This window comes from Urtica dioica, chromosome 5, assembly GCF_054948205.1.
Source record: "Urtica dioica subsp. dioica isolate 48M chromosome 5, U.dioica_male_clone48M_v1_H2, whole genome shotgun sequence".
Classification (NCBI taxonomy): domain Eukaryota; kingdom Viridiplantae; phylum Streptophyta; class Magnoliopsida; order Rosales; family Urticaceae; genus Urtica; species Urtica dioica.
In genome coordinates, this window is record NC_142760.1 from 2,046,982 (window position 1) to 2,117,388 (window position 70,407).

At 35.1% G+C, this 70,407-nt stretch overlaps 10 protein-coding genes across 10 annotated transcripts; 6 read left to right on the forward strand and 4 right to left on the reverse strand.

The window, feature by feature from the left end:
• The first annotated feature begins 1,042 nt into the window (after positions 1-1,042).
• Positions 1,043-4,986, forward strand: LOC149394783 (B3 domain-containing transcription factor VRN1-like). Its single transcript, XM_089615345.1, has 9 exons — positions 1,043-1,120; positions 1,563-1,651; positions 1,896-2,253; positions 2,599-2,750; positions 2,838-3,195; positions 3,318-3,466; positions 3,585-3,960; positions 4,041-4,201; positions 4,515-4,986. The coding sequence occupies exons 2-9, from the start codon at positions 1,580-1,582 to the stop codon at positions 4,785-4,787; spliced, it is 1,899 nt and encodes a 632-aa protein (XP_089471471.1). The 5' UTR covers positions 1,043-1,120; positions 1,563-1,579; the 3' UTR covers positions 4,788-4,986.
• Positions 4,987-8,332: 3,346 nt separating this feature from the next.
• Positions 8,333-8,910, reverse strand: LOC149394784 (uncharacterized). Its single transcript, XM_089615346.1, has 2 exons — positions 8,522-8,910; positions 8,333-8,435 (listed from the first exon to the last, which is right to left on the reverse strand). Exons 1-2 carry the CDS (start codon positions 8,908-8,910, stop codon positions 8,333-8,335), a joined length of 492 nt encoding a protein of 163 aa, XP_089471472.1.
• Positions 8,911-12,875: 3,965 nt separating this feature from the next.
• On the reverse strand, positions 12,876-13,628 carry LOC149394785 (fatty acid desaturase 4-like 2, chloroplastic). The gene has a single exon (XM_089615348.1). It carries the CDS (start codon positions 13,626-13,628, stop codon positions 12,876-12,878), a length of 753 nt encoding a protein of 250 aa, XP_089471474.1.
• Positions 13,629-18,426: 4,798 nt separating this feature from the next.
• Positions 18,427-24,140, forward strand: LOC149394786 (succinate dehydrogenase [ubiquinone] flavoprotein subunit 1, mitochondrial). Its single transcript, XM_089615015.1, has 16 exons — positions 18,427-18,607; positions 18,791-18,958; positions 19,812-19,899; positions 20,053-20,199; positions 20,291-20,431; positions 20,776-20,861; positions 20,971-21,063; positions 21,164-21,227; positions 21,359-21,502; positions 21,935-22,122; positions 22,291-22,465; positions 22,593-22,763; positions 23,091-23,160; positions 23,268-23,388; positions 23,487-23,524; positions 23,705-24,140. The coding sequence occupies exons 1-16, from the start codon at positions 18,503-18,505 to the stop codon at positions 23,805-23,807; spliced, it is 1,902 nt and encodes a 633-aa protein (XP_089471141.1). The 5' UTR covers positions 18,427-18,502; the 3' UTR covers positions 23,808-24,140.
• Positions 24,141-27,193: 3,053 nt separating this feature from the next.
• LOC149394787 (uncharacterized) lies at positions 27,194-28,125 on the reverse strand. Its single transcript, XM_089615369.1, has 2 exons — positions 27,705-28,125; positions 27,194-27,496 (listed from the first exon to the last, which is right to left on the reverse strand). Exons 1-2 carry the CDS (start codon positions 27,892-27,894, stop codon positions 27,375-27,377), a joined length of 312 nt encoding a protein of 103 aa, XP_089471495.1. The 5' UTR covers positions 27,895-28,125; the 3' UTR covers positions 27,194-27,374.
• A 4,384-nt stretch (positions 28,126-32,509) lies between these two features.
• On the reverse strand, positions 32,510-34,381 carry LOC149394788 (uncharacterized). The gene has a single exon (XM_089615383.1). The coding sequence runs from the start codon at positions 34,246-34,248 to the stop codon at positions 32,722-32,724; it is 1,527 nt and encodes a 508-aa protein (XP_089471509.1). The 5' UTR covers positions 34,249-34,381; the 3' UTR covers positions 32,510-32,721.
• A 451-nt stretch (positions 34,382-34,832) lies between these two features.
• Positions 34,833-40,829, forward strand: LOC149394789 (uncharacterized). The gene is made up of 8 exons (XM_089615349.1): positions 34,833-35,252; positions 35,341-35,565; positions 35,674-36,191; positions 36,238-37,010; positions 37,113-37,256; positions 37,376-38,370; positions 38,541-39,898; positions 40,709-40,829. The coding sequence occupies exons 1-8, from the start codon at positions 34,833-34,835 to the stop codon at positions 40,827-40,829; spliced, it is 4,554 nt and encodes a 1,517-aa protein (XP_089471475.1).
• A 4,839-nt stretch (positions 40,830-45,668) lies between these two features.
• On the forward strand, positions 45,669-49,795 carry TBL5 (TRICHOME BIREFRINGENCE-LIKE 5). Its single transcript, XM_089615115.1, has 5 exons — positions 45,669-46,295; positions 47,391-47,583; positions 48,475-48,668; positions 49,071-49,229; positions 49,297-49,795. The coding sequence occupies exons 1-5, from the start codon at positions 45,730-45,732 to the stop codon at positions 49,631-49,633; spliced, it is 1,449 nt and encodes a 482-aa protein (XP_089471241.1). The 5' UTR covers positions 45,669-45,729; the 3' UTR covers positions 49,634-49,795.
• Positions 49,796-58,738: 8,943 nt separating this feature from the next.
• Positions 58,739-62,163, forward strand: LOC149394791 (G-type lectin S-receptor-like serine/threonine-protein kinase At4g03230). The gene is made up of 7 exons (XM_089615116.1): positions 58,739-60,114; positions 60,206-60,337; positions 60,491-60,690; positions 60,770-60,980; positions 61,075-61,312; positions 61,443-61,593; positions 61,686-62,163. The coding sequence occupies exons 1-7, from the start codon at positions 58,869-58,871 to the stop codon at positions 61,980-61,982; spliced, it is 2,475 nt and encodes an 824-aa protein (XP_089471242.1). The 5' UTR covers positions 58,739-58,868; the 3' UTR covers positions 61,983-62,163.
• A 4,649-nt stretch (positions 62,164-66,812) lies between these two features.
• On the forward strand, positions 66,813-67,959 carry LOC149394792 (homeobox-leucine zipper protein HAT14-like). Its single transcript, XM_089613938.1, has 3 exons — positions 66,813-67,185; positions 67,396-67,475; positions 67,779-67,959. Exons 1-3 carry the CDS (start codon positions 66,874-66,876, stop codon positions 67,930-67,932), a joined length of 546 nt encoding a protein of 181 aa, XP_089470064.1. The 5' UTR covers positions 66,813-66,873; the 3' UTR covers positions 67,933-67,959.
• The last annotated feature ends 2,448 nt before the right edge of the window (positions 67,960-70,407 follow it).

Genomic DNA, 70,407 nt, shown 5'->3' on the forward strand with positions numbered 1-70,407 from the left:
AGATGAAGGAGAGAGAGAGAGAGAGAGGAGATATTATTTGATTCTTTTATTTTTATTTTACTTCATACCTCGTCCAAGGGCATTCTCGTAAACTCGTTTAACTCTGGTACCATGTGACTACCACGTGGCCATTTAACTGACGGAGTGGGCTTATAATACACGGAAGGCATATAAATTTTGTCGATCGTGATATTGAGGTCCAATAACCTCGATTTTATATCATAAGTCATCTTCTGTCAGTGAAGCCATAAATCAGGGGGCAAATATACAATTTATTCAATTGTTTTTTCACTCTAGTAATACATTCATCATTCATCACATAGCCGCAAAAATTACAAAATATTACCATGAGGCTTTCCTTCAATGGGTGTGCAATAGATTTGAGGTAGATCCGAACTCATTTTTTAACATAATATCATTCAACATAACAAGTATTTTATCAAAATAACCAATTCAACAATACAAACATTAACTAAAAAATCAACTTATCATTAACATCAACCCAACATAACCAATTCAACAATATAATTATAAAAATACAGATGAATTTCGGATTAGAACAAAATAAGTCCAATTCAACAAACATTAACATAACCAACCATATAATGAACAAAAAAAAAATCGGATTAAATAACAAATCAAGTCCAAATAAAAAATTAATAATATATATTTAACAAGCATACTAATTTAGATATATTCTGCGGATATATTCATTCTTTTATTAATTCGGACGGAATACTTGCTAATCACAATATATCTAAAAAAATATAAATCCTAGAGATAGAGACGTACGTATTTACCAAAAAAAAAAATTGACATAGATTTCGAGGCTTAGCAGTAATACTAATACGATACCTGGTGACAGTAAAATCAGATATCAAAGAAGTGGAAACAGAAACGCTACCAATAGTCATCACTTGACTTTATTTCCACCAACTTTTATTTCATCATTTCGAAACAGTCATATTAATTCCCTAATTAAGTTTATAATTTTAACTGACAATCAAGTATACAAGTAGTTTCTTGCCCCAAGAAAAAAAACAAAGCAAGCAGGTATTGTAGTGTTGTGAAGAAAAAGTTTATTGAATGCAAAAGATCACCAAGTACAGAGCTCTCACAGGTTTTCTTTTACTTACACTGATCTTATCAAATTTATATATATCTTTCATCTACCTCTAAGATATCTCAATGTAGTAAGCTTTTTAATCATCTCATAGAAGTATTCGATACAAAGAACTTGACTAATTAGTTTGGATTAAGTACAGAAATCACGTCTCATTTCCGTTCATATTTCACTCTCTAATCTCACATGCAAAAGGTATAGTTAATAATTTGGTCTCTCTAAACTCTAATATCGCTTACATATTAAAAACCTCTCACGTGCAAAGAAAGACTGAAAGGTAAAGCTCAAAAATTGGTCTCTATATATTCTCAGTTTCATCTCCGTTTATGACTCTGTGATCATTGCTTGTTCATTACGATACCTATATTTTCTAGTGAATCACTAAGAAAAACTCTAATTTTTTTTTTTCTCAATTTTGGTTTGTATATTAATTCTTCAGAAAATAAAAGCTGAACAATGTCTCGTAATCGGTTTGATCCACACTTCTTCAAGATGATTTGCAACGACACCATTCGGGAGAACATGCTTGTAAGATTACAAATTTACAGAACTTGAATCAGAGACTAATCCATTGCTTGTCAAAAGTTTTAATTTTTTTTTTTTTTTTTTTAAGTATGCTCATTACCATTACTTCATTGGTATTGACATACATAGAAAAGAAATTGTGTTTTTATGTATATCATGATCTTCTTGTAGAGATTCCTTCTATTTCTATCATTATTATTATTATTATTATTATTATTATTATTATTATTATTATTATTATTCACAGTGCATACCAAAGCCGTTTGTGAGGATGTACGGAGAGAGTCTATCAGAAAGAGTACACGTTAAGCTTCCGTGTGGCACCAAATGGGAAATGAAGCTGTGTTATCACCAAGGCAACGTTTGGCTCAAGAACAAGGACTGGTCCAAATTCGCCGAGCATTATTCTATCGTCGAAGGTCACATGTTAACTTTTCGATACAAAGGGAATTCTCAATTCCGTGTCGTCATTTTTGACGCTTCCAACATGGAGATCGATTATCCACCGCTCGATTACTTTGTCAAAGACGAGCCCGTCGAGATCTTCGAAGACTCTGAGACTCGGAGGATAGATGGTCAAAACGATAAAGGAAATCAGACCAAAGGCATGGATTTTAGTTTGTATAATTTTTTTTTTTTTTTGGTCATTAAGAATATAGCCGACTTAAACTTAAACGTTTGACATTGCTAAATAGCCAACGTTTGGTAAATTTTAGGTAAATAGTCACTTTCAGACTTAAATCTTAAGTAAATAGCCACTTTCATATACCAAACGTTGGCTATTTACCTAAGATTTACGTCTGAAAGTGGCTATGCACCTAAGATTTACCAAAACGTTGACTATTTAACAATATCAAACGTTTAAGTTAACTATTTTCCTTTTTTTTTCTTGTGTAATGATTTCGGCACTGATCAAATTTTTTTTTAAGTGGAAATTTTATTTTTTGCAGGGAAATCGAAAACTGCTCGTCGTAAAACAATGGCTCAAGCTATGAACGGAGATGAAAAGATCTCTGCTATTGAGAGAGCTAGAGCCTTTATTTCTGATGGCCATTCCTTCATCGCAATTATCCGACCCAGCTATGTTCATGGCTACAGCTTGGTACGCAAATTTATGTGAAGTAACTGTAAAAATTCGACTACTTTGCATTATTAGATTCTCATACAAATAAAACTAATGGCTTTTCAGAGTTTTGAACCTTCGTTCGCAAGAAAACATCTCAAGAAAAGATTTGGAGAGGCAATCCTAAAACTTCCTAATGAGAGGACGGTTTGGCCTATAAAGTATGCATTTTACAGGAATTCAATTGCCAAGCTCTACTGTGGTTGGAAAAAATTCGCAAGAGAAAATCGGTTGAAAATAGGCGATGTTTGCAAATTTGTTATGCTTCGGACTGAAAATGTCTCTTTTGAAGTCGTAATTTTTCGCAACAACGAAACCGAAAAAAAGTCATCCGAGACTCGTAAGAGAAAAACTTCATCGCGTAATTCTCGTCCGCAAAAGAGAGTCAGAATAAGCCATGAACAAACCACTCCTGAGGCAAAAGGCACGAAAAAAAAAAAAAAAAAAAAAAATCATGGCAACTTTTTCGTTTTCTATCTTATGTACTGATTTACGAGTTCATTGCATCTTGATAATGTTTTTTCTTTAACATTATTGTGTGTGCAGGGAAATTTAAAACATATAATCAGAAGATAACGAAATCGATGAACAAAAACGAAAGAATGACGGCCATTGAGAAATCTGGAGCCTTCACTTCTGATCGCCCATTTTTCAGTGTTGTTATGCATCCTTACTATCTCCGTAGTACCCTCTTGGTACACTTGAAAAATTATACGAAAAAATAACAATTATGTCGAACATATTCTAATATTGTGAAGATTACTACGGTATAATTATAATTTGTTACAGAGTATGTTTTGTTTTTTTTGTCAGAATATCAAAGCTTGGTTCGCAAGAAAGCATCTGAAGTGTGAATCCGGTGTGGGGACCCTAAAGCTTCCCAATAAGAACACGATTTGGCCGGTCAAGTACAATTTCATTACGCTCAACAACGGTAATTTGATCGCCAGATTCTTTCGAGGTTGGAAGGAATTCGCGAGAGAGAATCGATTGAAAATAGGCGACGTTTGCGTGTTCGTTCTGCTTCGATCCAAAAACGTTTCCTTCGAAGTCGTAATTTTCCGCAACGAAAAGAACGTAAAAAATGAAAATAACTCATTGTACATAAAGGAAGGAACGAGCAGCGGATCAAAAGCTCAGAAACAGAATGAATCCTTGGCTGGGATCGAAAAATCGACCGAACCTTCAGGTGAACGACGGAAAAATCCTGTTTTTTTCGCGTCCTTGATTTCATTTTCATGATATTTTTTTTCATATTTGTTTGTAAAGGTGCTAGGAACTATTTTAGCCCTGCGATCAATAATTTCGGGAAAAATTTATTGAGCTTGGCTGAGAGGGCTCGGCTTCTTGAAAGAGCTCGTTTTGAATCTGATAAGCCTTTCTTCAAGCAAGTTATCCAGCCATCACATATCGGTCGTCTTGGTTACATTGTAAGCTTTGTTATTATTATTATTATTAGGCTCTATCTCAAAAACATTGTTAAGTCAATTCAATTTTCTGTTGTGTGATTCTGATACTCCCCAATATTTTTGTACTAATTTGAACATAGACGAAAAACAACATATCGGATGAGATATTTTCTAAATACTCTACATTAACCCCTAATTTCTCTACTATTTATTATAATACCCCAAAAATCTCAGATCCTAACAGATTTTCACTTATTGTTACTATTTTACTCTCTCTCTCTCTCTCTCTCTCTCTCTCTCTCTCTCTCTCTCTCTCTCTCTCTCTCTCTCTCAGCCGATCCCGAGCAATTTGGTTGAGGATCACATCGAGAGTCTAGGCGGGGACGTGATTCTGCGGGTCCCGCATAGGAATGAAACGTGGCAAGCCCATCTCGGGTCAAGGTTTTGGAAGAAAACGATGCGATCGACGACCGAGATCCGTCGTGGCTGGAGAGAGTTCGCTGAGTGCAACGAATTGAATATACGCGACGTTGTGATTCTCGAGCTCTTGAACGGGACTGAGATTTCGTTTCTAGTCTCCATCGTCCGAGCTCCTCAGTCTACGTAAGTGTTATCGATTGTGATGTTTCTCTTATTTGATCATGCTTCGGAGTTTTCTGTTTTGAATGTGGCTCGTTTTCTGATCTCTTTCCGTTGTCTAATGTGATATTGTGGATTGAATGAAGATGGCAAAAAAAAAGCAACGGAAGTTAATATGGTTGTGATGAAATTATATGTCTTATATTAAACGAAGCCTGGTCCTGATTAAACTACGTTGTTATGTACTGATTTCAATTTCTAAACTATGTTATTATGTACTGATTTCAATTTCTAAACTATGTTATTATGACTGCATTTCAATTTCTAAGCACGTGTGAGCATGTTCAGTTATGTTAAAACAAATTCAGAAGTGTTTTAATTTCATGTCTTGACTACTCCAAGGATTTTTTTTTTAAATAACATTTTGGTATATATTAAAAAAAAAAAATTGAATCGCTTGATATCATTACATATCGAACTTGTTTATGAAATCTTTCGCGTACAAAACTTATTACATATTGAATGTAAATAAGTTTAAAATAAGAAAAAGTTATCAAATTATAATCATACCCAAGAAACAAAATTATAAATGAGATCAATTGTTTAAATATGGGAAATTGACGGCACTAATACCAATTTATCCAAATATTGACACATCTAATAACAAATGTGTCACGGAATCAACCAGTTCGTGACTGATTCAATACTAAATGTGTCAATATTTGGATTTTGATTGATTTTTGGTAAGCGACAAACAATTTGCCAATTTTCTTTTGAATATGTTCTTATATGATAAATAAATAAAAGACACCTTTAGAAGACTATGGATTTCATTGGGAAACCTGTAACCATGCTTAATCATATTTTTGCGGATTAAATTAATTACGCGTAGGACTTTTATTGCGTGAAAAATGAACATCATAAGAAATTTTGTAAAAATTTTGACAGCTTCGGAATTGTCACAAAATCTTCAGGGAATATGGGTTATGTTTGAAGGATTTGTGGGAAATATTACAAAAATAGAAACATTATTTCCAAAATAGCAGCTAGTGTCAATTTGTATAAGATAGCATTTTTTCGAACCCAAAATAATTATTTTCCTTATAAATGAAATCGTAAACAGTAATTAAAGTTAAATAGACTTTAAAACAATAAACAAAATTAAAAAAAAAAAAGTGTACACTTCAAAAAAAAATTAATGTTTATCACTTAAAAACGTTATTTCTAGAGTAAAATTTTAAACACGTTATTTTTGTGATAACAAAGATATAACTGACTACTAAAAACAATTACAAGAAAGGAAACATTATGCATAGACACACGCGTGCGCGCATACATACACACACAAAAAATAAAAAAATAAAATGCCGGTTGGGTATCTAGCCCAAATTGATCACCTCTTTTAAAATTTTAGCCCAACTATTACTTAAATTAGGTAACTAGCCCAATCCACTACCAAACAATATTATATTCCTATCTTACCTCTCATCAAATACACACCAAAATTTTCGGATCCGACTCCAAATCCTTCAATCCTCCGATATTGCCTCCGAACTCTCCGTCGATTTCGAATCCCTCAATCCTTCGATATTGCGTCCGATCTCCTTTTCCGCCACCAATTTTCTGATTTTGCCACTTCAGAAGCCGACGAAGCGTCTCCGTTCTCAGACTTGGAAAAAATGGTAAGTATATATTATTTTCAATTCAATTAACTCATAGAACACCATAATCGAAACCCTCCCCCGCATCTCCGATCAATTCTCTGTTAGATTAACTATCAAATATGCTTTTTCGAATGGTAAATAACATTTACTATCGGACCATCCGATAGTAAATATTATTTACCATTCGAAAAAATAAATAATTGTCTCCGATTTGACGAGCGATTCCATGATTAAAATCTGATGATGAATAACTAGAAAAAATTTGGAATTAACAACCAAACAAGAACGAAATTGTAAGAAACTAAAGAACCTAAACACCTACACTAGACAAACATAAACTAAGAAGGATTAAATGACTAACCTAAACGAACAGATAATATAAGAACAATAGAAGAACATCTACGAAATCGATGATCCTACTATTCCAAATGAGTTGTCGAATATCTTGGTTGCAAATCGCAGGATAATTTTAATGGTAAATAATATTTACAGTCGGACCATCCGATAGTAAATATTATTTACCATTCGAAAAAACAAAATACATGTCTCCGATTTGACGAACGATTTCATGATTCAAATCCGATGATGAATAACTGGAAAAAAAATCTAGAATTAACAAACAAATAAGAACGAAGTTTTATGAAACCAAGGGCAATTTTGGAAGTATGAGAAATATGAGCTATTTCCCTAAATAAATAGATAGTTGGGCTATAATTTAAAAGTCCCATCTATAAGTAGGCTAGTTGTTTATAAATCTCTAAAAAAAAAAGGTTTACTCTTATGAATATTCCTTTATACTCCCTTATTAGCACACGTAATTAAAATGGACTAACGTATTACAATACATATGATTGGGGGAAACGTGTTACACAAATTTTTCACTCTATGAATTTTTCATGTATACCGCTTACTTATGAACTACCGATCGGTAAGGAAAAGTGATGCACAATTTTTTTAGTATACGAATTTTTCCTTTATACCGTTCTGGAAAAGGCTAAGATCAACTCCACATGTCACATCAAACACTATCTCATCTTCAACCAAACTCTATTTTTTATACCAAATCGAAATATTAATTTTATATTCAACTTTCTCTTATTTATTTCCATACCCTTATATTTATTTATTATTTTCCAATTATACCGCTTATTCATTATTTAATAATAAAATATTACTCCATAAAATAATTCAAAATACAAATGAACACAAACTAAACTTAATATTTATTAAAACAAAAATACAATAAAAAACAAATAACATAAAATAAAATAAAAAAGTACAATTACACATCCGAATTAGAATATCCCCCCACAAATGATCGATCAATGCATTGCGAAGCGCGATATGTGCATCTCTGTCTCTTATTTTTCTGTAGCGAGTGAAAAACTCTTGAAATCGTGTATCATCATTCTCCTCTAATTTAACCCCCAATGGGGGCGTTTCTATGTTAACTTCAATGAGCACGCTAAGATCACGTTCATCCTCTATTATCATGTTATGCACGTAGTCATTATATCTTATAAGATATCTTTTCTCCAAAATCTTGATGGTCCCGCCACAATTGCAAACCGTTCTTGGAGAACTCCAAATGCACGTTCTACGTCTTTTATACAGGATTCTTGCCTCATTGCAAAATACTGTTTTATTTCGGCCACGTGGTTCTCGAATAGTTTGAACAATAGTAGACCATTTTGGATATATATTATCAGCCAAATAATAACCCATATTATACTCATTTCCCTTAATGACACAATGAGCGGGAGGAGCAATACCTTGAGTGAGATTGGAAAATAGGTGAGAATACTCTAACACGTTGATGTCATTGTTGCTTCCCGGCATGCCAAAATAGGCGTGTCATATCCAAAGATCATAATCAGCCACAGCTTCTAGAATAATTGTAGGTTTTCCGCTACGACCCGTATATTGTCTGGTCCACGCGGTAGGGCAATTTTTCCATTTCCAATGCATACAATCCAAACTGCCGAACATTCCTGGAAAGCCACGTTGTTGACCTATATGGAGAAGTCTAGCAACGTCATTAGGAGTTTGTGATCTTAAATATTGCTTAGAAAATACCTCCACCATTGCTCAGCAAAACCTCTTCAGGCTTTCAATTGTCGTCGACTCTGCTATTTTGCAGTACTCGTCTGTGGCATCTGCTGGAAGACCGTAGGCCAGCATCCGAAATACAGCAGTTATTTTTTGAAGTGGTGACAACCCAAGTATGCCAGCGCGATCCACCTGTTGTACAAAATAGTTGTCGTGACTTTTAACGGCATCCACTATTCGTAGGAATAAAGAGCGAGACATTTGATACCTCCGACAGAACATGGTCTCATTGTACAACAGGGCCTCTGAGAAGTAATCGTTGAACAGTCTTCGGTCTGCACTCTGTCGATCCCGATTGGTGAAAGCATGCCCTGGAATCGAGCCTCCTACGTTGCGCTCGGTGATTTGGTCGGCGACATGTTGATTAAGAATTTGCATGATCGTGAGATTATTTTGGATAATTTGATGACATATAGCATCCTCTTGCTCATCAATTTGAGCCATTTGAAGTAGAATATCGTCATCAGAGGAAGAAGATGAAGAAGAAGAATTAAAATTCATTTTGAGAGATGAGTGATGAGAGATTAAGTGTGTTGAGAGAATGTGAATTAAAATTCATTTGAACTTAGACTATTTATAGGGTATTGAGTGTTAGAGCCGGTTCGGGAAGCGGAGAACCTTGATGAGTGATGGCATTGAGTGGTCACATCACGTCAGACCCGAGTCAGGAAGCGTGAGAATCTTGTAAGAGTGATGGCATTGAGTGGTCACATCACGTCAGACCCGGTTCGGGAAGCGTGAGAATCTTGTAAGAGTGATGACATTGAGTGGTCGCATCACGTCAGACCCGGATCCAAAAGCGTGAGAATCTTGTAAGAGTGATGGCATTGAGTGGTCACATCACGTCAGACCCGGATCCAGAAGCGTGAGAATCTTGTAAGAGTGATGGCATTGGGTGGTCACATCACGTCAGACCCGGATCCAGAAGCGTGAAAATCTTGTAAGAGTGATGGAATTGAGTGGTCACATCACGTTAGACCCGGTTCGGGAAGCGTGAGAGCCTTGATGAGTGATGGCATTGAGTGGTCACATCACGTAAGATCCGGGTCGGGAAGCGTGAGAGCCTTGATGAGTGATGGCATTGAGTGGTCACATCACGTCATACCCGTATCGAGAAGCCTGAGAATCTTGTAAGAGTGATGACATTGAGTGGTCACATCACGTCAGACCCGAGTCGAGAAGTGTGAGAATCTTGTAAGAGTGATGGCATTGAGTGGTCATATCACGTCAGACCCGGGTCGAGAAGCGTGAGAATCTGTATGAGTGAGAAAATTTTCTATAAATAGTATCTTCCATAAGTTGTGCTTTCATTCAAAAAAATTCTGCGTAAGATACATTACAAGAAAATGACTAACCGAGCTTCTGGATACTCTCATGAAGAAGACCGGCTTCTTTGTCAGTTTACATGGAGATTTCTCAAGACCCTATCATTGGTATATGCCAATCATCTTATAGTTTTTGGAGTCGTGTTGAAGATAACTACAACAATGCAAAAAAATCAACTTCGGAGATGGGTTCAAAGCGATCAATCCAGTCCCGAATCCAATTAATTGAGAAAGCTACAAGGAAAATGCATGCATGCATTCGGCAAATTGAGAATAGACAACCGAGCGGTGCTTCAGTTGAAGATATTGTGAGTATTTTAGTTATTTTTATCTTCTTTTTTAATTTTACGTAATTGTAATTGGTTATATCGACTTGCAGATGGATCAAGCTAAAGTGTTGCTTGCAGATGATAAATTTTTTTTTACAAAGGTTGGAAGTTTGATCATGTGTGGAACATCATTAAAAATTTTGAAAAATTTCAAGATGGGGCCTCAAGTGCCAGACAAACATCTCGAGGTTCGTGTTCTTTTTCGGAGTCCGAACAACAAACTCCTGAGTCCGTTAGACAACCATCTCATTCTGAGCGACCAATTGAAGTGAAAAAATCCAAACTAAAAATGAAAACGGATGACAAAGTAGCATCCTCCATCAGCTAATGAAATAAACTACTTCTTGAACATGATACACAATTTTTCTATTATATGTATTATTCACTTATCTCGTTCACTTAAAATGAATTGTGGATAAACGTATTATACACAGTATATATATATATATATATATATATATATATATATATACACATACATATATAGTTGTTGTTTATACCGTTCAGGGACGGAGACAAGGTGGTATTAAACCTCGGGTTAAGCCCCTTCGGATATCAAAGTTCTTCAATAACTAATTAGATCACTTTAAACATGTGATTTTGGATCTAGCCTACGTTTGACAATTTGTAAGGATATAGCCAAATGGCTTATGTGGCAATAATTAAGGTCTGATTTGCCCTTATTTATTAATAAATTTGTCACTTTCTCTCTCCTATTTTTTTCAAATAATTTTTTTTGCATCAAAACTTCAAAAATTCGTATCTTTCTCATACGAACTCAAAATTGAGTGATTTCAGATCCTACAAATTCGTGGCGTCGAGATCTTCAAAAATAGACCTATTGTATGTTTAATGCATCATATTTATGTTTCCATTTATTTTTTTGATAATTTGAAAAAATTTCAGTTATTTCCATATTTAAGGTAGTAACGTGATTTTTCTAAATCTATGGTATTAAACATGATTTTTCATCAAACACAATGGATCTATTTTTAATGATCTCGGCGTCACGAATCCATATGAATTGGAATCACTCAATTTCGAGTTCATATGAGATAGATACGGTTTTTTGAAGTTTTTATGTAAAAAAAAAATGTAGGAAAAAAGTAGGAGAGATAAAATGACGAATTTGTTAATAAATAAGGGCAAATCAGACCTTAATTATTTACACATAAACATGTTGGCTATTTCCCTAAAAATTGTGAAACGTAGGCTAAAAACAAATTTCATAATTTCATTTTGGTTATTTTGCTACACTGCCATTTATATTATTTAAAGAGGAAATATCGGCATAAATACTCAATGTTTTCGGAAACATACACTTAAATGTTTATTCTATTTTTTTCGCGGTAAAAATACCTAATGTTAGGTTTCAGTTCCACCGTTAAATAAATCCGTTAAATCTAACGGAAATCCACATTAAAGCCTCAAATTAAACATGGTTTAATGTTTTTTTTTTCATAAAATTAACTAAAAATTAATATAACATTTTAATAATAATTTTTCTAATTATAAACGACTTCTATATTATAATTAGATATTAATATTATTATTAAAACGATTTTATATTTATTTATTTATATTAATCAAGTATGAAAATATTCTTTATTGAAAAATGTTTAATTGATTTTTAATATAAATTTTTTTAGTAATATTATTTATTGCTTGATTATAATATCAAAGTTATTTTTAGTTAATTATTTTGTTATAAATTTTCGATAAAAAGATCAAAAATGATTCTACATTCTGTATAATACACATTAATTCAAATTTTTGAATGGTTAATACCATTTATTTAACAAATTTGATGGATTACGAATAGTTATTTGTGTTGTTATAAATTTTAATAAAAAAATATTTTCAGACATGATTAATATAAATAAATGAATATGAAATCGTTTTAATAGTACTATTAATGTCTAATTATAACATAAAATTCGTTTATAATTAAAAAAATATTATTAAAAATGATATTATCAATTTTAAGTTAATTGTATTATAAAAACGTTAAATCATGTTAAATTTGAGGTTTTCATGTGAATTTCCGTTAGATTTAACAGATTTATTTAACTGTGGAATTGAAATTTAATATTAAGTAATTTTGCCGCGAAAAAAAAAAATTAAGTATTTAAGTATATGTTTCCGAAAATATTGGGCATTTATGCCGACATTTCCTCTTATTTAAATATCTTTTTTACACTTCAAATATATTGAAGGCAAACCCGGATATTTCAATCCCTATGTTAACATATAAAGTATAAACTTCAAACACATGGTCCGAATTTACCGTACATATCAGCATGAATTATTCTATAACACTGTCCCTTAGTACAAGTGATTAAAATGAACTATAGATAAACACATTATACAATATATATATATACATATATACATATATATATATATATATATATATATATATAATTGGAAGGAAAAGTGATAGCACAAATTTTCTACATTATGAAGTAATTTTTTTTATTATTATTATTGTTTACTTAATACACGTAGTTATCATTTTTAAGTTTTAACCTTAAGACTTCTATAAATAATATTTCAATTGTTCTTAGCTCCGCCGCTAGTACGTACGTACATACTACATGAACCATAGTTAAACGTAATAAAATCACAAACAACAATACATATTATAATACAACAGTGATACACACAACAACGTGATTAATTCATAATCTCATTCATCTTTGCCCCAAGACCTGGGACGAACCCCGAGAGCCGCGAAAACGAGCCTCTCCAAGGCCGAAAAGAACATAACCTTGTCGAGCAACGGATTCCAAACCCCGCTGACGACGCAGTAGTCGCTTGCGTGGGGCCTACGGTGGTGTCCCGCGTGGCGCTCCGGCGACAAGAGGACCCCTACCCTCTGCAGCCCCGCCACAGGCCACGGGACCTCGCCGCGGGCCCCACCGTGGGCCCACTTGTGGCACTGCAAGCTCAGAACCCCGAAAATCCCCGAGGCTCCGAGGAAAGCCAGGGCGACGGGGCCGCGGGCCCCGCGGCAGAACAGGAGGGCCAGGGCGGGGATCGCTACGGCGACGGTGCGCGCGGGGACGCGGACGAGGTCGGAGAACGGGAGCCGCGTGATCTCCCGGGGCCGATCGTGGTGGCTCAGGAAGATTCTCGTGGCGGGGCTCGTGGCGGGGTCGCCGTAGTTGTCCACGTACCAGTGGTAGATCCCCGAGGCCAGGTCGGCGGCCAAGTACCCCGCCAGGCCCGCCAGCGTGGGCCCCGCCCAGTCCCCGGACCTGGCGGCGCTTAGCGCCGACCGGCCCAGAGCGGTTAGGATCGCGATGAACGCGGCCGCGGCCCACGCGAACGTCGAGACCCGCGGATTGATCAACGGTTCGGTTTTTAGGGCAATAACTTGATTATGAGTGAGCTGGGAATTTGACGATGATGCTTTGCTTTTTGTGAGAATAATGGACATTATTATTATTATTATTATTATTTTTGGCTTTGAGATGAGATGTTTGTATTGTATGTAGTTTGGGAGTAGTTTAGTAAGAGTGTAGAGGCTATATATAGAGAGATAGAGAACATTGGATATTTGAGAACACACCATGTATTCAATGTTCATTAATAATTAATTAGCTAGCATCAATGTTTGATTGCTGTTTTATAATTATTATTAGAATTTTTTGTTCAAATAGTCTCTGATCTTTTATGGTAGTGGCATATTAGTCCCTAAACTCTTTTTTTAAAGCATTTTGATCTTTAACCTATTAATTTTGTAACATTTTGGTCCTCTTTCGAAAAAATACATTTTATTTTATGAAATTATGTACCTTATAAACTTAAAACATGTATTATATACTAGTATAAATTGTTGATTTTACAAAATAAATTTGTTAAATCATATTTTGATCCTAAAGCACTAAAAGAATTACACAATATTAGATCTTTAAAGCATTATATATGCTAATTTATTACACTTTTTAAAATTATTAATAAGTTATTTTAGTTTGTAAATAAGTTTTAAATTGATTAGGCGTTGAATTTTATAAAAAGATTATCATTTTTTTAAAAGGATCAAAATGTTACAAAATCAATAGGTTAAGGACCAAAATACTTTAAAAAAAATTTAAGGATCAAAACGTCACTATCATAAAAGGTTGGAGACTATTTGCGCCAAAAATTATTATTATTATTATTATTATTATTATTATTATTATTATTATTTTGGAAAACGCAGAAAAAAAAATACCTAGCTTTGTTTGAGTTTTTTTTTTTATTTAACAATAGAACTTTTTAAAATCTATATTTAGTATGAAATTATCGAAATTAAAGTTGTCTATTGAAAAATTGAATTTTTAATCATACAGTTTCATGTCGTTTGTCTACATTAATAAGGTGGATACTTAATGAAAAAAAAAAGCATTAGTTAACGATCTACTTTTTATAATGATAAGTGTCTATGTCTTTTCATATATTTTTCATATTAATTATACCCTATATGTACATATAATTTAACACTAAAAAATAGAATTTATTTAGCAACAAACTTGTTATAAAGTATTAAAATCTACCGTTTAAAAAGATGTATATTATCTATAAAAAAAAAATAAGACAACAACAAATCTATAAAAGGTTACCGTTAAAATTTAGGAAATCAAATAGGTGGCTTAGTTTATTTATTTATTTATCTTTCTTTAATTTTAATTAATAGTTAATAAGGATAACTATATGTCAAATTTACAACCACACATAAAAGTTTTCTAGAAACATATCACCTATTGGTGTGCTTCGAATATATATTTAGGGCTTGTGGAATTGTGGGTAAAAGTAAATTCTTTAGCTAAGGGTAATTGGGTTCTGACTTCTTTTTTTTTTTTACTCATTTTCTTCCCAAAATCGAAATTTTGCTAAAGTGAACTACGAACAACCGATTGATTTTAATTGAAAAGCTAAATATGAAATCTTCTGAGAAAAACTCCCAGTTGATTAATTCCCTTTGTATCGAAATCTAGGTCCTATATCATGGAAAATGATGGGTACGTATCAAACTAACACTATACAGTCAAACTTGAATTGAATGGATGTATTTTAAGGATATTGTGATGCATAACTTTTCAATTTCAAGCAACTATAATTTTAGGCAAAGACGACGACATGGTTTCATTTCATCATATGAGTTTATGTGGTCAATAAAAGGCCAAATATGCGCATCTTCACTTTGCATTTGTAGTATGAAATTTAGTAATAGAAGGTTTTGAACATATATATCAAAAGTGCAATAACGTGGCACTCATATACATCTCTAATTAATTAGCTATCAATCTTGTCAATTTATCCATCATCAACGATTTAATTTAGCAATACGTCCCTTCAAACACAAACACGAAAAGTTGTGAGTCAAATTTTCTGACTTTTAGTAATAGTTTGCCTCAATTCTCTCTCTAGAACAATGTCGCACATGTGCAACCATATTCAAAACTATCATTATATAATAATAATAATAATAATAATAATAATAATAACTAGAGACAAACCATTAGAAAATGGCATAATACCTAGTGCTAATAGTACAAACATCAAACATTAGAATTAGGTGAATACACCGACAACCGGAAGATAGATCACACAGGACTTCGAGCAATTAAATGGCTCTTTCATAATACCTTTCGAAGTTTGTGGATGAACCAACTCGAAAACCACCAACGATGAAAAATGACGTTCTAATGTTTGTACCGCCAAATACTGACATCCAACTCGAACTAAAAATCCGCAAGATGAATAAATCAACTTTGAGACACAAAAATTACTCTAGATTAGTGGACATCTAAACTCCAAGCACCCTAACAAAACTAAGCTAAATAAAAAAAAAAACAAAAAACAAAAAAAAAACAAAAAAGCAAAAAAAAAACAAAAAAAAACAAATAAAAAAAAATCAGAAATTCTAATTTAACTAACACCACCCAAAGAAACCTCCATCTACAAATTTCAGGCCCATGTATTGTATTCTTGGATGCCATCATCTAAAAGTTTCAGATTTGATATCCGGTGCAAGAGAGTGAAATTTCCCTCTTATTCAACTCTTTAGTAAATTAGACATTGATCGACTCATGGCAATTCCACTAAGCATCAACGTTGAAGAAGATAGACAAATATGGCACCACACAATCGATGGAAATTATCAAGTGAAATCTGGACACTTTTTGACAAGTAAAAATAGCCAGAGTTTGTATTTTTACTTGTCAAAAAGTGTCCAGATTTCACTTGATAATATGATTCATAACCTGGTAAAAATTTCCAAACATATATCAAATGAAACATATGCTCAGACTATTAACATATACTTACTGAAAATTCTTCTTATGCACTTATAAATATATATTTTTATAGAAGTCACTTTTTTTAATGTGTCCGCTATGTCTGGGATAGATTTATATGCATAACTTTTTTTTTTTTTTTTACAGTTTATGAATTCTGGAAATTTTGTTTTCACTGATCTCCTTGCATCCATGTCTTTCAATTTGCTTAACGTCATAAGGAATATAACATTTTATATGGGATGATAGTTTAAGAGAAAAAATTATAAAAATTTCTTAAATCCATTACTTTGATCTTGAAAAATTAATTGAAATAGGATTAATTACCCTTTGTTTGCAAAATCTGACTCCCGGTACGACATCAATAGCGTTATTTTGATCTTTTTTTTTTTTTTTTTCAAACAAGTAAGAAATGACTTACTTCCTCTTAAAAAAATAAAGTAAGAAATGACAATCCGTCTTTTTTTATCTGTATTGGTAAAATCAACTTGTCAAATTATAGCTTATGATTTCTCCTCCAAAGTAAAGGGTTGTATATCTATCATGATATACCCGGCCAGTGGAGGGTTATTCTCCGTAGTTATCTAAATGATTATTTAAAAAAATAAAATAAGTATGACTATTTATTTAGTAGTTTTTTTTTTTAATAGAAGCTATTTATTTAGTATTGACAATTTGTCATCGAATTGTTTTATGAGATTTTGTCATCATACTTTTAGACCATATTAAGGGAAAAAAAAATTACCAAATAATTATTTTTTTGGAATAATCCCTTGCTAAATATATGTAAAAAACAAAAAAACAAAAATTAAATACATGTCTACCTCAACATATATAAAAGAAGAAAAAAAAAAAAAAAAAACCTTTACGTGCCAATGCATGCAACATGCTCTTAAGTCGTGATGTTTGTCGCTAGACTTGTGTAAGCGTGGCCCAATATTGGCCGCTAGAGAGCCGATGCACTTTTTTTTTCTACAAATAGCCACTCTTTCTATTACGAGTGATTATATTTAATTATACCATTATTAGCTAATCAACCAGCGTTTTATTTTACGACTGATTTTACAAAACTGCCCTTTATGAATAACTTCATTATTTTTTGTGTATTTCGTTTCTTTCCTTCACTTCATCAATAATAAAATTGAGTATTTAGCTGTCAAAAAATTTTGAGACACAAAAAAAAAAAATAAGCATAATTGTGTCTCGTCCTAAACAAGACTTTAAAGAAAATATAGAGATTGTATCTTGATGACTTTTTCTTCACGAGCCAAAGAAACTCATCAAGAGGCTAATTTAAAAAAAAAAAAAAAAAAAGTTTCAAGAAACTAATCTGTAAATTTTCAAGATAAAAATTAGCCAAAAGCTTCGCCCCTGTTCGCCACCATCTTCCATTGTTTATGGTTTTTGGAATTTTAATTGTTCAACTTTTTTATTTTGACGAAATTACTGATCTCCAAATATTATCGACCACCATTCACCATGTTAAATTCCTCGCTATGTTGAGCGATGACCCATCTTAAGATTTATCATGTAGCCTTGTATTTTTTTTTTTTTTTGGCACATCTATGATCTTCTACGTAGTTCATATTATATTCGTAAATGTATACGGAGGGTTTTTCGTCACTACGAAAATATTTTGATGGATATAAGCTATAGCACGTTACATGTCTCTACGAGTAATTTATTAGTGAATTAAAAACATTTGAATACTGGTGACCGCTAGTCACATGTAAAATTGTACATATGTACGCCGACTAATAACCTTGAGTTATACGTAATACATTTGATAATTATTAATAACAGACAATTTAGAAATAAATAAAACAAAGACAATTTAGGGTTAGTTATGTAATTTAACCACAAGCGAATGAGCATTTGTATTTTGATTTTGAAAAGTAAAAAAAAAAAAAAAGAAAAAAAAAAGCATCTTCAAATAGCCCCACAATCATCTCTACAGCGACGATATAAAAAGCGACTCGGAAGAAAGAAAAAAAAAAAAAAACGCTGTCATCGTATCGCATTCATCTTCAAAATGTGGCGTTCCGTTCTCCGGGGAGTTCGATTCCCTTCAAACCGAACATCGCTCGTCAATAGCTCCACCAGATCTCACGTTTCTAGACTCTTCTCCTCCGAATCGGTATTTCCTCTCTCCAGATTTCGCACCAGTCCTAATCTGATTCGGCCGTTCTTCAATCTCGCAAGAGCTTTGTTGATTTGAATTCGATTTCATTTCATTTGATTGGATTGGATGGGATTTTTTTTTTTTTTTTTAAATTTCATGTTTTTTATGTTTTAAGCTTTTTTGAGGGTTTAATTGCAGACATCAAAAGTGTCGTCGTACACGGTGGTGGACCACACGTACGATGCGGTGGTCGTCGGAGCTGGCGGTGCTGGTTTGCGAGCTGCCATTGGACTCTCTGAGCACGGCTACAACACTGCTTGCATTACCAAGCTTTTCCCTACCCGTTCCCACACCGTCGCAGCCCAGGTATATATATATATATATATATATATATATATATATATAGAGAGTTGGTGCGTTGTATTGCTACGTTGTTTTTTGTGAGCAAGTAGTTTTCCTCAATTTTGATTATTTGATGTAGTAAAGAATTGGGAGGCTTATTCTCGTGAGAAGGGGTTTGTTTCCTTTGTTTTTCTCTTTTGATTTATTATTCCTAGACAAATCTAATGAAATCAATTTTGTTTCTTTTTTTATTTTTTTTATTTAACAAATTCTAAAGTTAAAATCCCAAGTTTGGTGGTGGTTATGGTATTAATTTTGTTGTTGTTGAATCTGGTATATCACGTCTGGGTTTAAGGCATATAGTACTTTGAATCATTTCATAATAAGTTTAACGTTCAAATTAAGGTTGTGCTTGTTGCAGAAACTGAGAATTTCAGGTGAAACATGTTTTTTTTTTTTTTTTTTTTTTTCTGTTTATAAACTTATATTAATTGGTTTTAGAACGCAAATGCCCCAACAACACCATGTTCCCACAGCCTGTAGGGGGGTTAAATCTGGTATCGCTGATCTGTATATCATATTCAAACAACCTTTACTTGGAATTATTCGGTCTTGTGGCTTGATTATAATAGGTAAATGCGTGGTTGAATCATGATGTAAAAACTTAGCCTGATATGATGCATGTGTTCTTTGGTTAGGTTCTTTGGTTATGCTTATATTAACTTTAACACCCCTTCTGGTTATGTTTGTGTTTTTTGAATTTTACTTGTAACATGACGAATTTAATCGTGCCTTGCATAATCAACTTCTAATAATTTAAATTAGTGTGTCGTGCTATGTTTAATAATATTTGCTCCGCCGCTCGGGTTGTGTTTAGGGTGGTATTAATGCTGCTTTGGGAAATATGTCTGAAGATGACTGGAGGTGGCACATGTACGACACTGTCAAAGGAAGTGACTGGCTAGGTAAGTTGATGATTATGATTATCGTGCTCATGCTCATAGTTCATTCATCAATTAGGCACAATATACAAATCCCTATATGATGACTTTCGGCTTGGTGTGATTTTTCGTTTAGATTTACTATATCTGAAAGAGAATTTCATCTATTGTATACAGGTGATCAAGATGCAATTCAGTACATGTGTAGGGAGGCTCCGAAAGCTGTGATTGAGCTTGAAAACTATGGTCTTCCTTTCTCTCGAACTGAAGATGGAAAGATATATCAACGGGCGTTTGGTGGTCAAAGTCTTAACTTCGGAAAAGGTAGGTCATTCGTCATTGCATTGTATCTCATATTCAGTGCCTCTTATGTGTGCTTTACATTTTCCGAAAATTCGATCTTTGAAACTTTTAGGTGGGCAAGCGTACCGTTGTGCTTGTGCTGCTGACAGAACAGGGCATGCATTATTGCACACTCTCTATGGCCAGGCTATGAAACACAATACACAGTTTTTTGTGGAGTATTTTGCGTTGGATCTCATAATGAGCAGTGACGGTGAGTTTTCAATTTATATTATATTTATCTATAACAAAAGTAAAAGTTAATTCTGTGGTTTTTTTCAAGATGTAAAACTTCAACATTATGCACTCATAACAAATTTAGCAGTTGATAAACTATTTTCAAACGACTAGTAAGTGTTTATTTTTGCAATTTAGTTGGCATTTGACTCTTGAATGTTGTGAGTTACAAAAGGTGTCGCGAATCATAATTTTTTAAGTGCACAATCTCATTTACGCACAGCAAGATTAAAGAGTTGTGTATTCTGTTTTTCCCTGTGCAAGTACACATGTTGTTCAATTGTTGTGAACAGTGTTTGGCTTTTTTAATCGGATATACAGGTGTCTGCCAAGGAGTAATTGCGCTAAATATGGAAGATGGTACTTTGCATCGCTTCCGTGCTGTCTCGACAATTTTAGCCACAGGGGTAACTCCTTTTTTTTCGTTTCCATTTATGGGGTATGTTGGAATTTATTTACCACATTCCATGACCACTTACTACTTGTGTACACTTCTTTCTTGTGTTCTTATTTTAGGGTTACGGTAGGGCTTACTTTTCTGCAACCTCGGCACATACATGTACAGGAGATGGCAATGCCATGGCTGCCCGAGCTGGCATTCCTCTCCAGGTTTTTTTATTTATTTTTTCTGTTTGGCTCTTTGAATTTGTTTTTTGGTGGGTGTTCGTATTTCTTATGCTTAATTTGTTGGTTGGTTATTCCTACACAGGATTTAGAGTTTGTTCAGTTTCACCCAACTGGCATTTACGGCGCTGGGTGCCTGATTACGGAAGGTTTGTACTAAAAAAGAAGTTAAATATCAGAGTGACACAGTGATGACAAATGTCGGTTATAATTTAAGAATATGGTTGTCAGATCTCTCAACTTATTTTTTCCTTTTCATATTGTTTTTGGTGTCCAATAGGATCTCGTGGCGAAGGTGGAATTCTTAGGAACAGTGAAGGTGAGCGGTTCATGGAGCGATATGCTCCTACAGCAAAGGATCTTGCATCAAGAGATGTTGTTTCGAGATCTATGACGATGGAAATTCGAGAGGGACGTGGTGTAGGTATGGCATTTTTCCAAGTATACTATATAATATTGATCATGTCCTATATTTAGTTTAGTAAGGAATCAATATTACGGAAAGTCTTTCTGCAAATTTTATATATATTATATTATATATATAAAGGAGAAGATCCTCTACTCACAAAACACTGAACAGTGTTTTTTTTTAGAACTTTTTTTTAAGAAAAAAATAAGAGATTGGACCCTAAACACAAGTAGTAATCATTCGTACCGAATTTTTTTTTTCCAAAAAACTTTAAATACAATTTTTTCAAACCTAAATATTTCTACACATGTCTCTATATATTTCTTCCTCTAGACTAAAATATATTTATTATTCCGTAGCAACGCACGGGACATACTGCTTGTATACATATATTAATGAGTTCGTGATTTATCTAATTTTGCAATTTATGGGATTGATTCTTAACAGGACCTTTGAAGGACCATATCTATCTCCACTTGAATCACTTACCTCCAGATGTGCTCAAGGAGAGGCTTCCTGGTATCTCTGAAACTGCTGCCATTTTTGCTGGTGTCGATGTCACAAAGGAACCTATTCCAGTCCTACCCACTGTTCATTACAACATGGGCGGTATTCCAACAAATCACCATGGAGAGGTATAGTTAGAAAATTCTATGTGAAGAAGGCCTCACGAGACAATTCTCTGCAGTCTACTCTATATCATATTCATTTTGCTGTTGAACTGCTATATAGAATATCGCGAAAGAACGACGATATACATAGAGATGGCAGTTTTTTCACAATCATGCCCATTTATTCTGCAGGTGGTTACAATTAAAGGCGACAATCCCGATAATATAGTCCCTGGACTGTACGCCGCTGGAGAGGCAGCTTGTGCATCGGTGCATGGTGCCAATAGGCTCGGTGCTAATTCCCTTCTTGACATTGTTGTTTTCGGACGAGCTTGCGCAAACAGAGTTGCACAGACCAATTATCCAGGCAAGTTTAACTAAAATGTTGTGCTTATTATTATTGTTTATTTATTTATTATGTTGTTAATTAAAATTGATCAAGCAAATAATGTACGGATCTCACACTAAATTGGTGCCTGCTTGCGCTCTTGCAGGAGCGGTACAAAGGCTTTTGGAGCCAGATGCTGGTGAAAAAACAATTGCCTGGTTGGACAAACTAAGGAACTCCAACGGTTCGTTGCCAACTTCGAAAATCCGTCTCAATATGCAACGTGTCATGCAAAACAACGCTGCCGTGTTTCGAACACAAGAGACTTTGGAAGAAGGTATATGCTAGGATCCAGAAGTTTATTTATTATATTTTAGTGTAAATATGTCATGAGGGTGGTATATATGCGGTAGTTGTTTTCTTTTCTTTAGCCGTAGAAGACTGCAATATTGAAGATATTGTTCACCTCTCGAATTGTGAACCGAACTTATCAATAATATTAGTGATATGTGTTCGGAGCTATATTATTTTACTTGATAAATCTGAAACCTGCAACACCCAGACTCTGTTCCTTTCTTAAAGTTTTGGCTGGCAAATAAACTTCTGCACTTTTTCATTTCCTTTCTTTATTGATGTGGTATTTACTGATGGTTGCTCTCTTTAGGTTGCCAATTGATCGACAAAACATGGGAGAGTTTCCATGACGTTAAATTGAAGGACCGGAGTTTGATATGGTAAGTTATGTGCTTAGCAAGCTTGATTTTTTTTTTCTTTCTTTCTTCTCTCTTTTTAGTTTGCGTGGGTATTCTGTTTGTGTTGATATTTTTAAATCTTTTGTCAGGAACTCGGACTTGATAGAGACCATCGAGTTGGAAAACCTTTTGATAAATGCCTGTGTAACAATGCACTCCGCTGAGGCTCGGAAAGAAAGTAGAGGCGCACATGCTCGGGAAGATTTTACGGTCACTTTTCTTACCCTTTTAGTTATTATTCTATATGCTTACATCTTTTACCATATATATTTATCTCTTTTTTTTATTTTATATATTTCTATGTGCAGACAAGAGATGATGAGAACTGGATGAAGCATACTGTTGGGTAAGTTCTATTATGCTTTTAAAGTATAATCTTGGACCTAAAAAGGGTTTATTGATTATGTTAATTGAATAGCTAAACATTGGACTGTATTAATCACAAGCATAATGTTTAACCTCTATTAAGCAAGTGAGAATTTGTTTTTGAAACTGTATTTATATGGGGTATTATTGTGAAATGCAGATATTGGGAGGACGAAAAGGTCCGACTCGATTACCGACCAGTTCATATGAATACGTTAGACGATGAAATCGAGACGTTCCCACCCAAAGCTCGTGTCTACTGAGAGTATTGGTCCTTATCGATGGGTTGGTTTCAGCGGCAATGTTTTCAAGCGTTGAAACAATTTTATTTATGAAGACTGGAAGATTACTATAGGGAAAACTATTTTTGACAAATAAAGTGTTGCATTGTTTGCAATTTGAATCGGCGCCAAACTGTTATGAGCCGGAAAAGAAACTGGTTTCAGAATTTGCATTTCGCAGCTTAGATGAAAAAGAAATAAAAAAAAGTAACTATGGTTTATTATTTGTTGGGAGTTCGTATACTGCAAATGAGACACTATGGCAATGATTTTGGTTCATCCTAAAAGAATAATACACTGCGATTTGCACTTTCAGCCAATTTAGCAAGGGAAAAACAATACGTACATTCTTGTCAAAATTATATATGACCATTCTATTCTATATCGAATCCTATTCTATAATTTTTTTTCGAACTTTTTGCCTTGCAACTTCATAGGCTAAGAGCCATAAATAAAAAAATAAAAAAACAACACGGATTTCAATTACTATTCATCTGGCTAGTAATTTGTTCCGAACAAGGATCGGATCTTCCCTTTAACAAAATCCCCGAGTGCCGAGATTTGCCCGGCCATTTACTTCCACTGCCAATTAAAAAAAAAAAAAAATAAAATTTATGAGGGAGTGTGAAGACAAGAAATCCCCCCACCCATTCGACGCACCGGAGTACCTATTGACATGAAGAAACTTGTTGACACCACAATATTTTTTCCTTGTACTCATGTCCCAATAAAGAATCCACCTTCGAAGCTATATTTCAACCAATTTAGCAATAAAAAACGGGTTAAATTATTCAAACCAACAAAAGCATATTCCACCGTGTCCCTTTGGTTAGCAAACAGTGCCCACTCTTACGAGGGGATACTTTAAACCCCATATTGCACAAGAATCGCTCGACCGAAACTTTCATTTTGAGATCCCTAAAACTCGACAGTATGGTTTCGAACAATAAAGAGAGAATTGCCAAGATACACCATATTCATAGACCATGCCTAAATTCCCACCAAGGTTCTCATGAGTATTCAAGCATCCCATCACCATCTCCACTTCCTCTTCCTAGGCCTCACAAGAAATTCGCCATGTCATCAGCGAATATCAAGGGTGATACGCTCGCCACGTCTTCCTATATTTAGTTACCCCATTTCCTCATTTTAAGGCAAGAAGATGACTCGACGTATCCGAGGCAAGAATGAATAGATACAGTGATTGAATATCTCCTTGTCTTAGCCCTCTCATCGGCTCTCCTTTTCCCAAGAGGACGGCCATTGAGAACGATGTAATACTAAGCCGTAGAAATGCATTGCTCGATATCACAGAAGGATCTTGATTTCCCCGGCCCTGCTTTTTTGTTAATTAATGTGAGACTTAATGCTCGACCATTTTATAAATAAAATAAAATATTTTAGTAGTATGGTTAAATTATACTCTTTATCCCTTTCGCTGAGTTAGCCCGGTGGATAGAAATAGGAGAAGGAAGCCATTATAGCAATCTATATTAAAAGGTGATTGATCTTTACGCCCGAAAACAGAATTTTCACATATTTAAAAATAAAGCATCCTATAGAAGAAGAGTTTCCTAATGATGACCTATGGCTCCTTGAGGATCTTTTTATGCATTATGTGATCTTTATGCCCGAAAATAAAACTTTCACATAAACTCGTAGACATTTAAATCATTGAAGTTCACCGCACATACACTTGAAAAAAAAAAAAAGTACACAATCAGATCGTCATTTGCGAATCTGACAGTATGCTTGTCTTGTATTTGCGCTCGTGGTTGTGACTTGTGAGTTGGCATAAAGTATAATATTTACAACCATTAATGCTTTTTTGACTTTGTTAATAAAATTTCGTGATTATTTACTTAAAATTTACCAAAGGTTAATTATATAACAAAATTTGAGTTTTCAAAAATGACTATATGTAAAGAGCCCAAAAATTAAATTGGCTGTTGGAAATACAACAGGTATACACAAGGATTTATTGATATTTCTGGTTCAATGAACGTCTCATTTAATCGGTAATAAACGTGACTTGGGTTTCTCTATTAACGACTTCTCAAGTAACTTGCTTGAACTTTCTCGTCCTAAAGACTTAAGGGTTTGGAGTGCAATAAATAAACATATGGTTCAAGTTCAAGCCGTAATTATTGATTGGACACGAAATTAGGTATGCATAGAAGATAGAACATAAACATTTCCTGATACTAGAAGAGCAAGAAGAGTATCGAGTACTACCGAAATGGAAGAGCATCAAATACTGCCAAAATGGCAGAACTTTACTAGACAGACATTGATCTCCATGATTCCAATGAAGAAATAAAACGGTGTCTGAAATCTTACGGCCACACCAATAATATATATATATATATATATATATATATATATATATATAAACAGATATCAAGCTAAATCTTTGGTAAAATAGTGATTCTTATCCCAGACAAGCTTCATTTCTTTTAACTTTCCACATTTTTTTTTCATCCAAATATCATGCTTGAAAACCATATTATTTATATTTAAAACACACACGCCATATTTAATGTTGAAGGACCAGCACAAAAGATTTTCCTTAATCAACAGAGAATGATGGGTCTCAAGGCATTTAATAAGCACAGAAATAATATCACAAGAAGCGATGTTTTTTTTTTCTTCTGCAAACCCATTGCGAGGAATGTACCATAATGTCATATGCTTTCAAGTTTCAATCTCTAAGCCTAAGACTTTTCTTCCATTGAGAGAGAGAGAGAGAGAGAGCCTTTTTCATTATAAGAACTCTTGATAATGTTCATTGCAGCAAATGGAAAATCTAGTCTATTCTCTCTGCTAAACAAAGTAAAACCTTGGGTTAGGACACAATTAATTTTTTTCTAACACTCTTGCTCTATCAAAGATTAATTCAATTCTAGCTAAACCAAGCCTACCCAACCCGACCCCAGACAAGCCACGCCTAGCTAAAAGCTAACACAAGAAACTTGAGCTTATTCCTCAAGCTCTGTTTCTGCTGTAGCTGATATCAACCCAAGCTTTTCCGTCAATTTTCAAGAGTTTCTCAAGCGAAAAAATTGCCGAGTTCGATAAGACTCAAACTAACACAAAACCAACTTTGATTCTGCCAGACTTAGCTTCGAGTACTTCGCTAAACAAACAAATATTGTTTCTCCAACTGATCTGGATCAACAAACTCACCCTTGACAAACTTTAGAGCAATGCTATTCTATTTTCTAGAAAACTTTTAAGCATTACACGAGACTGAGAGAAATAATAATAGTAATAAAAAAGTTATATAGAAAAAAAAAAAAAAAAAACTTTACTTGCAAATGTAATTACAGGTTCTCCAACACGAACTCTGTAAGCACACACATTGATAATGAAGAACACAATTTGACTACACATCAATAGAAAGAAAAAAAAAATAACAATTCTCAGGCCAACTATAAGCTTATATTATACCTACTATTATAAACCAACTATCAAATCCCAGCATCAGAAAATAGTTCGCAAGAAAGATTTGTACAAAGTATAATATAAACATTATGAGCTAACCAATCATTACACAGCTGGAATGTTGGCGAAAGAGAATCCTTTGTATCCTTTATAAGCATAGTAAGCAATCCTCGTGTAGTAGAACCCAGGAATGAACAAGATCGCTCCAAGAACCGCAAAGAAACTCCCTGAATCCAAAAAATTCAAAAATCGAAATTAAAAATCAAAAGATAAAACATCGAATTTCAACAAAAATAAATAAACAAACAATAAAATTGGCTGTTGAGCGAACAGATTAAACCCTAAATCAATAACTCAAAAGGAAGACACGGATGAAACCCTAATTTCTTCCCCAAACCCCGACAATGAGAGAGAGAGAGAGAGAGATTCCGATACCGTGAGCCCGATCGCCGCCGACGTGATTATAGGCCATGAGTGAGCCGACGACGATGGCTAGGGTTCCGAAGACGAGAAGAGCGACGGCGAGGGCGATCTCCTTGATCGGAGGTCTGTTGTTGACGACGTACGAGGTCTCCATCATGATGTCCTCGTCCGTGATCGAGAACGCGTGGTCTACGTACGCCATTTTTGTACGGTCACCGAGCTTCGACGATTTTGAAGAAGAAGAGGAAGAAAAGCTTCTCTGTTTTTAGTTACGCCAAAACTGTGGTGTTTAATTTAATGCTGTGAATGTGTGTGAGTGCCGTGAAAGTCAAAGTTGGTATTTTCGGAATAAAGTTTCTTTCAGAAATTAGGACGTAGTCGTAGTAGATCGATATATTCGAGTTCGAGTCTTCGAGAGAGGGATCGGATTTGAACATACATACATATCCCAGTTATACTTATTATTTTATTATGTTTAATAAATGAACTTAATTAATCCTAGCCGTCCACCTGCGTCCATAGATCTACCTCAATCCCACAGGAAAGACAAAAAAAAGACTGCCCAAATTCTTCAAAGTTCAAATTATTACTTTATTGGTATTTTTAGTTTATACATTAATTTTTTTTAAACAGAAAATTAATTTTTACTCTTAATTTTCATGGCACTTTAATTATATCTTAAAAAATAACGTTAAAATCTATTACCAAAAAAAATTAAACAAAATATCTACCAACTTAAACTTTTGTGAATTATTTTTATGGTTTCTAGAAATACCATAATGTATTATGTTGATATCACTATTAATAACATGTTTATAGCTTAAAATTTATTTACCTACTAAAATTTTGTTTAGACAGAGACAAAATGTCGTACACAATGTAGAACCAATGTGTTCGACAATACGTTATAATGCAGTCGAAAGCTATTAAAAATAATAGTGCGTAAAAGTAAATGACACAAAGAGTGGTAACCGAGTTCGGTGCACGGTCACCTACTCTGTGGGACTATCGGTCCAATGGAAAGAAATTCACTTAAGTCAATAAGTGGTCAATAGTACAACAAATGGACTTATATGAACGACACCGGTCTCAATGCCATTTTTCTATTACTACCTATGAATACCAAATCAGGGCTCCCCTGAATTTGAGACTCTCTCTCAATTCCACTCTTCAAACATACTCCCGATGTTTGGTCACCTTCAATATCAATGTACATGAAGACTTCAATCATGCAATCATAAACCCAAATACCTCTCAAACACTCATTTTTCTTGAAAAGTGTTTAGAGAATTACACCACACGAAACAAACAATTAGCTTCTCAGTCTGCCGATTTTGCACGTCTAAAAACCCTAAAAGTTTGTGTGTGCATCAAAACTACTAAGGGTATAGCACGCAGCTTTTATATTAGTCAATCTAGGGTTTCCTTACCCATACACGCGTAAAGATCCATCGAGTAAAGACTTCCGTGAATCATTCTGACGAAACATGAAACTTGCCAGAAATACAGTCTGCGAACAGAAGGCAAATGTCTTAACATATCCTGACGCATACTGACCGATATCTTTTCATATCAACTTACTGTAAAAAAAAAAAAAAAAAAAAAAGTCAACCCAAACGTAACAACACCTGTCAAAATTAGTCCTTAATCCTAAATTTTGTAATTAATATTTGAAGTCTTCATAATTTGCTTAATGTAATCAATTAAAAAATACGAGCACTATTATGAACAAAGGTGGAAACCAAAAAATTCTGCACGATTTCACCCGAACGAAGAGTATAAAGGGGGATTTTCAGTGTGAACAATGAGTAAGAAGATGGGCACTCATGAGGTAATTTGGATTTAAATTTCCTCTTATTTGTTCAAATTTGGGATTCGGGTGATAGGGTTAGACTTGTTCGAACATTACACGTTTTAATAATTATATTGACTCTCTTCGATTTTTTTTTTCATTTCATGTGATGTCGTCCACAGTTAGCAGTGCGAACAGCGACGTGAGATCATATATTGTTGGAAGAATTGTTAATAATAGAGTATTTATTAACAAATGTATGGATGATTTGTGGTTAATATTTGAGTGGGGTCCACTCATCGAAATTTGTTAATTCTTGTATAATCTTATTCCTCGTTGCGACGGGTATAAAATTGATTATTTATTTGCCAAAATCATTACTATAATGAATGAGAAATTAATGATCAAAGTATGCTTAAAGAGCACATGTGTTATGTGTGGATGAAGTGAATTTCAAAAGTCCCACATGAGTTGGGTAAGTGTGTTGTGTAGTGTATATATACTATCATCTTTCTTTAGTGGATAAGCAAGTGCAAGAGATGAGAGTGTGGGTGGGTTAACTCTTAACCTCAAATGCGCGCCGCCAAGCCGGGCCGGGCTCGAGTTTCGAGAATGTCTCGTGCTTGGGCCTTGGGCCAATCCTTAACTTTTTATTGCAAATTTCACTTACGAAATGTTTTAATTCCTTAAATAACTTTTGTGTTATGTTGGGAATTAATTCATAGTCTTTAACCATGCATTTAGTACCTACATTAAACGCCCACTAAATGCTTGGTCTGAAGGCTGTAACCGTGGATTGCTTTGCCTATAAAAGCAAGACCTAAGCTCTCATTCGAACACACCTCTCTCTCTCTCTCTCTCTCTCTCTCTCTCTCTCTCTCTCTCTCTCTCTCTCTCTCTCTCTCTCTCTCTCTCTCTTGACATTGTTTTTTTTTTTTTTGCAGTCCGATGGTAGTTCTGACACTTGTGTTCTAGTTCGCTGAAGTCAAGCCGAGTGGAGTTAAGCTTGTCTTGTAGTCGCTGTATCCTGGGTGGCTTTCGCTCAACTTTTCCCGCACCTGTGGAGGGCGATAAAAAGCTTCAAAGAAACCGTTCAACGGGCCTCGACGAACTTTCTTTGCCAACCTCTTCTGTTTCTTTTTCCAATTTCGATTTATGTTCTATTTTATTACCTTGCTTTTGTCTTTAATTTCTACCAATATTATTTGTAATATTGCTAACATATTTCAAGAACAAGAAATGCAACTGTTGCGAGAAAACATAGATTAAGAGAGAGAGAGTTTTGTGACAACTTAGCATGTATTTTTGCTTAATATTCGTATAATAAATGAGAATTTTTGAACAATTAAGTTTGGTACCAATTAAAACGTGTTTTTTCCGATTAGATTTATGGAAAAATAACATATATATACCATGTGTTTTAGTGAAATGTCGAGTTTAATCTTTGGTTTTCAAAAATGTCGAGTTCATACCCTTTGACAAAATTATACCCTGAAATGGATAACACTGTCGCAAATATTCTTTTCATTGATATTAACTCTTATATAAGAAAAACCGAATCAAATCCAAATCAGTATCCTAACTTCCAAATTCCCAATTTTGAAATAAAAATAGCATTAAATTGAAATTAAATAATAAAATTCATATATCTCCAGAGATGACTTATTCTGTGTTCGAATTGAATCTTTGAATCATGGATTCTCTGTTCGAATCTGTGATTTTGATGACTATCAATTGTCGATTTTTACGAAAAACCGAATAAAATCCAAATCAGTATCCTAACTTCCAAATTCCCAATTTTGAAATAAAAATAGCCTTAAATTGAAATTAAATAATAAAATTCATATATCTCCAGAGATGACTTATTCTGTGTTCGAATTGAACCTTTGAATCATGGATTCTCTGTTCGAATCTGTGATTTTGATGACTATCAATTGTCGATTTTTACCGATTTGTCTCTTTCTGTGTTCTTCATGATTAAGAGACTGTTGTTTATTTTTTAGTTTTTAAATAAATTATATATATGATGCGAATGAATAAAAATAATTGGTGTTTACATATAAATATTATAGTCAACGTCAATAAAAATTCAAGAAAAAAGAATATTCGAAACACTGTTGTCATTTTAATTAAATAGAATGTATGAACTCGACATTTTTTAAAACCAAAACTTAAACTCGACATTTCCCTAAAACACAAAAATTATCTGTATGTCATTTTCCCAAAGATTTATTATCGTTTTCTTATAATGTAACCATCTCATACTTGTCTCAGAAGATATGTATCAGTAACGTGTTGCTTACTTCATAATATACATGTATAAATAACAATAAAACAAACCGTCGAACAAGAATATTGGTAAGACTAAGACATATTCGTGAAAAACCATGCCAAGCAAACAATCAAACTCTGTTTTACACAAACCAAAAGAAGTTCAAATCATCAACTTCGGACAATATTTACTTTGATGACTAGACTAATGAAGTTTTACAAAAAAAAAAAAAAAAAAAAAAAAAAAAAAAACCAAAAACTGTAATATGTATCAGTACGTGTCTGATAAACCATACAGAAATTTATCTAAACCCGTACGTTTTTTTATAAAATATGTATCAGACACGTTGCTTACTTCATAAAATATATTTACGACTTGCAAAATGACAAACCGTCAAAGAATTTGGTAACAGTCCTAATTCGTGAAAAATCATCCCAAACAATCAAAACCTGTTTTACACTTATCTATTTCACTCCTGCTAACAAACCAAAGAACTTCACACCATCAACTCCTGATATAACTTTCGCTTTAGACCAAATAAGTTTTACAAAAAGAACAAAACTGTAATAGAACATATTAATCAGGAAACCAAAAAAAGTATCCGAAAAATGGCCACAAAAACACATTCCACAGCAAATTTAAAGCAGCAAAAAAAAAAAAAAAAAGACGACACAACACGGAGGAGGAATGAACTTCAAACCCTGATTTGAGTAAACCACAAACAATCAAAACCTGTTTTTACACAAAACCAAAAGAACTTCAAATCTTCAACTGCCGATTATAAATTTTTCTTTGATGAATTAGACCAATGAAGTCTTACAAAAAGAACAAAACTGTAATAGAACATATCAAAAATTGTATCAGAAAAATGGCCACATTCCACAGAGCAAATTTAAAGCAGCAAATAAAAAAAAAAGCCAGACCAAGACGATTTCCAATCATCACACACACTACTACTACTACTACTAAGGAGTAACAGTCTTCTTCTTCAGCCTCTTGACGACCTTGCGGGCCCGCTTCGCCCTCATCGGCTTGTTGGCCCGCTTGTTCTGCTGAGTCAGCGCCTCCCTGACGGGCCCCGCGGGGACGCCTTTTTTTAGCGCGCTGCCACGTGGCGTGGCCGACGGAGGCAGCCTCAGGCTGTGCGGCGGAAGCGGGCTCTGTCCTTTCCACACGAGGTTGCTCTTCATCGAGAATTTCACTTTCTTCTTCTCTTTCTTCTTCTCCTCCGTTTCCGTGGCCTCTGTTTCCTCCGGTGAATCGACCTTCTTGTTCTTCTTCTTCTTCTTCTCCGATCGCTTCCGCTTCTTCGAGACCGCTTTCTTCTCCGAGGGAGGAGATTCGCACGAGCTCGGAACCTCCTCGCCCAGCCCGGCCTCGGCCGCGATCTTCTCGAATTGGCTTTGAAGGTTCGATATCGCCGACTCGTCGAGCGATACCACTTCCTCAACTTCTTCTTTTTCTTCTAAAGGCTCGTCCTTTTTGTCCTTCGTCTTCTTTTTCTTCTTCTTCTTGGACTTCTTTTGCTCGGCTCCGTTCTCGACCGCGGAGACCCCATTGCAACACTTCTTCAGAGCCGCTTCGGCTTCTTCGATTGGGATTGGGATCGGGATGAGCTCGGGGACTTGCTCTTCTTCGACCCCAGGAGAAGAAGAAGAAGAAGCGAAGTCCTTCTCGAGCTTTAAGAAGTCCTCGTGGAGAGCGAAGATGGTCCTTCGATTCCCCTGAACGCAATCCGGGGACGAGCCCAATTCGTAGAGCCTTTTAGCGAATCCCATCGACAGAACCACCGACGCGACGCCCGGCTCGGCCTCGGCGGCCAAAAAGGCTCTGCCTTTCTGGACCAGAGCGTCGAACACGTTGCTCTTGATCTTCCCGAGCAGGACTTTATCCGGAAGCTTCCCGAGCATCGAGACGAAAGGCGCGAACAAGACCTCGACGACCTCGGGTCGAACGGGCAAGAATCCGGCGAGCTCGTCGAGGAAGACGGAGGCCACGTGGTAGCTCACGCCGTGGCCGCGGAGCTTGTCGTCGGCGAAGAAGACGCTCTCGTGGAGAACCTCGACGATCCGGCGCGTGAGGTCCAAATCCCAGGAGTTTTTCCTCAGCGAGACGAACATGGAGTTCACGAATCTCCTAATCAAGAGGTAGAACTTGTCTAACCTGAGGACGTCGATGCCGGACCATTCCCGGCGCATGGTGAGGAAGAACACCGACAGGAACGGGATCGAGACGGCGACGTCGAGGTCGACGACGGACGAGGAGAGCTTGTCGGCGAGCTCCGACTGCGCCGGAAACTTGTCGGAGTGCCAGAACGCGTAGAAGAGTCCCTTCCAGAGCTTCCTCATCAGCTCGTCGGAGACCTCGGGCTGGGCCGGAAGCCACGTGTCCATCAGCTGAGAGAGCGCTCGGTCTCGGCTTCCCTTCTCGCACGAAGCCAGTTGCTTTATCAGAGAGAGACCCATTTCGGATCTCGTCGTCTCTTCCTCCATTGCTCTCTTCTTCTTTGATTCTTGGGAAGCTCTCTCGTGCGTCGGAGATTTTAGACTCCGCCGATTGCGAGGGTTGAGAAAAAGGAGTGGAATGAAACCCTAAGAAATAAAAACGCGGAGATAGACGAATACTCGCTGTTTATATTTTTAGGAGAGGCTTTCTTTCTATGGAAATTGCAACAAAGACCCAAAAGTTAATACCTGCTGTATATAAATTTTAAATTTTAAATTTAACCCATCCTTCTCACATTTTGGTTTGAGTGTATGACGGGGAAAAAAAACAATGATAAAAAAATACTTGAATTTTTTTAGTTGTATTTTATTTGGAAAAAAACATTGTGGTGTTGTATTTTATTTTCTCTTATTTTTCATTTTTCAGTTCTCAATTATAATGTGTTTTTAAATAATATACATATTATATACTCAATTTAAAAAACTAATTACCTGCATTTTTTTAGTTGTTGCTTAGTGTTGTATTTTATTCTCTCTGATTTTTTATTTGTTAGTTCTCATGTTATCAAGAGTAGAGTGGGATAGTTTTGGTCCCTGGAGGGTGATCGTTGCAACCAAGCCTCCGTCTCGAAATGAGCAAGTCTATACCGTCTAACCAAGGTGCCCAAGTGGACGTGGAAGTAGATGTGGGTCTTGATGAAGACCAGACCTTGACTTTGCTTGCGTCGGAACTGTCTCTTGCTGAGTCCTCTCGGAGTTCAGATGAATCTAGACCTAGTGCGGAGGTTCTGTTGGCCAAAGTCCTATCTACGAAACCTTTAAGGAAAACAACTTTCGTGGTTGTTCTCTCGAAGGCATGGCATAGCAGAGGGAAGTGGTCGGCCAAGGAGCTTTTGCCGGGAATTTTCCTGATTCGCTTTGGCCTGAGAGCCGACAGGGAAGCTTTCCTGGCTAGGCGGCCGTGGACGATGAGGGGAGCGCAGATGGTGGTGCGTTCCTGGCCGGAAAACTTGCCCATCGAGGAGATTGTCTTCTCCAAGTCTCCTTTTTGGGTTAGGTCCCCCCGATTTTATTCATGCTCAAAATATCAAAAAATTTGATGGGCTGTTCGGTGACTTTCTTGAGAGTAACCTGAACCAGCTGAATCGCTTTGGTCCGTTTGTGAGATTTAAAGTGGAGGTGACAGTCACCTCTCCTCTCTTCCCGGGGTTCTTCATCGACAGGAAAGATAGGCGCGCCCTGTGGATCCAAGCGAGGTATGAGAACCTCGGACTGTTATGCTTCAAGTGTGGACGCTTAGGACACGAAAGCTCCGAATGCTCTGCTAAGGAGACGCGGGTTGTTCGGAAACAGGGCTTCCCTGAGGTCGCTTTGTTTGGACCATGGCTTGATGCCAAATCCCAGTGGTCGAGCTGTTTTGATTTTGTGGAGCGGAAATCTAACCTGGGGAAGAGGCCATGGGCGGATGACTAGGTGGGCAACGATCGGCCTGATGAGACAGACCGCGTGGAGCTCAATCGCGATGGATCACGTCTGGAGCAGGTGGTGTGCGACAACCAAGGCGGTGACGGCTCCACGGTGCAGGACGTGGGCAAAGACATGAGGACTCTGGCCTCTGAAAAGGCGCCACATTTCCCTTCTCATGATATCCCTGGAGATCGGCCTTTGAAACGGGGAAAAGGGATTTTACAGGAGACTTCTTCTGGGAATTCCTTCTGCCTAAGCCAAGAGTCTGACAAGGAAAGGAGGGTCAGGTATAAAGCACGTCCAGACAAAAAGGACCTAGGGGAAGCTGGTAAGTATGTGGACTCGAATGAGAAGTTGGGCCTGGGACCAGCAACAAAACCGGCCCAATTGCAATCAAAAGGAAATGAGGTGGCATTTTTAGGCCCTGATTCATGTCTGGCGCCTGGGGCCTCGAAACCTACCTGTGGGCCGGAGGAGGACCGGCGGAAAGAGCCCAATTGTTCGGAGGTTCACTGGCTTCTACGGTGAAGCGGACGAGTCGAAGCGACATGTGTCTTGGGATCTTCTCAGGCGTCTCCATAGGAGTGGTTCGGAGCCATGGCTTTGTGCAGGGGATTTCAACGAGGTCCTTTTTGACTTCGAACACGTGAGCAATACGAGGAGAAGAGCTAGTGACATGGCACGGTCTGGGGAGGCGCTGGAGGACTGTGGCCTTCATGATCTGGGATTCCAAGGGGAGTTGTTGACGTGGGACAACAAGCAATGTGGCGCCAAGAATGTTCAGTGTCGGCTTGACCAAGCCTGCGCGAACACGGAGTGGAGAACGTTGTTCCCAGCAGCCTTTGTGGAAGTCCTGGACTTCCATGGGTCCGATCATCGGGTGATCGTCATCGATACAGAGGAGCGTTCCCCGGTGGTGGCTGCCAACTTGAGGACCACGAAACGGTGGGCTTTCGAGCCGGGCTGGATCACTAATGCCGAATGTGCGGAGGTGGTCCAAAACGCTTGGGGCCATGGTGCTAGTAGGGGCGGTGGAAGGTGTACTGAGGGGCTCAACCGTTGCTGGGCGGCACTTCGTGAATGGGCTCGGGTCTCGTTTGGCCAGCGCGAACAGCGAATCCGAGAGCTCTCTAGCCGGCTCGAAAAGCTCAACTCTGAGGTACGCTCTAGCTACAACTGCAGGGAGGCGAGGAAAGTTGGCAAAGAGCTCGAGTCCTTCATTCTTGTTCAAGAGCACTATTGGCAGCAGCGGGCCCGGGTAGACTGGCTCAAAGGTGGGGATAAAAACTTAGCCTACTTCCATGGGAGAGCCTCGAGGAGGAAAAGTCGGAATTCTATGAAAGGTATTTTCACAGAGTCTGGGGCTTGGGTCAGCACATATGGGGAGGTGAGGGCTGTTTTTGAGAAGTTTTTTTAGGAAGTTTTTTCATCCAATGGCGCATCAGAGGAGGACTTTCGGGTGATTACCGAGGGAGACGTAGCCCGCCTTCCAGAGGGGTACCGGGAGATGTTGGACGAGGATTTCTCGGGGGAGGATGTTGATCGGGCTACTAAGGCGATGGGACCGCGGAAGGCCCCGGGCCCCGACGGTTTCCATGCCCTATTTTTCAAAAAAATTGGGACGTGGTCGGCCCGGCGGTTCGTGAGGAATGCCTTGAGATTTTGAACCGGGGGGCAAGCGCTAAAAGTTGGAACGGGACGAATATAGTCCTTATCCCAAAGGTGAAGAACCCGTGTCGAGTGGGGGACTACCGCCCCATTAGTTTGTGCAATGTGCTACTCAAGATTGTGACGAAGGCGGTAGGGAGTAGGATCAAAGGGGTTCTTCCGTTGATCATCTCCGAGACCCAAAGCGCCTTTGTCCCCGGTCGCCTAATTTCGGACAATGTTGCCATTGCGTACGAGCTTCTCCATTCGATCAAGATGAAAATAAAAGGTAAATCCGGGGTTCTCGCTCTCAAATTGGATATGAGTAAGGCCTATGACCGGGTGGAATGGGGCTTTATAATAGCTATGTTACGGAGAGTCGGTTTTGGCCCAAAGCTTGTGGCGGTTGTGCTCGAGTGTATCTCCACCCCGGTTTTTTCAATCGTCATCAATGGGAGAGTGGGAAGCTCCATCACGCTGAGCAGGGGTTTGCGCCAAGGCTGCCCTTTGTCACCCTACCTGTTCCTTTTATGTGCGGAAGGGCTGTCGGCGCTCATTCGCAGACAAGAAATATTGGGTTTATGGACGGGGTTTTCTTGCAGCCCGAGTGCCCCTGTCATTACACACCTCCTCTTTGCCGACGATAGCCTTCTCTTCTGCAGTGCGGATACGAAGTGCTACTTCGCTTTCCGTTCTATTTTGGCCACCTACGAGAAGGGAACGGGTCAGCGGGTGAATTTTGAGAAATCGGCCTTTTGTTGCTCGCGGAATATCTCGGCGGAGGAAACGGCCAGAATTTTGGACGCCCTCGTTATCCTCCACATGACGGAAATGGAGAGTTATTTGGGAATGCCGGTTCGGACTGGGAGACAAAAACTCCTGATCTTTAGCAACATTTCGCACCGGGTCCAGAAGCAACTCCTTTCGTGGAGAGCGCGAATGTTCTCGGCCGGGGGTAGAGAGATATTGGTGAAGGCGGTTTTCCAAGCGATCCCTACTTATACGATGAGCCTTTTCAAACTCCCCTCTACACTCATTAATGAACTTCACGGGCTGGTAGCTCGGTTTTGGTGGGGGGTTCGGAAGACAAGCGGAAAATTCATTGGAAGCGGTGGGATTTTCTTACCCGTTCGAAGAAAGAAGGGGGTTTGGGCTTCAAGGACCTAGGCGACTTTAATTGGGCTCTCATAGGACGTCAAGTGTGGGACGTGATTAAATACCCGCAGTGTTTGATGACGCGGGTGTTCAAGGCGAAGTACTTCCCGTTTACGTCGGTGCTTGACCTCGAGAGTAAAGGCCACTTCTCTTACCTTTGTAAGAGCCTTTGTTGGGGATTGGAGCTACTACGCAAAGGTATTAGGTGGCAAATCGGAGAAGGTAACGTGCGGGCTTTTGCTACTCCTTGGCTGCCGAGGAATGATGCTTTCTTGTTGATCTCTATGACACCGGATGATGACTTTCCCTGGCGGGTGGCTGATTTCGTGGAAGGGGGTTCGTGGAAGCGAGGGCTCCTGGAAGCAATTTTGACCCCTTATGATGTGGAGGCGGTGATGAAGATCCCTCTTGGGGTTGGCAGTGAGCGAGACCGCCTTGTTTGGCACTACGAAGAGAATGGGGTATATTCGGTTCGCTCGGGGTATAGGCTTGCACGGTTGGAAGGACATCAGGGACCGTCGTCTTCTTCGACCTCGGACGCTGTGTGGTGGGAGAAACTTTGGGGTTTGGTGATTCCTCCGAAGGTCAAACATCTCATGTGGAGATGCTGGTACGATGCCCTCCCAACCTGTGGGAATCTTCGGCAACGAGGCGTTCCCTGCCTCCCCTTCTGCAACTTTTGTGGAGAGCTCTCGGAGAATGCTCTCCATGCGACGTGGAGTTGCGACCGGGCCCAAGCGATTTGGCAATCGTCGATGCTGTGTCGGTGGATGGAGAAGACAAGTTTGTTACCGTTCCAGGAGATTTGTAGACGGGCCGCGGAGTGCTTATCTGTGACGGGCTTGGAGTTGTTTTGTGGGCTGGTGTGGGCCGCATGGTCTAACCGAAATCGGCGTCTCTTTAACGGCCAAGTCAGATTTCCGGAGGCGTGGGTGAATGAGGTGGCTGGTTGGTTTGCGAGCTTCAAGGAACATACTCAACGGCTGGGTGCGGGGAAATCGCCAACAGAGTCGCGGCCGAAATCCTGGGTTCGTCCGGGGGAGGGGCTGCTGAAATTGAATGTGGATGCTACTTGGGATGAGGCGACTAAGCGAGCAGCGCTGGGAGGAGTCGTTCGAGACCATCTTGGCGAGGTAGTGGGCGTGACAGCCGTTATGCTGGGGGATGTCGACTCGCCGCTCACCGCCGAGTGTAGAGCCATTTCAGAGGGGCTGCGCTTCGTGCAATCCTACGGGTGGCGAATCGCTGCGGTGGAGTCCGACTGGCTGCGTGCTACGCAGCTAATCGGGAGTCGGAACACTAGAAGTCTTCAAGGCCCGTTGATTCATGCGATTTTGGCTGTTTTGGATTCCCAATCTATTTCTTGTTTTTGGGCGCCTCGGATGTGTAATGAGGTTGCAAATTGTATTGCTAAAACTCGCCTTAACCGGTTAGATGGCGATTTGCGGTGTTTGTTTAGCCCGGAGTGGCTTGTGGATTGTATTCAGAAGGATATTCTATCCTCTGCTGTGGTTTAATGAAATCAGTTCTTTCCCCTAAAAAAAAAGTTCTCAGGTTATCATACATGTATAAATAATATATATATATATATATATATATATATATATATATATATATATATATATATATATATATAAGGAGTGTGCACAGTCCGGTTCGGTCTAAAATTAGTCTCCAAATTTGATCGGACCATTTTAAATGGTTTGAAAATATTAGACCGGACTGTTTAAGAAAATAAACTAAAGTGGACCAGACCGTTTTAAATCGATCCGGTCCGATTTAGTCCGTTTTAAGTATTTTTTTTATTTTTTGTACAAATTTAATTAAAAATAGCAAACGAATAATAGAAAATATTAAAGTAAACATTTATTAATTTAGATGTCTAACTGTTCATTCAAATATCTTAGAATGATTTAAAAATAAATAAAAATATATCTTAAAAATTAAGAGCGGTCCGGTCTAAATTGCGGTCTAAAATTTTCAAACCGGAGTGGAACGGTTTAGACCAGTCCAAAAAATGGAGCGAACCAGATTAGGAAAAAAATGTCTTAAACCGGACCGACAGTTTCAAAAATCGGTGGTCCGGTCTGGTTTACATTTTTTCGGTTGTTTTGCACACCTGTGTATATGATATAGTAGACAATTGTCACTTGTATCGTTTAAGGTCTTCAGGTCGCTTCGTCAATGGTCTTAAGAGACTCGCGACTATTTGAGAATGTTACTATCTCTATGTGAACAGTAGAATCACGATGAGGATGGAGATCATTTCTATCGATCGTGAGAAGAATGTGGCGGATTGGGCTAGACCTGAAAAGCCACAGTCTTCAATGATGCCCAAGAAAGACGATCAAGGTGGCTAGACCCCGTCCACAAGGTTGACCCAAAAGATTAGGCCCAACAACTCTCAAATTATCGAGAGTAGGAGTCGGTCCTGCCTAATTCATTAACAGTAAAAATAATCCCACAAAATAAGAAAAATGTCACGAAATCTCGAAAAATTGGTTACAAAATAGTTGATAGTTAGATGGTATTTTATAAGAAAATAATAATCTCTCTTCTATAGCTATTTAGCCAATAACAGACTTAAGTTTTGCTAATTAGTCAATGTTTTATTAATTTTTGCAAAATAGCCATTAACATAAATTAACAATGATCAAATATCCAAAATACCTTTTATTAAACATTTTTTTAATTAAGAATGAAAAAACGAGTAATAAATGAATTGACCATAGCTAATGACCCTTTATTCATTAATTCTCTCTCTTTGTCTCTTTCCTCATTAATGTGTTTGTCTCTTTGCTCCGATTTTTAGTCTTCATCGTGGCACTTAAAGGCTTCGTCATAGTCTCTCATCCCATATTAATTCGGGCTGCGTTTCTGTAACAAAATTATCAGCATTAACGCAAATAAACTAAAGTTAATAAAAATTGATTAATTAGACGAACTAGCCAAATTAACACGTTGAGATTGCATATTAGCCAATGTTTACATTTATTTTGAGAAATAACCAATTTCGTTGACGTTTCGTTTCAGCCAATATTTTTATATCAGAAATACCCCTAATGCAATCTCGTTTTATTTGAAAAAAGAATCATATGAATAAGTCAACAGATGTTTATCCAAATATATTGCATGATTTCAAGGATTAATATCAACATATCTTGTGGAGTAGCTAAATATATTGAAAATAGGAAAAATTGTACAAAATAGACATTTGAAACTTATTGATTAGCAAAATAGCCAATGTTTCAACTTTTCAACAAAATAGCCAAATTTACGTTTTCAAAATTTTTTTGACTGCCAGGATTAATTTTTTGACGATTATTATAAGCAATTTATCACTTTCAAAAAAATTAATCTTGGGTTCAAATTTTTTTTTTTTAAACCAACTTGCTGCACATTTTGGCTATTTCACTTAGTTAAGACAAACATTGGCTATTTTGCAAATTCATAACTTTAAATTAGCTATTTAGCTACATCACCCTTGAAAATATTTATTATTCCCTTTCTTTTTTTATTATTTTTTTCTTAAATTGTTATAGGGGGTGTAGGTGATAGAGTTATTATATGTCATTGTTTTGGAAAGGAAAATAAGGAAAACAAGCCATTATTTTTGTCAACATCAATAAAAAAAGGGGATGTGTAAAAGAATATATGTTTTAACTTCCATAGAATAAATCGAATAAATGATTCAAAGTGGAGCGTTGGACACAAGGATCCATAATCCTTCTCCGTCGACGGAGGAGAAGAAGATGAAGAGTGAGTCGGTGGGGTGAGGCTGCCTTTGCGCCATTCGAGAATCATGAAGACTCCCTAGAGTCAACGCTTCCCTCGTCATCGGTTTCCTATTCACCGACTCCTCCACCATCGCCTAGCTCATGCTCGTGGATGACTAGGCGTCGCTCGTGCTCGACTGCGAAGTCAGATACGCGACTTGACATCGCTCGTCATCGACCACGAAGTCAGATCTAAGCCGTCATCGTTGAGTTCATGCTTGTGGATGACTCGTCATCGCTCGTCTTCAACCACAAATTCGGTTCCAATTAAGAACAGTAAGTCTCTCTCTCTCTTTGCGACATTGAATTGCTTTTTCGGTGAGGTCAGGGTGTTCAATTGTTCTACATCAATCACTCTTAGAATCGATCAATAAAACCACCTAAACATAAAAAGAGGAACGAAATATCCATCATTACAACATATATCTGCTTTAATGTTAGTAAATTTGTGTTGGTCATTACTAAAGCGGGAGACAAAGAGGAATGGAATATCAAACATTTAATTGCGTTGATCTGTGTTAATTCGTATTAATTCATGTTAATGCATATTAATTCATGTTAATTCGGTTTATTTTTGTTTATTTTGTAAGTAATTTAGGTTAATTTCGAATTATTTCATGTTAATTCGGAATTAGTCGTGTTAATTCGGTTTATTTCTGTTTATTTTCGTAAGTTTCAGGTTCATTTGGAATTATTTCATGTTAATTCCGAATAATTCATGTTAATTTTGTTTAAATATGTTTATTAGTATTAATTTCAATTTTTTTTTTTGTAGGAGAATTGACGACTTCGTGTCTGGGTCGGAGAATTGGCAGTTTGAAACGGATTGACGATGAAGATCGGTGAAAAATTGCGCAAGTCGACTTGGCGTTGAAGACCGGCAGTATACATCGACAGTGAAGATCTCATAATATCTTTAGAGTATTTTTTAATCTATTAATGAAAGAATTATTTATTTTAATATTTTTCATTTATTTATTTAATTTTGTTAACTAATTTATATTTGGAAATCCTTCATTTTATATGTAGGATATTATTGTCTCTTCAAGTGAGTTTATGTGGTTTATCGACTATTGTACAAAATAAAACTGACGTTGACTATTTTGACAATTTTATGTTTCTAATTGGTATTATACTCAAGCTCCCATAAAAAATTATCTATGTATATAACGAAATTAACACAAATAAACATAAAATAATAACAATAATTTTCCAAAGAGAGGATTACCATATCAAAAGAACAGACTTGATCAAGAATACCTCAATCGTAGTAGAAATCCATCGATCTCTCTCAGATCTTACTTTTACGGCCGGAATTTTCCATGGAATCCTTCAACTTTCCGGTTGTTTTTATGCAAATTTTCACGCATTCCGATGGAAACATACTGGTAAGTTGTCAAATACTGGAAATTCTTAAAATATGATGATATTTAGTGTTCTTTACGAAATTTATCGTTTGTTTGTGATGATTTTGTTTAAATTCTTAGTTTCTAACTTCATTATTGTGTTTAAATAGAGTTTGTATCTAGCCTTTTCCAATTTTTTTTGTTGAATCCAAAAAATAGGGTTTAGATTTGAATCAAGGCCGGCCCAATGATTGTCGATGCCTTAAGCGAAACATTGAAATGAGGCCTTATAAAAATAAATAAATATAAAATTCAAAAGTAATAATATCAATTTTTTAACAACAATTTTTAATATTATCTTCTTAACTTAAAAGAAAAAAAGAGAAAATATATATTAAGATCTTTGTGAGCACGCGTCTTCAACTTGTCCATTTTTCGATCCAAATACCTAACAAATAGATAAACACACAAACAAAAGATTTAGCAAATAAATATTTATAAAAATTGAACTTTTCTAACCTTTTGTGATGCAAACATATTAATTAGATCTTTGAATTCAAGCTCGGATAACATGTTTTTTTTTCAATTGACAACATAGCTAACCCGTTCAACCGTTCTTGCAACATAGTTGATCTCAAATAAGATTTTATTAATTTCAACTTTGAAAAACTCATTTCGACGGAAGCCACGGTTACATGAATAGTTAGTAATATCCTATAAGCAATGCATGCATTTGAAAAATAATCCACATTTTTAATATAATCAAGTGTTTCAATTCGAGTACTATATTCCCTCACCAAAATTTCTCTTATCACTTTTAATTCACAAAACAAATCTAACCTATCAATGTCAGAAATTCCATTACATTTTAACACATCTTCAAGATTCAAGATTCCATTCCATTACATTTTACTTTAGAATTTTTTTCAAGAGCTCCTTTTTGAGAGTTAACCAATTCTTTATCTCTTCTTCTTTTTTAAGTTTTTCAAAACCGGAAACATATTTCCGACAAGACATGATTTTTCTATGTTCTAAATCACACAACAAGTAAAAAAAAAAAAAAAAACTACGTAAATGCACTAAACTAAATCACCAACACTTAAAATAATCAAGTTAGAGAGATAAAATCTTTGCTTGAAGTCAATAGATGATTGTTTTTCTCTTTTTTTTGCTTTCCCCATCTTGGATTCAATGTACTTGTTGTTTCTAAACTTCTCCGATGATCACTAATTTTGAGATAAAAACAATTTGGTGATTATGAAAATAAAATATTAATAAATAAAACTCTATGAATCAAAATTTAACTTAAATTTTAAGTCTTTGATGAAGCTCATGTCACTCATTGAGAAGGTGCAGCGTGCAACAACAAAAAAAAGAAAGAAACTAATTTTGTCTGTGCGTGTATAATGGCAAGAGAAGAGGAAAATGCTCCAAGTACCCACAGGAACTTTGGTTTGTTTCAGCAAGAAAAAGAAAAAAAAAAAAACTGACTTTGTCTTTACGTGTGTAACGGCAAAAGAAGAGGAAAAAGCTCTAAGTACACAACTTTTTCAGCGTTTAAGATATTTAATTGGCTTTTATTTCATTATTTTAAAAGGTCAATTTTGTGTGTTTGTTGAATATAGTTGATTTATAATTTGAATATTACGATTATTTTGATTTTGTACTGAATTATGATATTAAGTTTGTGTTGAATTTTTGTTGAACTATTATTGTAGACATTTTATATTTTTATCCTATGTTTGTATGGATATTTAAAAATTATTTATTTACTACATTCATCTCGGTAAGTGCGCTATTTGACGGTATTTCTCTTCAACCGTACAGTTTTCCTTTTCATTTTTTAATTTTACGATATTTATCTGGCTTGCCTTCGAATATCAGTAAAATCTGAGTTTTGGAACGGTAACGATAACGGTATTTCGATTATTGGTTTTAAGTGCTTAATTCGTCTAATTTTTCTTTGTCTCATTTTAAGTTTTCTGTTGATTTCGGGTAATTAGCATGAGTTTACTAATTACAGTGTCAAATTCTGTTTAGTCCCCATTAACCATGAATACAGAGACACTTCTTTGCATAAGTAAATAAAAACACACTCTTCTCAAGTGTCTCTTTGAAAGTTGAACGAAGGAAAATAAATGGCAGTAACAGCAACGAATCGCTTCGCTATACCCACTCTCCTCTTCTTCTTCTTCCTCTTCACCATTTTTCTCTTCACCCAACGAGCTCTCGAACCAACTCTCTCTTTCTCTCTCTACAGAGATCTCATTTCCCAAACACCATCGTCGTCATCATCATCATCATCATCATCATCATCACCATCATCATCATCATCATCATCTTCATCTTCTTCCTCTTCACCGACGATCGTACCAGTCTCCGCTCCCATATCTCCAGAGCCTCAGCCATCCACGGACCACGCGGAGACCGGCATTGAGATCCTCGGCGGAGAGCTCGCAGAGAAAAGCCGCGAAAATCCAGTTCGGGAAAACGAAGGAGCCGATTGGGGATTCGAGATCCGAGGGCTCGAGAACTGCGATCTCTACAGCGGGACTTGGGTGAGAGACGATGAGCAGAGATATCCGCTGTACGGAGCTCGGTCTTGTCCGTACGTTGACGAGGCTTTTGACTGCCAAGCCAACGGGAGAGCTGACTCGGCGTATCTCCATTGGCGATGGAAGCCTCACGGCTGTGATCTTCCCAAGTATCTCTCTCTCTCTCTCAATCAGTTCAGTCATTTTTATTTGTGTTTGAAGCTTGTTAGGGTTAGGAATCTTAGGTTGACAATAAAATAAGAACTAATTAGGAATTGTTGACAAGAATTCATGTTAAAAAGACTGAAAATATGTCACTGAAATGGTCATGGCTCATGAGACCAATCTTTAGCATGTTATAATGCTCTACTTTTGATCCAATCCATGTGATTCGGCTCACTCAAAGAGATATGTTAAGAATCTCACATCGAACCAGAACTGATTTTGAGTTACTCATCTCATTGTCAATTGCTTTTGAGACTCAGTTTCATAATTGGAATGATTAAGAGTTAGCTGTCGCACTTTTTTTTTTTTTTTTTTTTTTTGCGTGAAGATTAGGACTCCGAGTGATGTGACTTAGCTTGGTTTCTTTTTATCTTGCCATTTGATGATTCAAAGTATTAAATTTGTTGGTTTGGAAATATGAGATGATGTATTATATTCCAAGATTTTGCAGCAGCATTGAAGGCTGATATTTCTATGTGAATGTGTGTGTAGTTATGAAGAGAACGAATGTACTGTAAAACTATGTGCTAGTGAGTTTTTTTAAGCCCTCATGGATAATATTGTGTTTCCTTTGGTACTTTTAAATACAGATATGAAAACTCAATATCTACTAGATTAGGATATTAACGACAAAAAGTTTATAAGCTGTATTTAAAGTTATACTTTTTTTTTTTTTGCGTTGCCTAATTTACGGCTAGAAAGTTATCTACTATATAAATTGGCGAATTATTTAGCGAGCTTATTTTCTAAGGTTTGCATGCTAATTACGATCCAAGAATACAACTCGATCTTATTGCCCGTATCGGTTTTTTTTTTATTTTCAACGTATTTGATTGATAAAGGACCGAAAAAGAGTGCAAGACTAGTGACCTCTAAGTATCGATATAAAACACTGCAAGATTTTTTTTCGAATTGATATGGAATAATAGAACCATTATATGTCGTTGCAGTCTCAAATGACATGGACATAAACAAGGATTAGAGATTATCGATCTGTCCACTCTTCCTCATTATGTTCGCCTTTTTTTATTTTCTTGTAGATTCGATGCTTCGAAGTTCCTGGAGAGACTCCGTGGGAAGAAGATGATGTTGGTTGGAGATTCGGTGAATAGGAACCAGTATGAGTCGATTTTATGCCTTTTACGCGAGGGTTTGAGCAATAAAAGCACCATGTACGAAGCACACGGCCATAAAATTACAAAGGGAAGAGGTTATTACGTTTTCAAATTTGAGGTAATGAATTGTACTTTACTGTGCTCGTCCATTCATATCAATCCACATTTTTAGACAATGGAAATAACCAAATGAAAGATAGAAACAACGAATAAAACACAAAACCAGAGCTAACTTGCTGCACAAGAAATGAAGAATAGTTTGATGGCCAAGAAGTATAAATATGAAAAACACAGCGATTAATCCGTGGTTCAGATCAATATGATCTTATTCCAAATCTTGGCATGAGATACCCTATTTTTGATCCTCTATCTTCAAAGAATAAATTACAAATAAGCTGAATAGAAATCTCAAGAAGAAATCCCGATATTTAATCACAACCTGATCAATCCTTCATAAAAACAGAATCTCAAGGTGTTTCATACAGAACAAGAACCCTTCCTTGTACTTCTCAGATTTCACGATCACTCAGAAACTCTCTCTCTATATATATATCAACGAGTACAGAATTACAGAATGCTGTGGTCTAGTTTAGTCTAGTGGTAATTCTACACCACCTCCAAAGTTGAGGTCATGGGTTCAATTCCCACTGGCAAAAAATCCCTTTAAAAAAATAATAGAATGCTCAACAAAATGCTACAACAAAGCTATTTATATAGATAATGCATAAACATGGGTTTAGAGTATAGTTTTTGTTTTCTTTCAATCATGCAAGATTATCCTTCGATAAACATGTCTCTTCGCTATTAGCTTCTGATGATTTAATAGTTAATGGTAGTTGTTGTACCGAATGTAGTCATAAATTCAATAGTAGCCATATGATTTTTTTTTTCATAATATTAGAAAATTTTCTTAAGGATCTTTCTTTATCTTCGGGTGTTATTACAGTGAGAGAATCCTGGTTGATTTTTATTCTCATCCGAATCTGAATCTAAATACTTCATCGGGCAGGATTACAACTGTACGGTGGACTTTGTGCGGTCGCATTTTCTTGTGAGAGAAGGAGTCCGAGTGAACGGCGATGGAAATTCAAATCCAACTCTTTCGATCGACCGAATAGACAAGTCGGCTCCTCGGTGGAAACGGGCCAACATTCTCGTGTTTAATACGGGTCACTGGTGGACTCATGGAAAGACCGCTCGAGGGTAATTTTTGCAATCTCATCCCTGTTTTCCGTTGTTATGATTTTCCTCTTGCCACGTTACGACAAACTGCCCAGTTTTATAATTTAATAGAAACCACACTTGTCCTTATGTTTATATATATATATATATATATATATATATATATATATATATATATATATATATATATATATACATAAAATAACAAAAATGTTAGGAAGCAATGCCTTGCTTGAGATGAAAGAAATTATTCTGTTGGGTGTAAATGAAAAGACATTTTATGACTTGTTAAAGAAGTTTGTTTTGGTAATGAATTTTTTTTCCTTTCCCTTCCCTTTTCTCTTGTTTATGCTAAATTGTTGATTTAGCGAATCACTAATTTCTAAAGAAGTTCATGTAACGTTAATAGGTTACTTGCTATAGGAAAAACTATTACAAAGAGGGAGACTTCGTTTACCCGAAATTTGATGCGGTCGAAGCCTATCGAAGGTCCTTGAAAACTTGGGCTTTATGGATCGATAAAAACATTAACTTGAAGAAGCAGTTGGTCTTCTACCGCGGATACTCCTCCGCACATTTTAGGTAATTTATTGTATTTTAGAAATTTTCATATACAATTGATCACCTAATTTAAACTCCTCTGATATAGAGGTGGGGATTGGGATTCCGGCGGGTCGTGTAACGGGGAAACAGAACCAGCATTTAGCGGGGCTGTTCTTGATAATTTTCCCGTGAAAATGAAGATAGTAGAGGAAACAATCAGAGACATGAAGGTTCCGGTGAAACTGTTGAATGTAACGAAGCTGACCAATTTTCGAAAGGACGGTCATCCGTCGATCTACGGAAAAAATTTCACTGCGGGTAAAAAGGTTTCGAAAAGGCGAGAAGATTGCAGCCACTGGTGTCTTCCCGGGGTTCCCGACACGTGGAATGAGCTTATCTACGCCTCTTTGCTTTTACACCAAGCCAGTTTGGAAAGCAAGTAAAACCCACAGAGAGAAAATATTTTTGTATTCTTGTACTGTATGTTCTTAGGGGTAAAATTTGAAATATGGACTTTTGACTTGGTTTAGATGAGTGATTAAAATGGCCGTTGTTAATGATTGCCCAGTGGTTCTATTTTACGGAAATACCAGCGAAATTTTATATTGCCGATTTTTTCGTTTTTCTATTGATTTTCAAATTTTTGCTGATTTCCCACGGAAATCTTACCAAATTGAATTAAAATACCACCGGATTTCGCCGGTAACTCTCCGGAGCTATTGGTTTTCTCCTTTTTTTTTTTTTTTTTTTTTTTTGGAGAACGAAATGAATTAGATGTCTTTCGCTAGCTGGTGTCTGCCGAATGATGAAACTCGCTAATTTTCCAATCATTGATTAAAACTAGAGATATATACTCTTGGCACTACTACAAACTAAGGCATCAGACACGAAAGGTTTCAGACGCAAGTAGTCGCATCTATTTAGACACAACTTATAGTGTTTCAGACGCGAAAAGTCGCGTCTGATACAAAATTTCAGCAAATTTTTTACTGGGACATTTATCCCGCTTTTTATTAATTTTTTTGGCAACCGACGCGACTTCTCGCGTCTATAACATAAAGTCGTGTCTATATTGAATTGGGGAAATAAAAAGGAAAGTAGTTGCTCCGGAAAAAAAATTCGCTCAAGATTCAGACGCGAGAACTCGCGTCTGTTATGCTACAAATTAAAGCTTCAGACTCGAATATTTTCAGACGCGACTAGTCGCGTCTAAATAGACACGAGGTTACGTGTTTCAGACGCGACTTATCGCGTCTGATACAAAATTTCACGAAAATTTTACCCGCGACATATATCCCGCTATTTAGTAAGTTTGTTTGGTAATAGACGCGACATGTCGCGTCAAAATATCATGTCGAGTCGCTATATTGATTTGGGGAAATAAAATAGAAATATTTGCATCGATTTTTTTTTTTGCGGTAGAGATTTAGCGACGGACTTTTGGGTGCAACATTGTCGCACCTAAAGTCGCACCTGAAAAACTTTCAGGTGTGACATTTTGGCATTAGGTGCGACATTTCGCACCTGATACCTATATATGTAGTAGTGAGTATATTTTATTATGATATTTTTGTTAAGGTATTGTTTATTTTAAAGATGTAGTTAAATATAATATTTTTCTACATATTATATATTAAGTGGAGTTTTAGAAATTAGCTGTACATTACTCTATATAGTTATGCTATAAATTCTAATTTAATGTTCATATCTAAATGGATCAATGAATCCCGCTGTAAAGCGCGGGCGGGTATGTTGCTTGTATATATATAGATATATACATATTATTATATATATAAAGCAAAACCCGGATTTCATTGTTCATGCTACAGTGACCGAATTTTTCTCTTAAAATTTTCCAAAAATACCTATTTAAGTTTTAAAATTACATAAGTAACCGTGTATATATATATATATATATATATATATATATATATATTATATACATAACATAAAGGAGAGAATGAGCCAATGGACACATATTACTGTTCATGATACAATATCACATGTATACTTATTTAGTTTTCAAAACTACATAAATACCATATAAGTTTATGAGATTACATAAATATCACTTTAAATTTCTGAAATTACATAAATACCAGTAAATATCATAACCTAAACCATTTACATTTTTAAAATTATGATTAAAATCCTTTAATATTAATTTTTTACAATTATGTCACTTAAATTTAAATATATAATAATAATATATATAATATTTTTGTTAAGAGATTGTTATTATTATTATTATTAAATATATGTTTCTCCATACTACATATTAAGTGGAATTTATATAGAAAAAAGTTTTATATTATTATATATATTAATGCTTTAAATATAAATTTAATGCTCTTAAATGGATCGATTAATTTCGCTGCAACGCGCGGTATATCGCTTGTTATGTTATATTATAGAAGACTTAGTCATATAGTATATGTTATAAATTATCTTTATAAGTTATGTGCGTATATGCCTGTGTATATGTATCAAATTTGACTATATATTATATTGTTAGTTAAGTTTATATATCAATAAATTAACTCAAAATATAAATTTTATACTGGTACTATATATTTATAATAAACAAGTTGTTATTTTAATTATCTTTACTTTAAACATAAAAAATAAAAAATAACTATGCCCCAATTCTCATGCCAATTTTTTTTTTCTCTATATGTTTTGCATTTTTATTCACACATTTATTCTAGTGTTTTAAGTAATAAGTATTATAAATTACCTTGAAGAAATTGAAAATTATTCTGTGGTTAAATTTAAATAAGCTTTTTTATTTTTCATTTTTAGATGTTAAAGATTATTTTTCACATTTTTATTTAAGAACTATTTATATATTTATTATACAATCCAAATAATTTTAATTTTTGTAAATAAGTTTGTCTCTTTTATAAATTATTATAAGGACATACTTATCTTGTTTTTTTATCTTGTCAAATAAGACACAATAATATAATATTTTCATGAATTTATGTAAAATATTAAATTTTACAACAAAATATTATAATCTTATGTTTTCATATATGTGATTACATTCCATTATCTCAAACTATACCATAATTGACACACTGAGTTGGTTGGACTTTTGGATATATAGTCTGTTAATGTTGAGTAATCTTGAATTTCATGGTTAATAATAAGTTTCTAATGAAAAAAATTGGAGCTAAAATGCTTGACCTATAATCAAAATCTCGATTTTGATTGGAAAAGAACTTACTGGATCTGTAGCAGCAAACTCACTAACGACAATGATGGATTGGACCAGCTGTTATATTTTCGGCTTTGTCCTCAACGATCCCGCACTTCCGAACCCAGTTTGATGGTAACGATGCTTCGGCTATGACTTTTGGAATATCTCTTAATTAGTTACAAATCGATATTTTCGCAGTCTGAGTCAAACTTAAATGCTTAAGCTGGGACAGATCTAGGAGGGGGCAAGCGGGGGCACCCACTACAACAAATCTCACTATTACCGACGATTTTTTTCGTCGCTAATAACCCATTAATCGTCGCTAAATCTCTTTAGCGACGATTTTAGCGACGATTTTTATCGTCGCTAAATGTCCGTGCCTAAATATATTTAGCGACGAATTAATCGTCGCTAAATATTTACCGACGATTTTGTCGTCCCTAAATGTTTAAACGAGATTTTTTTTAATTCTTTAGCGACGACTTAATCGTCGCTAATTGACGCGGGGAAATTTCGCGCGCGAATTAGCGACGATAAAGTCGTCGCTAATAAGTTAATTTTTTAATAATTAGCGACGACTTTGTCGTTGCTAATTACAAACTTTTTTTTTCGATTTTTAAAATTATTAATTTTTATCGTCGTTAATTATTTATTTTTTATTTTGTTTTTCGTTTATGAAATTCTAAAATGAAAAATCAAATAAAAATCAAATTATATTATCGAAATGAACTTATATATAAAATACGGTTACGATTTCGATTATCGACAAATATGCAAATAAAAATCTACTATATACAAAATATGTAATAAAACACTAGTCGCGACCTTTGCTTCGTCGTCCCGCCACTCGTTTTCCCTCGCCTCGACGTGAAACGCTCTTCTGCTGGCGCTAAAACTCTGCATGGTGCGGCGGGATTACAATTTGCTCATCAGCCGACTGACACCGCCGGGCGTCGTCTGCTGGCTGTGGGTCGACGGAGCCTGCTGCGAACTATGCGAACCCGAACAAGTCACACAACCAAACACGAATCAAACTAACTTGTCACAAAATCCTTAGACTTGTCATAAAAATTTATAGACTTGTCATTAAAACTTTCTAACTCGTCATAAATTTCAACTTCAAGATTAACTAGCAAAAAGCCGAGCCCGAACAAAAAAAAAATCAATCTCAAATCATTATTCATTGATTTCAAAACTCAACTGTCAAATCCATTTTCAAATTAATTCATAATCCAATCACAACTTCAAAAATCGAACGCGAAACGGAATAATCACATTTCATCAATCTCAATCAACCATTAAACCAAACAAGCGAATCCTCATCAAAATCACCAAAATAAATAACCCGAGGCTCAGAATCACAAAACGCAATCGGTCAAGACAAGTCCTTGGCCAAAAATAACAACACGGCTATCTCAAATCCTCGGCCAAGATAACACATGGCAAAAACGAGCACTCGGCCAAGACAACAAACAAGTCTCAATAATTCCAAACAAAACCTCAAAATTCACACGTCCAACACAATTCCAAACCAAAATTCGTCCAAAAAAATTCAACAAAAATTAAAACATGCCCTACAATCATCACCCAACCATTAAACACTCTCATAAATGTCTCATGATCACAAACAAGCCTTAAGAAATAAAAAAGCCCCAAAAATTAACTTCCACGAACCCTAGCCTTGAAATTCGGCCAAAAAATTCAAATCACCACGAGAAATTCATCTTCAATCCTCAAATTTATGTCATACTTATCAATAATCAAGTCCCACCACCACATAAAACTCATCAGTTTCACATATACAACTCGGATTCAAAACCCCCCAATTTTTGCTATGAACCCTAGATTCAATTTCAACCTAGTCCAAGGAGAGGAAATTCCTTACCTCCAATCACAAAATAAGCTTCTCCGGTCCTCACTCACCCCTTCTCTGGTTGTCACTCTTGCTCCGGTGACCACACAACTCACGGCGACTTCATTTCACGGAATAATTTCACATTTTTATTCATTTTTAAATCTATAACCACTTAATTAATGTCACATTTTTATTCATTTCTAACAAAAATTAAATCCAATTTCAATTTCAATCCATAACCAATTAATTAATTTCAAATAAACTACCTAATTTTCGTTAAACTAATTCATTAATTTTAAATTTTCTAATCGTAATTAACAAAATTACATTTCCTAATTTATTAATCTCTAATCTACTATACTTATATACATATTTAATCTCTAATCCTAATTTACAATTTTAAATTATCAAACATCCTAAATTATATCGTAATTAAATCCTAAATACTAAATTATATAATAAATTATATACTAAATACTTATATCCTAAATAATTATATATATAACTAATTATATAAATACTTATATCCTATATAATTATAACTAAATATGTAAATACTTATATCCTTAATTATATACTAAATTATGTAAATATATAAAATATAACTTATATGTATATATAAACTTACCGGCGGTGGCGGATCGAGGAAGAGACGTGCAGGCGGAGGAAGAGGCGGACGAGCTGGACTTCGGCGTCGGCGGCGGAACGTCGGAGGACGGCGGTGGACGGCGACGAGCTTCGGAGAGACAGATCTGAGGAGAGAGAGAGACGTGAGGAGAGAGAGATGTGAGGAGAGGGAGACATGAGGAGATAGCGACTTACCGGAGCTTCGGGGACGGCGGACGACGGCGGAGGACGGAGGTTCGTCGGAGGAGAACTGGGTTTTTGGGAGAGATTGGAGAAATTTTAATTTTTAGGTCTGGGAAAAATGAGGGAAACTAATACGCGATCTGGTATTTAAAGACATTTACCGACGATTAAATCGTCGCTAAATGTTTAAAATTCGTAGCTAAATGAACTTAAATTTTCAGTTCATAACCAGGCATTTAGCGACGATTTAATCGTCGCTAATAGTTTTTTTTAAACATTTAGCGACGATAAAATCGTCGCTAAATCATTTCATTTAAATTATTTTGGGGGGATTTTTCCCTCTTTAAATTTCGTTAAAATTCGAAATTGATTCGATATTAATTCCAAACTATTAGCGACGCTAATTGTTTTCCCGCGAACTTAGCGACGAATAGATATAATTAGCGACGAAAATATCGTCGCTAATTATCTTTGCCGCGAACTTAGCGACGAATAGATATAATTAGCGACGAAAATATCGTCGCTAATTGTCTTTGCCGCGAAACTTTAGAAGTTTTGGCACCAAATAATTAGCGACGATAATTTCGTCGCTAAAAGGGTGATTAGCGATGAAAAATTAGCGACGATTAAGTCGTCGCTAATACTTCCGTAGCTAAATGTCATATTTCTAGTAGTGACCGGCCCCCACTCAAAAAATCGGGTGAAAATAATTTGTATATATTTTTCTAAGTATTTTATATATATATATATATATATATATATATATATATATATATATATATATATATATATATATATAAATATGTTTTTTTTCATACAAGATTGATATTTTACAACATTTAGCAGTTAATGTCTAGGGATACATTCCCCATATCACCATTTTTATCTCTGCTTAAAAAAGTCATTTTTAATGCTTAAAAAGATAAATGCATTCTGTATTTTAATAGACAAATTTCATTTTGTAGATCTCAAAATTGGGAAAATATCAAGATTAGACCTCTTAGTTGAAAAATATCCAAAATTGGACTTTTCACTCCAATTCGGATAAAAATGCATTTTTAGCCAATTTAACCTCTAATTTTCGATGAATTCATTAGAACTCATCGGAAATTAGATGAGTTTCGATGATTTGAGCTAATTAACAGGTCTTTAGATGTCACTCTATAATAAAGCGACGTTAACTCTTTGTAAAACATAGAATATAAAGTATTAATTGACGTCACTTTCTTAAACAGTGACTTCAAATAGTCAATTATCAATAAAAATCAATACAAGCAATAACTAAAAATATTATTTAATAATAACAAAAAGAGAGAAAAATAATAAGAGAGGAGCAAGATAATAGTAATAAAGAATGATTTGTGTGTGTGTGTGTGTGTGTGTGTGTGTGTGTGTGTGTGTGTGTAAATGAATGTATCTTAGATAAACATATTTTGCATTTGAGTTGCTTTTGAATCCATAATATATAAGCAAAACTGAAAAAAAGTTAAAAATGTTAGTGAAATAATTTTTTGACTACTATTGCTCATGTTCTACCTAAATAACCAATTAAAAATAGTAGATTTATACTTATTAATAAAAATGTGTCTACTTTATTATTTTCATGAAATTAATAATTTAAAACTTACAATATTTATTTAAAAATATTTTAAAACATGAATGTAGATGTTTAATGATTTTTATATTTGGAGAAATAAAATTTTTAATTACTGTTTGTATTGAATTTTTATTCATAATTGATTATTTGAAGTCACTGTTTAAGAAAGTGACGTCAATTATGTCTTTATATTCTATGTTTTACAAAGAATTAACGTCGCTATATTATAAAGTGACGTCTAAAAAATAAAATTTCTCTTTTGATACTCATATAACTTTTTTCTTAATTCCAAACTCTAATATCTTTTAATTAATTTTATTATTTAATTGGAAATATTTTTTTCTTTATACTATATTAAAGAAAACTACAAAATTATTATAATATTTATGTTGTGAATTCAACCATGATTATTTATAAATGGATTTAAACATGAGTTTGAATCTTTTGAATTTAATGCACAGAAATTTAAAAATTTGCTGCAATTATAAACTCCATAATGCTTTAAACATCTTTGAATGTTTATTATTATTATTATTATTCTAGTTTATTCAAAAATATTTATTTTTCAACAATGATTTAACATGGACCTAGTAATTTGAATATTAATATTATTTGTTGTTTATTTTTATACACAATCTTTTATAATTTAAGTGCTTTTAATTAAAAAAACTTTAAATATACCATTATACTAATAAGTTTATATATCATTAACTACAATTGTTTATTGATACTGTAAAATTTTCCAAAGGTTATTTTTTAATGTTAACATCAGTTGTATTATATTTTAATATTTATTTTGCTCTTTATAACTAATTTTTTTTTTACAAAAATAGTTAAAAATATTAAAAATTTGCAAACATTTATACATATATATATATATATATATATATTATATATATATCCACACTAAATACAATTTCTAAATCCGTCTGTGTTAACGCGTATAATAATAAACTTTTGCTGCGTAATAAATTCGTGAACGCGAGTGACACAAAAGTCTATATGCGCTTAAACCAAAGATTGACTTACCGCGTAAACCGACCGAAAACCACCTTATCGGAGAGGATCGGTACCGGTTTGCTAATTACCGTTTTCGTTCCAATTTACCGGCGCTTTCCGGTGCTTTCCCGTAGTTTTCGATGGTTTTCGGTGCTTTCCGGTGATTTTCGTTTGTCGCATCCTTTTTTGTCAACTTTCCTTGGTTTTCAGTAGGTAAGTTACGGGGGTTTCTCAAATTTTGGGGTTTTTTTTTTCATTTTTTTGATAATTTTTTTACTTTAATCCATGATTCCAGGGGTTTGAGTAAGGAATATGAGTTTATTGGTTGTTTTGTATGGGTTTTTTTTTTATATGTCTTTTTAGGTTTAATCCGAATTAAAATGTTGATTTTTAATCCGAATCTGAGGTTTTTTTTTTTTTAATGTTGTAGATGATTATTTGATAATGAATATGATGATTTGGATGTTCTTGAGTGGACGTTCTTGAGATGAATATGATGCTTATGATGTTTAATGATGTTCTTGAGTTGAATATGATGATTTGATAATGAATTGATATCATGTATTCGTTGTATGAATTATGAAATTTGAACTATGAAAAGTATGTTTATTTTTACAAAATATTTGTCTGAATACTCCTCGGTTTTCTACTTTTTTGTCGGTTTCCTCTACGGTAAACGGTTTTCTGTCGGTACCGATTTTTTTTTTAATACCCCTTGGTTTCTCCTTCGATAAGCGGTTTACACCCAAAATTAAAGTCCCGATACGGTAACAACAGTAAAGTAAAGGTAAAGCGAATTTGGATCAAACCAAATCAAAATGTTAACTTGCAGTCTATTTTGGACTTTTATCTTATATATTATGAAACAGTGAACCACACTGGTTCTCCAAGTATGAGAAAAGTTACGTAAATAAAAAATCTATCTCGGTCCGTAGAGAGAGAGAGAGAGAGAGAGAGAGAGAGAGAGAGAGAGAGAGAGAGAGAGACTATCTTTTCAAATCGGCAAGTGGAAAGAAACTTTCCTTGGTTGTATTGCGAAGACCTTTGACATGTCTTTCATTTCTCGCCATTCATTCAACTATGGAATAGTCTGTTCGTGCATAATTTCACAGAGATAGACAACAAATTTCTCAGAAAAAAAAAAAAAAAGAAACACTTCAGCCTTAAGGCTTAGTTTCGTTCATTTGTAGGTTTGAGTTTTGTCGCCAAATAAAAATGAGCAACCCGACATCTGCTGTTGCCATTCTATTCCTGTGCGCCTATTCTTCTCTGGCCCTTGACTCAATCTCCGGGAACCAATCCCTCTCTGGCCATACAACCATATTCTCAGCTGGCGGAATCTACCAGCTCGAATTCTTTAAACCACGGGACTATCAGTATTACTACTTGGGCATATCTCCCCTGATGGATGCTTCACAAAAAGCAGTTTGGGTGGCGAACCGAGAAAGGCCATGCTCTTTTTACTCGAAGCTACGAATCTCCGGTGGCAACTTGGTTCTTTATGACGAGTCGAGCTCGATTATATGGTCCACAAACGTGAGTGGCTTGAAGTCCAGTCAGCCAGTGCAAGCGGTTCTACTAGACTCTGGGAATCTCGTCCTCAACTATGTCGGGTCAAACTCTTCCGAGCCGTTGTGGCAAAGCTTTGATCACCCCACCGATACATTTCTGCCTGGTGCCAAACTTAGATACAACAAGATCACCAAAACAAGTCAAGTTCTAACTTCATGGAAATCCTCAACCGACCCTGCCCCCGGCTTATACACCCTTCAGCTAGATCCAAGTGACGATTCATTTGGGATACAATGGAACAAGTCGAAGACCTTCTGGAGTAGCGGAGCTTGGAACGGGGAAATTTTCAGTCTGATCCCTGAGATGAGACGCAACTACATCTTCAATTTCAGCTATGTTTCAAACAACAATGAGAGCTATTTCACCTTTTCTCTTTATGATGATTCTCCAGTTCGTGTATCGAAATGTACGTTGGCTGTTTCAGGACAACTTCGGCAAGTTAATCTTGGTGTGCCTACGGGATTGTCGGTATTCTGGTCTGAGCCGAGGCTACAATGTGATGTGTATGCCTTTTGTGGGGCGTACGGAGTCTGCAGCAATAGCTCCTTACCCTTTTGTCATTGTTTAGAAGGGTTTGAGCCAAAATTGCAACGCGATTGGGAATCAGGGGATCATTCTGGTGGATGCGTCAGAAGGACCGAGTTGGAGTGTGTTGAAAACAATGGCAAGAGAGATGAATTTTTAGTAGAGAAGAACATGTCGTTGCCCGAATATCGGAAAACCGTCAGTGCCGAGAGTTCTGTAGAATGCGAATCAAGATGTTCAGATACCTGCTCTTGCACTGCATATGCCTACCAGAACAGAAATTGTTTTATTTGGACAGGAAGTCTCTTGAATTTGAAAAACCTGGGGCATCATGGACAGGCTATCTATGTTCGAGTGGCGACAGGTGACCGGCTTTCTTTTCTTTTTTCGTATTTTGATAAGAAAAAAAGCACTATTGATGCTTCAGGTTATTGTGTAAAAATCTGTGTGTGCAGAATCTGCCCATAAACGGAAGTCTGTGAAGATATATATTGTTGTGTTTGGAACTATATCATTAGCTTTTCTCATCTTGAGCTTTGCTTGTTGTGGTCATCTCCGTAGAAGAAAAATAAAAGCGAAAAGGCAAGGTAATAATTCTGCAAATTTAAGTATGCAAGTATAATTTGTTGATGATACCACATCAGAAATCAGAAAGATAAAAAAAATTCGTTCTTCTTATTAATTATCAGTTGGTTTTTGAGATGTCATCCTATGACAGTAATTTTAACTTTCTAAATTAGGCCACATGGAAAGCCAGACAGTCGGGTTTTACGACACCGAGGAACAAATAACCGTTTTCCTAAGGTCAGGGCCATTCAGCGAAGGTGAAAAGGAAGGCGTAGATGTACCTTCTGTTGGTCTGGATACCATACTTCTGGCTACAGATAAATTTTCCGAAGAAAATAAACTTGGACAGGGAGGTTTTGGGCCTGTTTACAAGGTGAAAAATAAATAAAATCTCATCTTCCCTCGCGACCATATATGATCGCTGAGATATTGGAATTCATTGTGTTTTCTAGGGTACATTTCCAGGAGGCCACAAAATCGCAATTAAAAGACTGTCAAGTGGCTCGGGGCAAGGCTTAGAGGAATTCAAGAACGAGGTGTTGTTGATTGCCAAACTTCAGCACCGGAATCTTGTTAGACTCTTGGGATATTCTACTGAAGGAGATGAGAAGATTTTGCTCTACGAGTATATGCCCAACAAAAGCTTAGATTCATTTGTATTCGGTAAGTTTTTCAGCCTAAAATCGAACAAGCAAGTTAATTATTTAGTTATATTTTCATCTTTGTGCTTGTTTTTTGAAACATAAAAAATTGCTAGATGAAACGTTGCGTGTGTCGCTGAACTGGGAGACAAGGTTTAACATCATATTGGGAATCGCTAGGGGTCTTCTTTACCTTCATCACGATTCGAGGCTGAGGATTATACATAGAGATCTAAAAACAAGCAATGTATTACTAGATGAAGAGATGAACCCAAAAATTTCCGATTTCGGTCTGGCTAGAATTGTTGGAGGTCAGCAAACCGAGGCAAGCACAAACAGAATAGTTGGAACATAGTAAGCTTTTGTGACATTCCTCTCTCTAAACTTTTTTGATTTATTATTTTGGTTTTTATCATGCTTTCAGTCGAGTCTGCTCAATGAGTTAGTAAAAAAAAAAAAATGAAATTATAAAATCACTGTGCAGTGGCTACATGTCTCCAGAGTATGCCATAGATGGATTTTTCTCGATCAAATCCGACGTTTTCAGTTTTGGTGTCATGGTGCTTGAAATCATCAGCGGGAAGCGAAATACAGGATTTTACCAGTCGGAACAAGCATTAAGCCTTGTGGATTATGTGAGTAGTGTATGGTGTAGTTGTGCTACATTTTTTTTTTCTCAACTCGTCGATATATAATTTGGATCAATTTTGTGATGATGTATGTTTAGGCATGGAGATTATGGAAGGACAATAAGCCTTTGGATATGATGGATGCGGTGTTGAGCGAGAAGTGTGACACAAGCGAGTTCTTAAGGTGTGTAAATGTAGGACTTTTGTGCGTACAAGATGACCCGAACGATCGTCCGGCGATGCCAAATGTGGTTTTCATGCTCGGGAATGAAACCGCGAGCCTTCCAAGTCCAAAGCAACCGACCTTTGTTGTGAGGAGATCACTTCAAACCCCAATTTCGGCTAACCCATTGTCCCTCAACACGTTAACAGCCACCACACTACACGGCCGATAAATACAAATCATATGTAAAATCACTCTCTCTTGTCTCATGAGCAACCTATCAGGTTCAGAAATTGGATTTTTTTTACAATGTTCGAAATTTTAATACTTTTATTTCGTAATATTTCTTTAATATAGCTGACACTTGTAGGTATTAAAAGTACCATTATTATGTTAGTTTTCCCTAAGCGGATCAACCGTTAACCTATCTCGATAGATGGTCTAACTTCAAGATCTTGGTTTATGTCCTTGCTGCTTGAAACTAGCTAATGTCTTGGTCTCCATGGATAACGTTCAGATCATGGTAAATTGCTAGATGGATCGAGCACATAAGTTGCAGCAGGCGGGATTGAATCCCGTATATGAACGATTTTCTTATAAATACACGACCAGATATGACAAGTCTTGGGTTCAAACTGCATAAACACAACGAAATCTGAAAATGAGATGAAGAGCATTTCTGTAAGTTTGTGGAAATTTAGACTCTAACCCAACTTTGATTTATATAAGCCAAATCTGATTACTTGTGTAGAGATACGAGTAAGAATGGTAACATCAAAACAGAAGTCTTGAACATCCAAATTAATCACTAACTTTGAAACTGCTATCATTAACTACCACCGAGTTATAGGCATTAAAGTTGAATCATCGAGATAAAATTAGATATTTCTTATTACGAAATTTGAGTAAATAATAATCTATATCCATGTTAAAAGAAAAAAAAGGCTGTTATAACTCTTGAGATCCAAATTACAATCACAATTATGTACATTAGACATTAATTTATTGCTACTGATCAGTAATCCATCAAAGGATCAACATCACATGCTATCTCTTGAACTAAGAAAGAGCCATATTCATGCTCTTGAGCATAACCTCGAGCACAAATATTAGCCTCAAATCCAATCACGAGATTCATGTTGCTCATGATCTCTTCCTCAGAGATGTAAATATCGAAATTCATATCTTCTTCGCTTGGCGTGCAAGGCATTGTCTCCATATCCATCAGCTCGCTCACATCAAGATCATCCATTTGCTCAAAGCTGAACAATTCTTCTTCATCGCCAATTGATTCATCAGACTCCGAACACGAATCTTGGTAATTAGAATCCGATGTACCCGCATTGATCTCGGCCTCTAGAGACCGAATCATACAACCCAATCTCTCTTCATCGCTGGCACTGTCCACATGATCTTGTAGATCTTCCATCAAGGAAGTGTAGATCGAACACTTGGTTTCGAATTCGCTAGCGGAACCCCAATTCTCAAGTGCCATTTTTGACATTGTAATATGATGAAAATATGTTTCAGAAAATATATTCCAATCGATCTCAAGTGAGTGATTCGTTTGTATGACTCTCTTAGGGAAAAAGCTAGGGCCTTAAATAGGCAATGACCAAGGACTTATTCTTCAATATTGAGACCAACCGTATATTCATGCCACCTATATATGCACAAATTATTAACGTGTGAAATTAAGACTCTTGAATTATTTTGCTTGGCATTTGTTTGTTTTTGTTTTTTGGTCTAGTGTTAAGGGCGATTCTTGGGACCTTGTAACAACTGTGGCCACTGCGTAATCTCCTGGTCGATAATGTTAGGCTAGGTTAGGGAAACTTTAATGATTGAAAATTCAAATCGTATGAAAAAAATGAAGTATTTTTTAAATGCTTATGACATTCTCGACAAGTTCGAAAAAGTTGCCATCCTATTTTCGGGCACTTCGAAATGTCGCATGTTATAAGGTCCTCAGAAGACGAGGACGAGTTCCAATGACGGACTGAGTTTCATGACCGGCAGCCGTGACAATAACTAGGATTGCATTGTGACAATATCATCACAAAACTCAATACTTTGTTGTGAAATTTTGTCTCAAAGTACTCGATTTTTTTACAACATTGTCATTTTTTTTATGGAAAAAAAAAAGTTGTCCAAATTTACTTATAGACAACCATTTATCTCAATATTTTGTGATCTAGTAATTACATCAGCTAATCTCAACAAATCCATTTGGACATCACGTCATCTCTGATTGACACGTTGGCAATCCTCATCATATTTCATATTTGACTGCTTACGTGGTTTTTCTAGGAGTCACTTGGAGGATAAATATGTTACACCGGGGCCACCATAATTGATGTTAGAATGAGTCATGTTTTGCAATTCAAAACATTTCTATGACTTAATTTATTAAACTTGACTTTAGCTTTTTATTTTTATTTTTTATTTTTTTTAAGTTAAATCATATTTAAGTGTTTGGTAACATTGCTTTTTCTAAAAGCTAAAATGTGTTTTTGAATATTTTAACTAAAAAACTAAAAGCTATAATTTAAAATTTTTATACGTTGCTTTAGTTTTTTATTTTTAATTTCTGTCTCTTAACTTTTTTTTTTCTTCCTACACTAACTTTTAATTCTAATTATCTTTATATGCTTTTATCAAATAGCTTTTTGAAGTCACCAAAAAATACTTTTTTTTTTTACAATCTATAGATACTCACTTTAATATATTTTTTATATACCAAAAAATATCTTATAATTATTATTAATCACAATTTATATAAATAATTATTACTTATAAATATTAATATATATTTTACCAAATACTAAATCAACTTTTGTTAACAGTTAGAACTATTTTACAATAGTTTACCAAACACTCATCATATTGTTAAAACAACAGTTTTTTCGTACATCTATTCTAAAATCATTTTTTTTAAAGCAAAACTATGTCAAATGCAGCCAATATGTATTCAAGGTATGGAAAGAAAATAAACTTAGTGAGAAAATAATAATTGAAGTTGAGTTTCTAGGGTTTTTTTAATAAAAAAATTATTTTTCTGAAAAAGATCTGCATATTTGGTTCATTTGGAGTGGATTTATTTTCATAAATTTACTTTCCTAAATTATGAAGACAAACGCTATCTTTTCTACGAATATTATATATATATATATATATATATATATATATATATATATATATATATATATATATATATATGTGTGTGTGTGTGTGTGTGTGTATATAAAGAAGATATTCTATGCCTTTCTCCAATATATATATATATATACATATATATAATATATATATATATATATTTATATTTATATTTATATTTATATATATATATATATATATATATATATATATATATATATATATAATAAAAGAAACAACGTTGGTCTTTTGCGTGCATTGAAAAAATAATTAAGAATTAGAATCTAATTAGTATCTCTAAAAAAAATTATTCACTGATCGAGCCATCTAATCATAAAGTACTGAAGATTGCATATGATAAAGGTATTTGTAAGAAATTGAAGGTAGGATTGTCATTAATGCACAAATATATTACCTTCTAGTTCCGATTTTCAATTTTATTTTCAAATAGAAACAATTTTTCTGTATTTTAGAATATATTAGTGCAACCAAATACAAAGAAGGAAAATGAATGTAAGGCATATCGTCAGATTGCAAACAATAGTCATAGCCTTATTCCACAAGATAGCGTAAGTCGTTGCCAATAATTCAGCCGTTAGTTGTTGAATATTCTTTATTAATTATTAAGAACCAAATATAGCCAGAATATAATTTGGCGTTATCATTTTGACCCCAATTAATTATGACTGTCTTGTATATAAAGTCCAGGACCAAATTGAAGAGATATTTCACACACAATGTTGACTAAACAGAAATAAAATACAATAAAAAATAACGTTGTATATATGTCTGAATTACATGATGCCACGTAGGTATATACGTTGGTCCAATGGCCATATTATTGACGCTTCATATGTTGTTAAAATTATATTCAAGGCATGGAAATACTTGTGACCATATGTTAGTTTATATGTATTTGTATTCCCAAATATTAGCATCTTAGTAAAATTTTGAACCTGTCTAAATCTTTGACGGAGAAGTCAAGTAACCATTCTTCATGACATGAAATTTTTGTCTATTACTAGGATTAGGAATACAAATTATTATTTATTTTACCATTATATAGATGTTTATTAAGATTAAGTGATTAGTTTACTCTTGTGAATATGTTTTTTAACCTAGGTTATAATGGCCATAATAATAATTTGTTTCTGGTAGTTGGGTAAAGTATCTAAATTTGTTGAATTTTTAACAAAATAGTAAATACAGTGTTTTTTTTTTTAAGTGTGAAGTGTAATTTGTTGAATTTGTTTAATTCTTTTTATTAACATTATAAAAAATTTATTAACAACTAGTACTTTTTTACAAAGATATTTTGATAATTTTGTAAAAACAAATCCAATAAATGATTTATTTGGTGCAGAAAAGAAAATTGCTAGACATGCCAATCATTTTCTTAATATTATTTTACAAATGTACGGATTTTACTTATGAACATAAAAGAATAGTAAGTGGTCAACTATTATTATTTTATGACAAAATATTACGTCTAGTTTATAAGGAAACGAATCCCAATCAATTATATGACCAGAGATTCATCTATGTAAAAAATTCCAATGGTAGGATATTCATCGGATGAAAATTAGAGGTAATAATAAAGATATTAGGGGATAAAAAAAAAGAGAAAAGAAAAGAAAAGGAAAGTGGATGAAAACAGACAAAAACGGAAACTCAAATAAAATAAATAAGGATTTTTTTTTTGTTCCGGTCCTGGTGATAGAGAAGTCAAACGTGAAATTAGTGATTCTCTAATTTCTCTTACATTATATTATTTAATGGAAAACAATTAAAGACATTTCCGTTTTTGGTTTCCTACGAGGAGTCACAGTATATATCTCTAACGCGCATTTTCTCATTAATTATATATACTCAATAGCGTTTGCTTGATATAATATATATCGGAAAAAAAAAAGAGGAAAAAAAAAACCTTTCTTTCTTCCAAAATAATTCATTCTGTGAGTGATTTCATGGGAGACACTGACCTCCAATTAGGGCTTGGTTTGGGAAAGCATTACTACGCTTCGCCGCCGAGGAAAGTCGACGATCGATTCGAGAAAAAACCGCCGTTGATTTCCCTTGATCTTCGATTTCCGCCGGAGATTTTTTCGAGAGATAACTTGGCCAGCAAGGCAAGTATCGGCAACGACGAAGGCAAAAATTGTGACGCTGCGATGAAAAGCGACGATCAGAATAATGGCTGCAGAAAGAAGCTGAAGCTTACACAAAACCAAACGAGCACTTTGGAAAGTTATTTCAAATCAAATTCTACCCTAACTCAGGTATAAATATATTTGTGTGTATAATTTTTGCATTAGTTTTATTTACTGTTTTACAATTTTTTTTTTTTAGTACTTATGGAATTTTTTTGTTTGTCTGTGTGAATATCGATTGCTGTATAAAGACTGAAACTTTTCATCTTCAATGTCTTTTTCGTATTATGTAGATAGAGATGTAGTAATTTTGATTTGTGGAAAAAAAAAAAATTGCAGGGAAACAAATTGGAACTTGCTGGGCAGTTGAATCTGAAGCCTAGGCAGGTTGAAGTTTGGTTTCAAAACAGAAGAGCAAGGTGATTAATTATTTATAATTTTTTTTGTGTCGTATGTGAAATAGTCTTGTTTAATTTCTGTAAATAGTAACAATAATCATCAGGGTTTTCCTCTTATTATCGATTATGGGTATAATTTTAATTCCCCTAAATTGAAATTAAAAAAAGTATATTAAAGTTTGTGTTACCAACAATCAAACAGCTTTTAGTGTTTTTTTTTTTTTTTAAATAATTTTTTTTTGTTGTTAAACAATTACAAATTTTGAGTTAATGAAACAAAGAATGATATAATCACTACTAATCCATATATGCTAATTACTGTAGAACCAAATTGAAGCAGACTGAGGAAGACCATGAGGTGTTAAAGAGGTGCTGTGAAAATCTCAGGAATGAGAACAGAAAGTTGAGAATAGAACTTCAAGAGCTCCGATCCCACTTTTCGGGCTTTATGTCTTGTGACAAAGCGCCGTCTCATTAAAACTAATTAAGACTAGAACAGGGTTAGAGAAAGTGACTTTTTTATTTTATTTTTATTTTTTTTATTTACTGGTCATCGATTGTTTATTCAGGTTTTTAATTAGTAGTTAAGCAATTTTAGCTCTATTTTCTTTTATGGCCGGATAAGCAGTAGTAACTAGGGTTCTTAGTTTAACTCTGAAAGTGGTGACCAATAAATAATTATCCATGTCGAATAGTTATGATTTGGGTTTTTGAATCCAACTAGGGAGTTTATTTTCAATTAATGTAGAATTATGGTTCCTTTGAGGGGCATTGCCAATAACTTTTTGTTATTATTTTTCTTTATTTCTCATTACATAAACTCATCCTTAAATATTGGCCGGAGGAGTGGAGAGATGATTATATTCCCTTTTGTCCAATTAATTTCGACAAGAAATATATTTTTGAAAGAATAATGTTGCTAAATTGTATTGTATTGTTTGAACTCTAAGCATTGGAACAACTTGTTAATGGTTTGATAGTGACAACTCTAGTTGAAGTGAATTAGTTTCGTATAACGTCTTGCTTGGAGAGTTCGAGGCACTCAATAGTCAATACACGTTTTAAGACGATCGTGTTGTAATTAATATCTTATTAGAAATATTGGTTATTTCAAACTAAAATAATTTACCGGGGGTATGAAACGTTTTTATGTTAGTTGAGTACCGAGTCCCTAACAGATTGACCTGCGATAGTATAACATCGCCCAATAACTCGACAATGACACTATGAGTAAGGCTCCGACTATAGCATAGTGGGTAGATTTGAAAACATACTCTTACAAGTGAGGAAGGATCGAGATATGCGCTATTTAAAAAGTTATTAGCCGACTGTTGGGATTTATGACCACAAGTACATGGAGTTTATGTAATTTACTTACTGTAATCTCAAATAAATATCTTCATGTAATTGTTAAATTCATAAAATTAATAACGTTGAAGCACTCATTGTTATTTATGAAAGTGTGAGTTTATGATTAATAAGTCTATGTCCTGAAACAACTCACTACATGTAAAGAGTCAAACGTAGATTTCCATAATACCTATTTTTAAGTCCCTTAAAGTAAAATTTATACATATAATAATTTGAAATTAATTGATTAGCAAAATAGTCAAAGTTTCAAATTTTCAGCAAAAGCAAACTAACCAAAGTTACTTTGTAAAAAAATAAAAAACATTTGACACCAAGATTAAAATTTTTGACGATTATTATAAGAGATTTATCACTTTTAAAAAAATTAATCATATAATCATTTTTTTAAACGTGATTATCGCACATTTTGGTTACTATACTAATTTTAGACAAACCTACTATTTTGCAAATCACTTACTTTAAATTGACTATTTAGTTAAATCACCCTTGTTTAAAACCTAAAAAAATCGTCATAGAACCGTTTTTTTAGCCGGTGTGGAAAATGGTATATTTTGCAACAATTATTTTAAACTGTAGAAATTCCAAAATTTTCACCTCGTAGCTGTCAACACCAAGATTCGAAATGCCGTTTTCGACGCCGTTTCGAGTGACCTAATTTACGAAAAACTGAACGAAAAAAATGTGAAAAAGACCAATATAATATCAAATACCCATAACTTGTTAATTTCAATCTCAACGTATTTATACCCAATGCATACATATATATAGTTATATAAATGTGTATATACATACGTATATATATCTGTATAATTTATATGTGACACATTTTTTTATAACTTAATTCATAATATTTTATATTTATATTATATTATTTTTCTTTTTATATAGATTTTTATATTAAAATTCTCGATTTACCTATCTTATAGTAAAACTGTATAGATTATAACAAGTTGGCAACTTGGTCTAGTGATCTTCACTTGTGCACCCAAGGCGTAAGGCCTGAGCTCGAATCTTAGCTACACAAAATTTACTCTAATTTTTAACGATGAAATTCGGAAAAAACGATAAAAAATAAAAAATTTGAAAAACGACGACATTTGGCGAAAAATGACGACAAAACAAAAAATAAGAGTTTCGATGGCCATTTGAAACCTTGGCTAACAAAATGGTAGATGTATTCTTTCAAATTAAACCCAAATAATGAGAATCTAATTAAACTCTCAGATTAAACCAAATAATGAGTAGATAAAACAGTTGTCTAATGTGAGAAAAGTATGGCTTACAATTTTACTATGGACCGACTATGAACGAAGTCTATAATTTAATCATCATTGCCTCGTTTATATGTTGTTATCCATATTCACACATAAATAACCGGTAACCTCTTTCTAGTCATTAACAATTCTAATCAGTTATCAAACTATAACCTCTCGGTCCCAAGTCCTATTAGAAAATCTAAAACATGTAGAACGAGTATTTAATAGCTACACAAAAGTCTAGAATTTTCTCAAACGTCCCTAGATCATTCATGTTAACTCTATAATTTTCTAGCATGATTATTTATCATCTCCCAATATTTAAA

Coding starts and splice junctions, on each gene's coding strand:
- LOC149394783 (XM_089615345.1), top strand. CDS start 1,580: ATGTCTCGTAATCGGTTTGATCCACACTTCTTCAAGATGATTTGCAAC. Junction 3,961..4,040: donor AAAATCGACCGAACCTTCAG/GTGAACGACGGA, acceptor TTGTTTGTAAAG/GTGCTAGGAACTATTTTAGC. Junction 4,202..4,514: donor TCGGTCGTCTTGGTTACATT/GTAAGCTTTGTT, acceptor TCTCTCTCTCAG/CCGATCCCGAGCAATTTGGT.
- LOC149394784 (XM_089615346.1), bottom strand. CDS start 8,910: ATGCAAATTCTTAATCAACATGTCGCCGACCAAATCACCGAGCGCAAC. Junction 8,436..8,521: donor ACAATTGAAAGCCTGAAGAG/GTTTTGCTGAGC, acceptor TTCTCCATATAG/GTCAACAACGTGGCTTTCCA.
- LOC149394785 (XM_089615348.1), bottom strand. CDS start 13,628: ATGTCCATTATTCTCACAAAAAGCAAAGCATCATCGTCAAATTCCCAG.
- LOC149394786 (XM_089615015.1), top strand. CDS start 18,503: ATGTGGCGTTCCGTTCTCCGGGGAGTTCGATTCCCTTCAAACCGAACA. Junction 18,959..19,811: donor CCCACACCGTCGCAGCCCAG/GTATATATATAT, acceptor GGTTGTGTTTAG/GGTGGTATTAATGCTGCTTT. Junction 21,228..21,358: donor TGGGTGCCTGATTACGGAAG/GTTTGTACTAAA, acceptor GGTGTCCAATAG/GATCTCGTGGCGAAGGTGGA.
- LOC149394787 (XM_089615369.1), bottom strand. CDS start 27,894: ATGGCGTACGTAGACCACGCGTTCTCGATCACGGACGAGGACATCATG. Junction 27,497..27,704: donor CGGCGGCGATCGGGCTCACG/GTATCGGAATCT, acceptor TTTTGGATTCAG/GGAGTTTCTTTGCGGTTCTT.
- LOC149394788 (XM_089615383.1), bottom strand. CDS start 34,248: ATGGAGGAAGAGACGACGAGATCCGAAATGGGTCTCTCTCTGATAAAG.
- LOC149394789 (XM_089615349.1), top strand. CDS start 34,833: ATGAGCAAGTCTATACCGTCTAACCAAGGTGCCCAAGTGGACGTGGAA. Junction 35,566..35,673: donor GGAAACAGGGCTTCCCTGAG/GTCGCTTTGTTT, acceptor GCGGATGACTAG/GTGGGCAACGATCGGCCTGA. Junction 38,371..38,540: donor TTAATGAACTTCACGGGCTG/GTAGCTCGGTTT, acceptor AAATACCCGCAG/TGTTTGATGACGCGGGTGTT.
- TBL5 (XM_089615115.1), top strand. CDS start 45,730: ATGGCAGTAACAGCAACGAATCGCTTCGCTATACCCACTCTCCTCTTC. Junction 47,584..48,474: donor ATTACGTTTTCAAATTTGAG/GTAATGAATTGT, acceptor TTCATCGGGCAG/GATTACAACTGTACGGTGGA. Junction 49,230..49,296: donor TACTCCTCCGCACATTTTAG/GTAATTTATTGT, acceptor CCTCTGATATAG/AGGTGGGGATTGGGATTCCG.
- LOC149394791 (XM_089615116.1), top strand. CDS start 58,869: ATGAGCAACCCGACATCTGCTGTTGCCATTCTATTCCTGTGCGCCTAT. Junction 60,115..60,205: donor CTATGTTCGAGTGGCGACAG/GTGACCGGCTTT, acceptor CTGTGTGTGCAG/AATCTGCCCATAAACGGAAG. Junction 60,981..61,074: donor CTTAGATTCATTTGTATTCG/GTAAGTTTTTCA, acceptor AAAAATTGCTAG/ATGAAACGTTGCGTGTGTCG.
- LOC149394792 (XM_089613938.1), top strand. CDS start 66,874: ATGGGAGACACTGACCTCCAATTAGGGCTTGGTTTGGGAAAGCATTAC. Junction 67,186..67,395: donor CAAATTCTACCCTAACTCAG/GTATAAATATAT, acceptor AAAAAATTGCAG/GGAAACAAATTGGAACTTGC. Junction 67,476..67,778: donor TTTCAAAACAGAAGAGCAAG/GTGATTAATTAT, acceptor TAATTACTGTAG/AACCAAATTGAAGCAGACTG.